Source organism: Neltuma alba, unplaced genomic scaffold, assembly GCF_004799145.2.
Source record: "Neltuma alba isolate B1F8T4 unplaced genomic scaffold, ASM479914v2 tig00010560_pilon, whole genome shotgun sequence".
Taxonomy (NCBI): domain Eukaryota; kingdom Viridiplantae; phylum Streptophyta; class Magnoliopsida; order Fabales; family Fabaceae; genus Neltuma; species Neltuma alba.
In genome coordinates, this window is record NW_021635427.1 from 102,106 (window position 1) to 174,194 (window position 72,089).

Here is a 72,089-nt window from a genome sequence, read left to right on the forward strand (position 1 = left end):
AAATGACAACAACATTTTTCCTTTCAGTTTCCTCTCATTTTCGTTTTACCCTGCTTTTCTTCCTATCCAAGGGAGCCTGTTAGGAATTTTTGGGCACGAAATTCCAACGTAAATAGCACTCGGCTTTGTCCTCACAAACATATGAGGCGACCCACGCACAAGGTTTCCCTAGGCCTGGTGTTCACTACCTGCTCATTTGATTACCGGCTACGCTTTTACCTCTGACCCCTCTGGCGTTATGTAATGTGCTCTGTAGACGACCCTCGGACCCCCTTTTTCTGAAGAAACGAACCCGCCAATAGACGACCGACGAACCTCTTTCTGAAGAAACGAACCCGCCACAATGGCGCCAAAGGCTAACGCAATAAAGAATTCAAGTTCATCTCATCCACATGGCATATTCTCGGGAATGGTCGTTTTCTTAGTCGAAAAAGGAGTTCAAGCTCGTCGACTGCAGGTTTCACTACATACACTTAAGCTTGTCAATCTGTACTTGTGTGTGTGTGTTTTTCTTTTTCTTTTTCTTTTGCTCTTACCCACACTTATGTTTGTTCCATGCTTCTTCGTTTTTGGTAATTTACTTTCATTTCCCTTCCGTGCTTTGGTTTTTGAAGATTTGGAAGCAGAAATTAGCGCAAATGGGGGCTGTCATAGAAGAGCGTTTGTCCAAAAGGGTTACTCACATTTTGGCTATGGACTCTGATTCCCTTCTCCGGCAATTGGATAGTGAGCATTTGTCACGTTTTAAAGGGGTCAGCCAATTTTTTCATGCTTTTGCTTCAATTAAGTTTATTTTTTATAATCTTAATTTTCGAACGTGCGTTGCTTATTGACGAATTTACTTCAGTTCTTCTGCATGAAGAAATTGTTATATTATCTAAACAGAAGTGTGAGTTGCTTCTTTAGTGTATCTTGTGGCAACTGAAAGTTGCTATTTGGGAAAGAAAAACTTAAATGACAGATTTTATTTCTTTGCTGTTAATATTTCTATAAAAGCATGATTCTTTTATTTTTGCAAACAAGTGTATGAAAGAAAAGAACATATTACCTTATTGGTTTTCAAAAAAACCTTGTACGCTTAGTATTGCTATAGGGAAATTTTATTAGTAACTGTTCTAAATCTAGTCCTCTGGTGAACCTGCTTTCCATCTTCAAACTTCATTATGTGGGTTTGCATATTTATTCTCGGAAAGTGCTTTAATGATCATTGCTGTAGAGAGTTCTCCTTTATCAATGGTTGGAAGACAGCTTGAAGTCGGGGGAGAAGCTATCTGAGGATATGTACATACTGAAGGTGGTCCCGGATGAAGAAAATGTACCCGATGAGACTTTGGGTCCTAAACCAGTTAATGGAAGCAGTTCCGGTGACAATAAAGGATTACCCAACAAAAGGATGAAATCCTCTTCCGAGGATACTGAAATTGTAAATCTTGACGCTACTGAAGATAGAAGAGAAAATGAAGTATATTCATCACCAAGTACAGCAAGCAGTCATGATGATTCAGTTGGCTGTTTAAATTATGCAAGCACAAGACCTCAAAGCCCAAATGCTGAAAATGAGGCAGTAAGACCTAGAAGCTTACAATTCAAGTATATTATATACTCTTATGTTCTTCCCTAAATTTTTTGGGCTTAGTTTGGAAGTATAAGCTTTATCAACTAAATTCATATAGTGCCATGTCAATTGTCAAAGACCGCTCCAAAAGTTTGAGTTGATTGAAAAGCATTCTCCAAAAGCATGTCTGATTTTTAAAAACTACTAAAATTGTAGATTTTGCTGTTAATAAGAACCAATAATCCGAAAAGGTCACATAAGTCAAATATGGCATGTAAGCTTTTTGCATTGCTCTTTTTGGAAACTATTCTAATGAGGGCGTAACATTACAGTCATCCTTGACTTACTGTCCACCTGATCTAAACAAGAATATAACGGAGATATTTGGGAAACTTGTGAACATATATAGAGGTAAGCCCCAAATAACTCCTTCAGATTATTCTCCCGTTATTTTATATTTTTCTTGGGCACTTGTTTATTGTGCTAATGCTGTTTCAAAGCTTTGGGTGATGATCGGAGGTCCTTTAGCTATTACAAAGCTATTGCGGTGATTGAGAAGTTGCCATTTAAGATTGAAAGCGTGGACCAGGTCAAAAACCTGCCATCGATTGGAAAATCAATGAAAGATCATGTGAGTGAGCTATAGAAACTGCTATCTTAGGCTGTTTTACATACGGATTCATTTACTGTAACCTTGAGCTCAATAGAGAATTAGTTTTAATATATTAATAATAATTGCCACCTACTATTAGCTTCATCTTGTTTCTGTCCTATGAGATCGTCTTCTCTTAAATTTGGCTTGATTGTAGTAATCATATGATGCTTTGTAGCTGATGAATTGATTTTTTGCATTCTGAAGGCAATAGAACTCTGTTGCCGTACAACAACCAGAATATGGAATTCATTGGGCATTTGTGCATCTTCCTACTTGCATTTAAGACTTCTCTTTCTCATTTGGTCCTATAACAAATGAAGCAATCGATTTTACTGTGTCCAGATACAGGAGATAATAACCACCGGCAAGTTATCTAAGTTGGAGCACTTTGAAACTGATGAGAAGGTATTACAAGTGTTAACATGTCTCACTTTGCGACCTTTGAGAACTTTTCTTCATGATTTAACTTTTTTAGTTTCCCTTGTAAACAAATAATATAATATAATATATAAGTTATGTAAAATATTGAAATTTAAATAGGAAATTTACTTTAAAACATTATACATCATATAAAATAGATAATCGTATATATGCGTTGGAAAATTAAACTATTTAAAAAGAAATTTTAATTAAAAATACTATATAAGATATGAAATATATTTAATAAAAAATATCTATATTTCTTCTATATATTGCACATTTTCTACTGTAGTGCTTTGCTTCACTCGGGCTATATTTGTGATTTTACTACCCATTCGTTTGTCCCTTCACTATAGGTGCGAACAATATCCTTATTTGGAGAAGTGTGGGGTATAGGTCCAGCCACAGCACTAAAATTGTATGAGAAAGGACACCGTACATTAGATGATCTGAGGAATGATGATTCGCTAACAAATGCACAAAAGTTAGGGTTGAAATACTTTGATGATATTAGGCAAAGGATTCCACGCAATGAGGTCTGGTAATACTTTTTGCATGATATTCATTGCAAAGAACTTGTTTTCTTTTACCCAAAAACTTTTAACACCCTTTCTGATTTGATAGGTACAAGAGATGGAGAACTTATTGCAGAAAGTTGGTGAGGATATATTGCCTGGGGTGAGCACTACCCTAGTTTGGTTGGAATGCATGAGTTTTCTTATCTTGTCATAAATGTTTGATCTTTCACAGCCTGTAAAATCGCTAGTTTATTTTCTATAGACACTGCATGGATTTATTGTCTTTATGCATATTTATGCTGCAAGAGCAAAGAAGGTCAGGGCATTAATAATTTGTTAGTTAGTAAGAAGGGAATCCTCTATAAATAGGGAAATATATTGATGTAATAGGTGTGATATGATTTCAGTATTAGTCTGAATCCAATAAAAATGTCCACCACATGTCAAGTGGTATTAGAGCTGATTTTTTAGCCATTTGGTCAAAAATGTTATCCCAATAGTAGTGATGGAGACTCGGTTGCACAAACAGCTTGGAGATCTTGAATAATGAATAAGGTCTGAAGCTTCATGTGACAATGATTGAGAGTAATAATGCTTTTCTAGAGCAGAACAGATACTTGATTACACAAACAGCTGGGAGATCTTGGATAGAGGCTGGAGCTTCATGTGACAATGTTCAAGAGTAATTATGCTTGTCTAGAGCAGAATATGTCGGGGATTGATGATTTGAAGAGGTCTTGACAAGAATCAAGCTTTCATGGTGGAAAGTAACCACAGACGTTTTTGTAGGCAAGATTGAAGCAGTGTCAAGTGAGAATCTTGGACTGTGATGCCTCATTTGGGTTCACTAACTAGGCAAGATAGAAGCCAAGGCAAGAAGAAGCAAAAAGGAAAAGGTGAATCTAGCAATAAAAAAGAGGAAGAAGGAAAATCTGAGGAAGAGGTGGAAAAAATGAGAGCAGTAAAAATTGACAAGATTGGACATTCCATTGGTCAAGATTTGACCTCCCAAGCAAACCATGAGGAAAAGCCTCTAAAACTTTCTCCATTCTCTATGGTAGGGGTTCCATCAAGTCGCAACAGTTAGACCATCATCGCTCTTCATCAGCCTTCATCCTTTGTCTCCTCTTGTTTCACTTCCTCCATCTTTCATTGGTAGTTGAGCATCTTCTTTGAGTAAAGACAGATTTTCCGTTGAAGTTTAGTTTGTGGCTCATCATCATGATTGCTGGGAATATTTTTGCGAAGCTTAAGATGATCTTTGATAAGTTGTTGATTTGTTGATTCAGTGGATTTGGAATCTTAAATTAATGTTAGAACTAGGATTATGATAACATATTCATGCTTCAATGTTCCCATAAACCTGGGCCAAGAAACTCAACAACCACCGCAGTTTGAATCTCTGATTAAATCATGCATGAGCATTCTAGGATGCTTTGCTTGTTTGAGCCACACGACATCAATTCGGACTTCGAGCAAACCCCTTGAAACTCTTGAGAAAAGAGGGCCAAGCTGGAAAGGATTGCAGGCTTGTACACAGACAAAGGAAAAAGATTTTTCTAGTCAAAAGCATTGGCTAGTTTGTCATATGTTGGTCTAATCTATGAATAGTGTTGCTTCTCCGCCAACCTAGAAGCATCTAAGGGCCTTGTCCAGCAATAAGGTGGGCCTTGGAAGGAATTAAATGGCCCAACACAAGGACGTCTAGCAAACTGAGAAATCAGGACTGTGGGATATAAGTGTGTGAATTTGATGTCCGATGTATTAGCCGCATCAGATGATTCAATTTTTGTTACCTTTAGAATTCTGCCTTGAAATTTGATTTGTCTAGATCCTTAAGGACAAGGATAATTTCTTTAAGTAGGTAGTATTTTTACGAAGACCGTCAGGGGATCAGCAATCTATTTGTTAGTTAAAAGGAATGAATAGGGAGATATATTGATGCAATACGTGTGATATGGATTCAATATTAGTTTGAATATATTAAAATCATCTACCATGTATAGCATCAACTGATGATACGAGACTGCTTTTGATATAGTGCCAATGCTGCAATTTGATGAAAGGTACATTGATTGAATTAACATTTCTCTTATTGATCAAAAGATTGCATTGGAAGAAGAAACTTTTTATGTAACAGAATAGTCAACAGGCAGGGGAGAGGCAGATTTCATATTCGTGATTTCTCAGTTATTTCCTGGAATCGTTTGACATGTATGAAAACGAAGGGTTTCTATACTTGGACTATGTTAACTAGCTCCGGCTTGTAGTTGTGTAAAGGGTTGAGCAAGGGTGTAATGGGGTATCTTGATTGTTGATAATAGAATTCTTCATTCCTTTCTCCTATTCTCTCTCTCCCCCCTTTACTCTTTTCTACTTTATGTTTCTTCATCAGACTATCATTTGGGTATGCAATTTTTGGTGCCATTTTCTTACCTTGTATCTCTTTTTCAAGGATGGTGCTTTAGGCTTAGACGACTGTCGTAATTTTGTTATAATCATGATCTGTGACCTATTGTAATTCAAATCACATAATGCAGTTATAACTTATAGGTTTAGGATGAATTTTTTTTTTAAAAGTATCTTCTGCTGTTTTGATTTCAGTTCATGATGTTATTCACAATTTCAACTTTTGTTGGTGCTGTGGTTTTTTGAGCAAAGTGTGAATTAAAATCTTGGTTATGCCCCTATCATGTCGATTAGGTTGAGATTGTTTGTGGTGGATCATATAGACGCGGAAAAGCTACATGTGGAGATATGGACATTATTATTACACATCCTGATGGAAAAAGGTGAGTTTGATTCTTTCATCCCTGAATTCAACTTTGAAAAAACAATATAATTAAATGGAGGCATTTGAATGGAAAAGATATATTTTATACATCGCAAATATGTCTTTTTTTTTTAGTGCTTTCTGGTTCTATTGTCTCAACAGAAAATGCTGTTACGTTATGAATTTTATTAATGCAGTGACATTTTTCAATTGGGATCATACAAAATTTTTTCCTTAAAGATGTTCATATGATTATAACTATAGTGTGCGAGCTTTTATTATTCTTTTTGTTGCATGAATGTGTTTGTTGAATTATTAGACAAACCACTTAAGTCTTTACAGTTTTAACTATTAATGAGATGCTTGAAGTTTTACTTTCAATATTTTCTTTTGCTTTATTTCTGTAATTTAGAGAATGAAAATTGTGTATTTTATTGATACTTCGATTGGGTATTTATATACAATAGAGGAGCCTAGGTATTAATGGCTCATTAATATGAAATCATATCACATCATATCCTATATACTAATTACAGGATATTTACATATCTTATAATATCTCCTACAATATCTTTACACTCCCCCTCAAGTTGGAGCATAGATGTCAATCATGCCCAACTTGTTACAAAGATATTCAACTCGAACCCCATTGAGAGCTTTGGTGAGAAGATCACCCAACTGGTCGCTGGATCTGACATGTCCTGTAGAGATGAAGTTTTCCTTGAGCTTGTCTCGAATAAAATGACAGTCAATCTCAATATGTTTCGTTCGTTCATGAAAGACCGAGTTCGAAGCTATGTGTAGGGCTGCTTTATTATCACACCACAGCTTTGCTGGTAACGAGGTTTTAAGACCAACCTCTTTTAGTAGCTGGTGTATCCAAACTATCTCACATACAGATTGCGCCATGGCTCTGTATTCCGCTTCTGCACTCGATCGTGACACCACATTCTGTTTCTTGCTTTTCCAGGACACCAAGTTGCCTCCTACAAAAACACAGTATCCTGTAGTCGATCGTCTCGTGGCTTTCGACCCACCATGATCAGCATCACAAAAGCACTCAATGTCTGTGTGACCATGATTCTTGTACAATATCCCACGACCCGGGGATCCCTTCAAGTAGTGTAACACATGCTCTAAGGCTTCCCATTGTCGGACAGTTGGCGCAACCATAAATTGGCTAAGGACACTTACTGGATAGGTGATATCAGGACGGGTCACTGTAAGGTAATTCAACTTCCCAATCAGTCTCCTATACCTCTCTGGATTTTCAAATGGCTTGCTCTTAGCAGCCTCATCAGGATTTTCACATGGTATGCTACCATCAGCATCAAGCAGAGGATTATAGACCATAGGGAAGCTGGTCGGGGCAGCCCCTAGTTTCCCAGTTTCTTTCAACAGATCAAGAACATACTTTCTCTGAGTCAATAAGATGCCTTTCTTGCTCCTCATGACTTCAATTCCCAGAAAATACTTCAATGAACCCAGATCCTTCGTTTGGAAATGTGAGTTAAGGAACGACTTGAGAGATGAGATCCCCGAGGCATTGTTTCCTGTAATCACAATGTCATCGACATACACAACCAGTAGAATCATGCCAGCACTTGTTTGCTGATAGAACACAGAATGATCACACTTACTCTGGTGCAGGCCAAAGTTTTTCACAACAGTACTAAATCTGTCAAACCATGCCCGAGGACTTTGTTTTAAGCCATAGAGTGATTTCTTAAGGCGACACACCTTCCCACGCTCCCCCTGAGCAACAAAACCTGGTGGTTGCTCCATATACACTTCTTCAAGGAGATCACCGTTCAAGAATGCATTTTTGATATCTAATTGATGGAGATCCCAACTATAGGTAGCGGCCATGGAGATAAACAGACGAACCGAAGAGAGCTTGGCCACGGGAGAAAAAGTCTCAGAGTAGTCAATACCATACTTTTGAGCATAGCCTTTTGCGACAAGGCGAGCCTTGAGGCGTTCAAGTGTACCATCCGCCTTAACTTTAGGGGTCAACACCCACTTACACCCAATAGCTTTCTTTCCTGCTGGTAAATCTACTAAGGTCCATGTGCCAGCACAATGAAGAGCCGCCATCTCTTCTTCCATAGCAGTACGCCAACCCGGGTGGGACAAGGCTTCATGAAGGGACTTAGGTACTGAAATAGTATCTAAAGAGGCAACAAAGGCACGAGAAACAGAAGGGAGGTGGTTATATGAAACAAAAGAAGAAATAGGATGGGCACAAGTACGTTTACCTTTGCGAAGGGCAATGGGCAAATTAAGAGAGGGATCTGGATCTGGAACAGGAGGTGTCTCAGAGTCAATTGAGGGATCGGCATCTAGACCTGGGGCAGGGTCAGGCTCAGGGTGCATGATGCTTGCTGCAGGATCAGATGACGAAGCAGATAATGGTGGAGCAGAATGTGGCGCAACAGTAGGAGTAGTTTCCTTCAAACGTCTGGTGTAGACCCAAGACAAAGATGGTTGACCAGGTGCCAGTACGGGAGCTGGTGCTGGTGGTAAACTTGGACTAACAGAATATACCAGAAAGGTATCCTCCTCCGCCGGTGGAGAAGGTGAAGCGGAAGCATTAGGTGCAAAGTAGGCAACAGATTCCTGAAAAGTGACATCGGCTGAAACCAAATAACGATTCAAAGTAGGAGAAAAACATCGATAACCCTTTTGAACTCGAGAGTAGCCAAGAAAGACACATTTAAGAGACTTGGGGTCCAATTTAGAGACCGTGGGACGCACATCTCGAACAAAACAAACACAGCCAAAGATCTTAGGATCAATAGGGAACAAAGCTTTGGAAGGAAAGAGAGTGGTGTAGGGAATGTTACCATCAAGGACAGAGGAGGGCATGCGATTAATAAGAAAACAAGCTGTGGAGACTGCATCTGCCCAGAATGGTTTTGGAACCTGCATTTGAAATAAAAGTGCACGGGCCACTTCTAATAAGTGGCGATTTTTTCTTTCGGCCACACCATTTTGAGCCGGTGTGTACCACACAGGAAGATTGATGAAGAATGCCATGTTGAAGCATAAAAGAGCGAAAGGATTCAGAAAAATATTCTTTAGCATTATCACTGCGCAAGGTGTGGACAAGCGTATTGAATTGAGTTTTAATTTCGGCAACAAAAGTACAAAAGTGAGAGAAAAGCTCAGAACGATTTTTCATTAAATATAGCCAAGTGGTACGGGAATAATCATCAACAAATGTGACAAAATATTTAAAACCACCTTTGGACTCAACTGGACACGGACCCCAAATATCGGAGTGCACTAACTCAAAAGGGGACGAAGCCCGTTTATTGACTCTAGACACTAACGGTAGACGATGATGTTTAGCAAACTGACACGACTCACAATCTAAAGACGACAAATGCTGAAACTGAGGATAAACCTTTTTTAAAGAGGATAAAGATAAATGACCCAAACGACAATGTGCTTCAAATGGAGTGACACCACCAGTACAAGCCACCGCACGAGACCCCTGATCATCAAGGAAGTAATGCCCGCCAGATTCGTAGCCCCTACCAATAATCTTCTTCGTCAAAAGATCCTGTATCAAGCAATGGTCAGGAAAAAGTGAGACCCAACAATTTAATTGGCGAGTAAGCTTGCTAGGGGACAAAAGGTTAAAAGCAGATTTGGGACATTGAGTACAGATTTTAAATGAATAGAAGGAGTAGGTTTAACAGATCCAGATCCAAGGACACGAGAGTGGGAACCATCCGCAATGGTGATAGCAGAAGGGTTGGCATAAGAAGTATAGCTAGAGAAGAGATGACGGTTACCTGTCATGTGGTCAGTAGCACCAGAGTCTATGATCCATTTGGGAAGAAGAGACAAGGGCAGTAGCCTCATTACCTGTTGCACTAGCAGTGCTCACGGGGGGATTTGCAGATTTCAATTGAGCATACTCGGCAGCTGAGATAGTAACCATGTCACTGGTTGTTGTAGCCACATGGGCAGAGCTCTGTCGTTGTTGTTTGTTTTGCAGCTTACGACATGTGCGTTTAGTATGTCCCGGTTCCTTGCAGTAATAACATATTACTTCCTTGGGCTCCTGATTACCACCTCCTGGTTTCGGACCACTTCGACTAGGGAGCCCTCGATTGTCATTCTGGCCTCGACTGAGTAATGCACTAGTAGGTGGAATGGGAGCTGAGGAAGGGTTTTGTTCAGTTCTCAGTACACGAGAGAAAGCTTCTTCAAGAGAGGGGATGTCAGCTCCCGACAAAATTTGTGATCGAGCAGCCGCATATTGAGATGGCAGTGCAGTCAGAAAACTCATGGTGGCCATCTGCTCGCGGTGAGACACATTAACTTTCCTGTCATCAGAAATAGGCATAAGAACATTGAGCTCTTCATAGGTGCTTTTAAAGTCCATAAAGAAGTTTGTGAGGGAACGGTCAACGGGCATCTCGGACCGATAGAACGATCTGCAGACCTCGTAAATACGAGAGATGTTGTTCTTTCCTGAGTATAAGAGGGCCAAATAATCCATTAGCTCTTTAACAAATTCACAATGAGTAATAGAAGGCATGATCTCACTGTCAATAGAGTTACGAAGTTGTAACAGAAGTCGTGCATCATCTCTTAACCATGACTTGCGAGAGGCATCCTCTTCATCAGGAGGATTGTCAGTCAAGTGATCTTCCTTCTCAATACTCCGAAAATAAATACGAATAGTCTTACTCCAATCCAGGTAATTTTTCCAAGTTAGTTTGTGTTCAGTAATCTTAGTGACTACTGGAACCACCTCAGGAACAACAGATTTGTTATCACCCATTAAGATAATAATGATCACAACAACACTAATCAGTCAAATGGATCACACTAGGGACCACAAAATAAAAAATAGATCAGAATTCCACAAACCAGAGCACCAACGCTTTCTCAGGAAGCCAAAAAAAATTGCTCTGAATCACAACAAATAGTGGGACCCACGAAGTATAAGTAGCAAGGATGGGTCGGGGAACAACAGAAGACGCCGGAAACCGAGAGAGGACGCCGGAAAATGACAGACGACGCCGGAAAACACTGCAAACGCGACGGCGCGTGAACAGTGCACGGACGGGGTGACGGCGCGTGAAGGCCACGCGCTGCTCGGACGGCGACGAGACTCCGGTGGTTGGCCGATCGGAACCCTGCGACCTCCCCTGACCGGCGCGTGTGCACTGTAGATGGCGGGAGAACGGACCTCTGGTAGCGTGTGAACAGTGCACGGATGCTGGTGAACAGTGCACGGACGCTGGCGGCCAGAAAAAATTTCTTCTAACCCTAGTAAATTGGCTCTGATGCCATGTAATTTAGAGAATGAAAATTGTGTATTTTATTGATACTTCGATTGGGTATTTATATACAATAGAGGAGCCTAGGTATTAATGGCTCATTAATATGAAATCATATCACATCATATCCTATATACTAATTACAGGATATTTACATATCTTATAATATCTCCTACAATATCTTTACAATTTCATTTATGGTTTTTTTTTTGGGGGGGGGGAAGGAGGGATGCAGCATCCATCACCATCCTTTTGCTCCTCCTGTTAAAAGAGAAAGCGACTGACTAATAATGTGTATTCCTCTGTACGTTTTGTTCTGGAAAGTTTCTATTTTTGTGTTTGAAGGCTCAGTTGATTTGTTTTTGGCTCGCAGTCACAAAGGATTTTTGACAAAATTTGTACAGCGTTTAAAGGAAATGAATTTCCTAAGAGAAGATTTGATTTTCAGTATTCACAGTGAAGAGGTAATATGAGCTTTTTCCTATTTTCTAGTGTTCTTTTTACTTGGAAAGTTAAAGGTCCTTTCCATTTCCTTTAAAACCAAGTATTTTTTGCATGATGGTAAACATGCCTCGTATATCTTATTACTATACTGATGATTATGTCAGTGATTGTATGCGCATGTGGAGTTATCTTGTCCATTATGTAAGACACATTTTTCCTTGATTTTTAAATGGCAGTATGAACTATGAACCCTATTCTTCCAATTGTGATTTGTGTATACAAAATCTTGCCTTGATCATGTGATTCGGAGTTATGCAAAAGGTTTCCTTGTTGACTTGTCTAAGTAAACTCAGGGTACTGACTCTGGCGTTGACACATACTTTGGTTTTTGCACCTATCCTGGACGGGAGTTGCGCCATCGAATAGATTTAAAGGTAAGAGATGGTAATCGATCTTTTATTGAATGTCTGATGAAGATTCTGAGTGTTCAGGAAAAATTGTGGAGTTTACTGATTTCTCTTTTTGACTTGGTGTAATGTTGTGAATTTATTCATATGTGCATCCGGAGTGCCATATTTTCTGCATGATGCTCTTGAAGTTTTGAAGTCTCAATTTGTACTTCCATTCTTTTGCCGGCATTATAAATTGCTAAATCATCCGATATTGGCTGTGGATATCTAAGTAGTCTGCTCACACTTTCCCTCCTCCCTCATGTGTAGACTTTTGACCATCGACTATATAGACATCTGCAAAAAATATTAGTCTAAATATTAATGTTTTGGCAGGTGTACCCAAGAGACATATATGCTTTTGGACTTATAGCTTGGACAGGAAATGATGTTTTAAATAGGAGGTATGCTCGTGCAGTTTTCAGGGATTTAAGTATTGATTTGTTTATTTCTCATAAATTTTAATCACTATGCTAGTATTTTCCCCCGTGTTACCGTATCAGTTTTACATGTTGAGGCATTTTGAATACCTTCAGAACTTGAATGAGAATTTTAAATTTTCGGGATAATTACATGTTTTTTTATAGTTTATCCAACTTTTTTTGGTCCTTACACTTTACTGGTTTTCAATTCAATCGTGGATGATTTTACTTAAACTCCGCTATGGCACTGATCTTTGAAGCTGACTTGGTTAATGGACTGTCGATGATGTAAGTGTTGATGTGAACTTCAAAATTGATTTTTCATCTGTATAAATTTTACAGCTGGTCAATTTGGTAACCATAATGGAATGACCAACCTTGGTACAATTAATGGCTTACTGCTTCTCTTTCCCTTGGAATAAACTGGACACTCCCAGCAGCATATATATAGGCACATTGCTCTGGTTGGAGCAATTTGTTCTTTTTTCATCCCTTCTTGATCATCTGAGTTGGAAAGTCACCACTTTAGTTTGATGCTGAGTACAGGTTGAGACTGCTGGCAGAATCTAAAGGATTCCGGCTTGATGACACCGGTTTGTTCCCCGCTGTTCAGGGTTCTGGTGGTAAACGGGTATGGCTTCATTCTGGGGTGGTTGTTACTGTAGTCTATTCTCCTATGCATTATTAATATTAGTTGACTTGTCATGCATCTCTATGTTCCAGGGTGGAAGAGGAACAGCAAGTCTGAAATTTCACACAGAAAAGGAAGTGTTTGATTTTCTGGGATTTCCTTGGCTTGAACCACATGAAAGAAATCTTTAAAATGAGAAATTGCGAAGTTAGACATCAGGAGGGGCCCACCATCTTGTAAGTAAATAAGTTTTTCGTCTCTTTTTTTGTTTTTTGCGTCAAGTGAGTGGATCGGTTTTACTCTGTGTATATATGTACATAGTTTTTGGCTTTTCACTCACTTCTTGTACCAGTTCAGACTCCGTATTACTCTTCCATGAACCTTACGAGTCCTTTCAGGAGCCCTTTCTCATGAATCTAAAATAGAAGTTCTTGGCTTTTGCTGATTGCTATCTTTTCCGATGCAAGAAATTGCGTCTATTAAATTTGCATTTTTTTTTAACAAACTATCTGATATATGCTGGTGCTCGTTAATTTGGATTTGAATTAGTTGGCTGCAAAGGGGAAGTTTTTCCAATGGAGATTTTTTTTTCCTCCTTTCACAAATTGTAAACCTTTTTTTATTTTGGGACGTGAACGAAGCTTAAAATTGAGATCACATTCGAAATGTATTGAAATGGTACTTAATAAATTTATATACTCCTCTAGTCTTTAATATAGGACCTAATTCTTGAGCTAATTTTGGTCTTAAATATAAGATTTATTTATCATATTTATCAATTTTTTTTAAATTATCCTTATGAATACTTTCTTAACTATAATCAAGTGAAAGAGAGAGGGAGAATATTAATAAAGATAAACATGGTGTTTTAGGAAAAACATGTCATATTTTTTATAATTAACTAACTTATCTAATTTTTTTAATCTAATCAAATTAATAAAATAATTCTTATATTAAAAACTGAAAGAGTGTATAATATACATTTAATTAAACGTTATAAGCGAATCACATATTCAGGCTGGCATTTACAACTCAAAAGTTGATTGAGAAAGGCAAAATCCCATTAAAAAAAATCACTTAAATTTCAAAAATCCTAAATCAAGAATTCCTATGAAAATACGTTACTAATTGCTCTTCAAGTATAGTCAATTGCTATTAAAATGTAAAGAACAAGGCTAATTTAGGATTTTAAAATTTAAGTAGTATTTTTCTTAGGATTTTTTCATTGAAAAACCCAATATAATGAAATATTAACAAGAATATTTTTAGTATGCCAATCAATTTATCAGGAACATGATTGGCTTATTTATACAGGGGGAAAAACTTATTGAAGTACTAATTTCAATGCCAAAAATCCTAATAGTTGTCAGTGCACTATGGGATGTAAGAATATATGCCTTTGTTGTATCCTTTTTTCCTTTAAAATTCTTCTCTATACCAATATGAGGTGGGGACGCATTTAGAAAATGATGAAAGAAACTTCAAATGCTATTTATTAGGATGTAATATGAAATAATAAAGAAGAGATGAAAATAATAGTTGAAATTCATATGAAATTAATGTTTTGAGAGTCGGTTGATTTGATCAGTTGAACTGAAATATGGTGTAATGGTTGATCTGGATATGAATTGGCCAATGGGCCTTGAATTGATCGAAATTAGTGATTAAATTTAATCGGTCATTTTTATTTTTTAATTTTAATCTATATCTCTAAGTTACAATTTATGCAAATCTATATCTAATAAATATTGGTGGAGGAAGAAAAATATACAAATATGCAAAAACGATTGTATTTATGTAGATAATTTGGGTTTTGTCTTGAAATAGAATGTTGCTAGTTGTATTTATGGAGTAATTATTTTACATATTTGATTCCATTTTTTTAATCTTTTACTAACTCCGGTTATAAGGATAACCTATAAAGCACATCTTATAGGTACAGGAGGTAGCATCATATAGGCATTCAAAAGAGACAAAAACAACTGGATGGGATTTACCAAAATTGAAATTTTGTCTTCAAGAATTTATTTTATAAAAATTAATATTAATTAATATAAAATATAAAATTTATAGCAGCGAGATGCCCAGTAAAATTAGCCCAAGTTTAAAAGTCGCAGCGAGCGTCCCATGCGCAAAAGGAAATCGGATAAAGTCACTAAGATGTCTTGGTGTGCCTCTTCTACTTCGTGTTTTGCCGCTTCAACATTCGATGCAATCCCTTCTTCATCTTCTTCTTCATTGTTCTGTGCTCGGTCATTATGCTTCTCACAGAGCCGTTTATATGGAACAACTTACAAAAAAATTTCCTCATTTCCTTCATCGAAGGAATACGGATTTCCTTCCTCCTCATCCTCAAAAATGCTCGTTACTAGAGCTGCAGAATACAAATTTCCTGACCCAATTCCTGAATTTGCTGATGCCGTGAGTTTCTGTTTCAATTGTTATTTTTTGGGTTCTGTTGAAGAAAGTTACTTAATGTCCTCTTTACGCCGCTTTCAGGAGACGAAAAAGTTTAGAAACCATCTTCTGAAGAAACTTTCGAAGAAAGATGTGTATGGGGAATCAGTTGACGAAGTTGTAGGTGTTTGCACCGAAGTGAGTTACCATGCTTATGCTCTCTGCCCTTTTGTTCCAAAATATAGCAAAGTTGTCTCAGATGATATACTTGTTGAGCTCAACAACAAATTTTCTGGCGAATGCTAGGGCTTACTCTGTTTCTCATCTTTGATTTTAGTGATGCTAAAGCAATGTTGTGGGTAAAGCGATTGGTTTATTAGGCCCCTTTGATAACATACCAGTAATCTGAAAAGTCTCATTTCTGACTTGTGAAGGGGTAAGATATAGATAGGGACTCAGAATAAAGCTACGGATTATAACATGTGTCATGATTCTTCTGATTTATTGGGCGACAAACTTTGATTAAAATTAAAAAGAAAAAAAGAAGAAGCCAGAGCTGTGGTTACTGGGAAAAAATGATCTTGAACTGTGTTTACTGGTTTAGTTCATGGCCTTTGTGATATCTGTTATGATGAGTAATGGAGAACTATTATCTTCAGATTGAGCTTGACATCTGAAATCTTGTATAGAATAGAACTTCATTTGGAAAACATTGTATCTGTTATAAAGAAATGTGTAATGTACTCCTGAAAATGAAAGAGCTCATGAAGATACTCAGAATATAGCCATATCTAACATTATAAGATGGAGCATTGAAAAATATGTTTGAAATACTAACATCTCTATGATTGGTATGCTTTGTTTTTCTCTCGTAGATCAGTCCTCCATAAATATGTTTTTTACTTGAAATTTGTTCATATGTGATTTTCAAGTTCAAGTTAAACGTTGTCTGTCTCTTCGACTGTCCTCTTTTTGTGGACATTGTCTCTAATCAATCAATGGTGAATTCACTCTCTGTTTTATTGGTTGTAACTTATGGTGGGCATTGCAAACAATATTATTAGAATGAACTTATCAATATTGGCTCTATATTGTGTGAATGTTGAACAGATATTCAGTACTTTCTTACACTCAGAATATGGAGGACCTGGGACACTATTGGTGTTACCATTCATAGACATGGCCGATACTGTAAATGAGAGGGGATTACCAGGAGGGCCACAGGCTGCACGTGCTGCTATCAAGTGGGCTCAAAATCATGTTGACAGTGACTGGAAAGAATGGACTGCTTCTGGTACCAACTGAAAAATGAAAGAAACAAGTAGAACCCTTTTTGTATCTTAATTTTAACGTTAATTGTGTCTCTTTTTAAGACGGGCTAGTAGTAATAAATCCATTGATAATGAGTGTAATCAGAAATTTGAACTTTTTATGATGGAAAATTTGTTGGTGAAATTAGGCATGGAGGCTGTGTTCTTAATTGTAAATCACTTGTGGGATAATTGATGACATTTTCCTAATTTTATCCCTATTTAGTACAATAAAGGAAATAGGTGAGAAAAAATGTACAACATATTTTTTTCAATACCATTTTTTTTAATAGAGCAAATGTGAAAAGTTTTATCAATTTAATGCGTTCCTTAATACGTAAGAAGAATGAGATGCAAATGACTTGGATATAATAATTAAGTTGTATAGTGTCGTCATGTTATGGCATGAGCTTTTTTTTTTTTCCCTTCTTGAGAAGTAAATATTGCTGATACTATAATTTGTGAGCTTGGAGTCTCACTAATATAGATGAAAATGTTGCAACTATAATCCGTCTAAGAGTAATATCTGGTCTCCATGCTATATGTTCGCGTTGTTTATTCCCTGTGATGGCTACAACAGCCTTGATAGGCACCACCTTACGTTCTTTTTTTCTCTTTTTTGACCGAACACTACCTTACATTCTGATTCCTGCTGGTTTTAACATAAAGAAATATTTGATACTCAGCTATAAATAAGATACATAATATATTATTGTGCTACTATTTTTGATCCTTAATATAAAAACTACTTGATTAATTTGAGTATATTAAGAAAATTAGTTAAGTTAATTTGTTTGTAATAAATATCTGTTATTTTCTCTAAAATATTGTTGTTAATCATATGTATTAGCTATAATTACCATTTGATGGAGTTTTTAACATTTGTATTACTACAATAACTATTTAAAATAAATAAATAAATATAAGAGACACTAGATTGAGATTTTATATTTAGGATTAAATTAAAAATTAAAATAGCTCTTATTAAAAAAACCGGAAGTAGTATTAACAATTGTGTAACCCTTCCTGATTTTTTTTTTTTTGGCCATTGGTGTCACTCTTCTTTTTCAACCATAACTCATGTCATCCATTACATAGAAGGTTCAAACTTACGTCCTCACAACCCAACATTAAAAGTTGGGTAGAAAAAAAATTGGGGAACTTACTTCTCAGTGGTCCGCAGCCACCACAAGACAAGCTCTTTAAAACATTATATCTTTAATCCTCAATATAAAAACTAAATGACTAATTTTTAAATATTATATACCAAAAGAAATTTGCAAACACTAAAATAATTAGTTAAGTTGTCATAAAAAAAATAATTAGTTAAGTTAACTATTTGTAATAAATAAATATTTATTTTAAAATACCTTTATTAATCATATATATTAAAATTACCCTTTATAAAAATTTCTTAACATGTGCAATTACTATGAGAATTACTTGAAAATAAAATCAATAAATATAGAAAACAAAAGAAATTAAGATCCTATATTTAGTACCAAACTGAATCTCTGACAAGCACTTGTACACAAGATAATCAGCTTTATTTGTTAAACCAAGATATTTTTGACTTGACAGAACAACATAATCAGCAAACAATTACGTAATCAGATAGCATTTATCTTGTACTACATCAAGTCCTATTTACAAGACTTCACCTGTAGATTATAAATGAAGTCTTGTAATTAGAACTGTAAATAGTATTACAGATCTTCGTTTTGAATCATTGTATGCGACAAAAAGACAGCAGTATAATTCTTTTTGACAGGGCTATTTTGACTGGGTGAGACTTGAGCATTGTCTATCTATGCACTTCATGATGGCACTATACATTTACAAAATTTCGGCAGCACAAAGACGCCAAACAGTTAACGTGGGAAGTGTAATAATGGCCTTTAGTGTGGAAAGTGTAATAATGGCTTTTCTCTGCGGCACTTGAAACCATGCATCTCATTTGCGATTCAATTCATCCCAATCGATGAAGCGCTCAAGCAGCTCTTTCTCTCGCAAAACTAAGCAAGCCTCGGCCCTCCCAAACCATTTATAGCGATGCTTTGCTATATAATCATACACAAAGTCCCTGACTGGCGTTGGAACCACTAGCAGAAAGCTTAAAGCAGAGTATGGCAGTGGCAAGTATGAAACAGCCCGTAATGCAGCTGCATAGTCATTTTTGAACGATTAAATTGGCATACTCAAACTCATTTGCAAGGCAGAGAGAATGACAAAATTATAATTGGTAAATGGAGCATATATTAATCTAGGCATTTATTCTACACGAAATTTATTCTAAAAATATTGGCAGTTTAAATATGAGCCCTTGACAGATTAAAAAATAAGTGGGCCATAAACCCAAAGAATATTGGTGCAACAGAGAGAGAGCGAGACAGGCTTGAGTCTTCAAAGTAGGGAGAGGAATAATGACTAGAGGTATAAAGAAACTTCAAGAGGGAAATGGCGTGTTCCAGCCTGGAATGATGAGGAGAATCTAGAGGAGAAAGCAATCAAAGAACCTCGTTGGAAATCTGAAGGAAAGTCCTTAAAACCAGATGACTCCTACTCCTTCCATTAGATTGCTCTTATCTTAAAGAGCTTCGCTACTTAAATACACCAGGGTAGACAGAGAGATACTGCCAACCCTAAGATTGCCCATCTCTTACAGAGGTTCACTACTCAACTACAATAGGGTAGAGAATGTGATACCAATGCCTAAGGATGGGATGATGCTTAGAAATTAAGAGGAGTTGGTCCTCATGGAATAGACAAAGAAGCTTATGAAACTGTACCATATCATGTAGGTGACTAAAGCCATGGAAAGGAGCCTCAATTCCAACCTTATAGGGGAAGAGTGAGCCACAGATTTTAAAGGTCAAATTACTGAAACTGTAGGGAATCCTAGAGTTCATGCTGAACAGCTCATTTTGGTTCATTTTCTTGAAGGATAATGATTACGGTCATGTTCTTAACAAGGCACCATTGGTTCTATTGGAACACTATGTAGTTGTTCACCATTGGACTCCAGGTTTTGACCCCGATAACAATGTTGTACACAAGATAGCTTTTTTTGGGTAAGGATCCTAACTTCCGAATAACTCAACACAATAGAAACTTCTTATAGAAAGCAGGGCGCTAAGATTATCGAAGCAGATACAAACACCATGAACCAGACGCGAAACAATAATGCAAGAATTGAGAGGGGCTGTTTGGCAAGGATTAAAGCTGAAGAGGATCTTACAAAGAACTCACTCAAGATTAATTGTTCGCAACCAAGTCTACCAAGTGTTGTCTGAAGGTATAAACCTAGTATGTTTTGGCCGTGGGCAATACAGCTAGAGAAATGAAGCATCTTCATAATACCATCACCTGGATATGGGTGTTAATGAGAAAACAAGCAGAACAGGGGCTTAGAATCTCGCTGATGAGTGACTACCAAACAACCACTACTAGAAAAGTGGAGCAGTAGGATGTTAAGTTCATTGGATGATTGTCAAAATAACAAATAGGGGGAAAAGCATCCTGGAATGAATTACAAAACCATTGGTAAAACTCACCATCTACAAGAGAGGCCAAGAATTTGCAGGACATGTCAATGTTCGCTGCCATAGCCAACATCAGTTTGAACCATATATTCAGAGCAGCTAACAACTCTGCTAACTGGCCAGAAAGGAAAGGATAGACGTTGAGTGAGGAGACAGATATCATGTAAGAGCCACTTGCTGAGTGTTGCTATTTTGTAGACTCAAGTAGAAGGGATTTGCACCCCATAATCTCCTGAGTAATTTACTAAGCCCTTTATCCAACAACAACAAAATTGTCTATGAGCTCCAAGCCTAAAGAGGCTCTAACTTTGACTAAGAAACAATGGAGGAGAACTATGGTAGCAGGCCTAAGCTTTTTTCTCAGAGTTTTGAAAATAATTTTTTTTTCTGCCATCTGAACAGACTGGTCTGCAAAAACAGACGGCCCAGAAAGAAATACTTCTTTGAAAAAATTCTGACTTGGTCACTTCAGCATTGGAAACCTGTCAATGCAAGATTGAATCTGTATGCAGATGCAGAATGTTAAACAGTCAACACCCAATGTCAATTTTAAATTGGTTTTTAAGGTCCTAAGATCTCATGGATTCTATGAAAAACTTAAAGTAAACATGGAACTGATCAAATTCAAGAGCATGCAGTATATTTGTCTCAGAAAGCCAAAAAGACTGATTGGGCACAATTGAATTTAATAGGTGAAAAGGTCCTAACCAGTAGATCCTTGACTGTATGAACCCAGGCCCTCAACAAATAAAAGGCGACGGAGAACATCCTTTTTCTCAAGACCACATGCTGTCAAATAGGGCTCTGCAGCCTTGGATTGAACGCAACAGAACTTAATCTTTTTGTCATTGTCGGCATTGATTACCCATTTCACACCTGTTCATGCAGAATAGAATCAAAATGTACTCATAACTGTAGGTAACATATTAAAAGAGGACCATGCAATTAAATGGACCCAATGTGAATGGAATCTGGAAAATGCATAAGAAATTAAACTAAATTTTTGGAAATTGAGAGGTTAACTGATTGAATAATGACTGGACAATATCAAGGCCGGGAAATTTCATTTTTGATCCAATGAAGTAGAAGTATATTCCTCCAACGTAACAAGTTCTAAGTATTAAAATAGCGACAGTACAGGTATAAACTATGATATGAAAGCTGCTTCCTTCTCCCAACTGAACCTATTCTTACGCAACGAGAATGAAGATATACAAGTATCTAAAACTCCATTAGCATCAATTAGACATAAATTTGTGGAGAAGCCACTTCTGAGACAAAATAACCCAGCAACTTGATATAGAAGTTTGGTAATTCTAATGTCCCCACAATTAACAATGCAAGGGACACCAATTGTACCAACATGATCAAGACATTTACCGGCAATGTCAACCTTCTCACCATACTCAGCAAGAGAATCAAGTAAAACTGTAAAAGCGTGCCGCAACTATCATCCCGCAGCTAAGAGATTAGAAACTATTTCCCCACCGTGAAAATAACACTAAATAGAAATTCAACGAATTCAATCATTTTGCGGAAGCTCCCTCACAGTCACATGGATCAAATTCGTTAGGTGCGCTAAGATTTAGAGTGCAAGGAGAAAAAGGAGAAGAACGAAGGATCCAAACCAATTTCCATGAAGAAACACCAAAAAACTCATAACCGGCATTATAGACAGACGAAAAAAGTCTTGAAAGAATCAACACTTACGGGTGCAACACGTGGTTGATTATGTAGGGCCAACGGAATCGCTCATTTTATGAGATACTAATAATATTGAAGCCGGCCACATCACAACGAGAAACACAGCCGCCCAGAAACAAAGAAGACGGACAAGGAGCACAAGAAAAGAAGAAAGAGAATATAATGAAGCATTTCGATCGAACAGAGAGAATCCAGAGATAGGAAGGTCAAATAGGAAAGGTAATGAACGGAGTAATACCTCGGTGACAGAGATGACAGACGCCGTCATAAACCACGACTCTCGGAAGCAGCAACCTAGGAGTGACTTGCTGGGAAAGAAGTTCCGAAGAACGAGGAGGATTAAGAGTTTCTTCGTCATCGGAATCAGCCACAGCAGGGGCAGAGAAGGGAACGGTGTTCTTAGATGAAGAAAGACAGCGACGGAATGAAGAAAACGAGAGCGTCGTTGCGGTGGTGTTCGAGAAGTTCGGAAATCCTCTGCGAAGCATCTTCTTCTTGATCGTATTAGCCTCAGAAGACGGCCACGCAAGAACTTATATAGGTTCGGAGGAGAAGGCGGAGTTTCGTCGGGTTCTCCGTCGAAGCGACGCGAACATGACTTCTTTTTCTTTCTGGACAAGGAAGCAAAACTTGTTGAACGGCAAGAATAGCATTCGTTTCAATTCAAGCACCAAATCTCGTGTTTTGATTTCAAATCCTAATTAATCAACACTGTAATCGTTAGTTAAAAGGGAAAAAAAATGGACACGAGTCTAACAGAAAAAAAAAAAAATGACTTGAGAGGCGCTTACAAATGCCCAACATGGTCTAGAATATTATTCCTTCTGTTACTTATTATAAAAGGAAAATGACAATAAAATACCACTTAAATTTCAAAAAGACAAATAAGGGACTTGAATAAGTAAAATGACAAATAGGATACTGGGTATCAATCTGGAATTTTGATTTTTGATGTTAAAACATGTTGCAAAACCCATTGACAAAGTAGTAACTCTCACTATGAAAGTTGTAAATCCCACTATGTGTTTTGTAAAATTCAGCGTGAAATTGTATTGTTTTTTACAGAAAAGTTGCCTAACCCCTCAAAACAGGTTGCAAAAGCCATTGACCAAGTAGTAATTCTCATTATAAAAATTATAAATCCCACTATGTGTTTGTAAAATTAGGCAAAACTTGCTCGGCCCTTCAAAACAGGTTGTAAAACCCATTGACGAAGTAGTAACTCTCACTATGAAAGTTGTAAATCCCACTATGTGTTTTGTAAAATTTAAAATCAAAATCTCATATTGGTACCTGATGCCTTCTTTGTCATTTTGCTTATTCAGGTCCCTTATTTGTCTTTTTGGAATTCAAGTGGTATTTTATTGTCATTTTTCCTATTATAAAAGACAAATAATCAAATTATGTTGATAAAAAAAATAGTTAAAATTAGTTGAGAACAATTAATGTGTAAAAAGTATAATATTTTTTCCAACAATGCCCCGATTAATAAGGAGAGAGAGTATGAGAGAGAACAATTAAATTATTAAAAAAAAGAGAAGTAGGAGGGAAAGAGAGTATAAGTTGGAGACAAAATAAATAGAGATAAAATAGGAAATCAATACAAAAAATAGAGACAACTTTTAAGTGTCTCTTATATATGAGAACATGCCATAAACATCAAATGTCTCTTATAATAAGGAACGGAAGGAGTATTATCTTTAATAAGACTGTGGGTAAAAAAAAATTCCCCCAAAAAAGTATAACATTATTAAATCTCAAGTAGTTTTAAAAATAATACTACCTCCGATCTTAAATATAAAACCTTGTTTAAATTTTATTTTAGTCCTAAATATAATAACTCAATTCATTTTATCTCTCATAGTTATACATTTTTTTTAAAAGTAATCCTTCCAACAATAGTAGTTTTAGCTAATATATGAGATTAACAAGGACATTTTAAAAAAGACAACACATATTTATTACAAATAACTAACTTAATTTCTTTCTTTAATCTTCTCAAATTAATCAACTAGTTTTTATAATTAGGACCAGAGCTAGTAACACATTTTTAAAAAATTTATTATTTAAAATTTAGTAATTTTTAACCTCCCCCCCCCCCCCCCCCAAAAAAGATTCTCACGATACAAAGAAAATCACAGAAGCCAGGGTCATTTTGACCCTCGTTTTTCATTATTATTATTGTGGTTATCGCTATTTACTCAATAATAGACCGACACATTGAGAACAGTTTCACACTCCCATTTTAAATAAGAAACATTGTTGAAAAATTATTTGAAGGTTCTTGAAATTTGTTTAAAAATCTAAGTGTAATTTATTTTTATCATACTTGTTGATCGTAAATTTTGTTTAATCCTAATTTAAAAAAAACACAATTTTTCGTATCTAAAAATACTGGGAAATTTTTTTATTTTACTGAGATATATAAAATTTTGCATCCCATTTGATAATAAATTTTAATTTTGTTATTAAAAAATTTTGTTATAATTTATTATTTGTTTGAAATAAATATTTAAAATTGTTGTGAAAATTTTTCACATATTTCTTTGAGACGCGGGTTAAATAGGCCACTAGCGTGTTTATTAAATTGAATTCTGCCTATGTAATGAGCAATGCCCTAATTATAATTTATTTTTTTGTTTTAGATAAAGATTTGGAAATTTAACATGTGTGTGTGAAGTCCTACATTATCAGTTCCCCCGTTTGTTGCAAGTAACCCTGTAATCACACGCTTACCGGTCTATTGTTTTAAACATAAAAAACTCTAATTTATTATATCTCTTAAATTTATAATTTATTTTTAAAGTATCCCTACTAATTATATTAAGAATTTACTATCTAATAATAGTCATAATGATGCTTTAGAAACATCAACTTATATATAGTATGAATAACCACGAATCGAATTAACAAGATCATAATATAAAAAAACTTAATTTAATTTTTTAATCAATTTAAATTAGTTAATTAATTATTATATTGAAGACAGAGGCAAAATAAGATATATTCCTCTGGTCCTAAATAAAAAAAATTACATTATAAAAGAGATCTTAAATTTAAAAAATTACACTATAAAAAAATATTGTATTTAAAAACAGAGGAGTAATATAAAAAATTAGAGAAATTAAAAAAAAAAAAAAGCAGGGGATTATATAAAAAGATTTCATAAAATCGGGGGGAAATCGCTAGAGAAGGGCTTGAACCTTCGACCTTGTGGTTAACAGCCACACGCTCTAACTAACTGAGCTACTCCAGCGGCGAGCGAGCGCGGATTATATTCTATTTAATGATATAGCAAATTAAAACATGCGTTCGCCTTGGTCTTGTAAATTTCCAGCAATTAGACTTTTTTTAAAGCCAAGGCTCTTCCTTCGCATCATACTTGACTTCGTTCCAATGTATGATGTCTACAAACAAATTTAAACTTCGTCTCATGTATTTCATGCAATACTCTCTCTCTCTCTCTCTCTCTTTCTTCTTTTGTTTTTTGGGACTTCCTTTATGTTTGTTAGTTGTCCTAAATGTACTTCACTTTGCATTATTCTCGGGTTCTATAATGCTCTTCTTTTTCAGTATCACCCTTCTTGCAAATTTCCAATATATTTTGGAATATTTGTTTCCTTAGATTGATATTATCAATTAGAGATAAAAATAAAAAGTGCTCACTTCTGAAACCATTTTAATGAGATAATTAACTTCTCTTGCTTTTGATATGGTAATTGAAAATGACTTGTACTTAAGGCTAAACATGAGCATACAATAAATTCTCATGATGCAGGAGATAACTAAAAATCATAAATAAGTTGAAGTTGTTATAAATTTCTAATAAAAAGCTTGAACAAAGTAGTTTTTTTCCCCATGAAAATAAAAAAGCTGATTTAATGATGATGATAGAAACACTAAATTTTAACATGCTGAAGAAGTGATATGATCGACATCTGCCATTGAGGCCTTTAAGGCACCAATTAAGGATAGCCAGCTTGCTTTATCCTTTCATTAAATCAAACGGTTTGTGGTCATGTGAGAGCTCTGATCAGAGGGCAAGAGAAGATCAAGATTGTTAATAATGGAACACTGCTTCTAATTATGCCTAAAGGAGAGAATCAAGAAACCATGAATCAAACTAAGATGAATTTCTTATCATGTAGTTTATAAATGCATTGCTAAGTTGACTGTGGACATAGGAGAGTTGAAGTAGAGCCAAATTCTGATGTTCTAGTAAAGATCACATTAAGAATGAAGCATAGTGACCTACCAGCCATACAAGGGGCACTGAAATTTGTATCTATAATGTATGTGCTTCTATACATTGAAAGTACATTAAACCCAAAATCACAAGAAAACGCGGTCTAAAAAGAGAGGTTTAATAGAACAAGAATTATCTTTCCAGTTCCAATAACCCCCCTAGATGGCATACCAAACCAGAAAATTCAGCTTAATGGGATTGATTCCCCAGAAGAAAAATCAATGGAACAGCTGGTGCCTCAACTTTAGAGGATTACCACAGTGGACAAGCCATTTTAAACCGCCAACCTAACTATGAATCATTTTCAAGTGACTAAGGACCGAATAAAAAGATTCATTCTAAATGGTTCGATTGGCCAACAGCCGGGTCACCTACAAAATGAAAGAACAAAATCTAAATTAGAGAGACTATAGTTTCTTAATTAATTAATAAATTCTCAGATGCTTTACACCGTGGGTAGAAAAAGAAAAAGAAAATAACTCACAAATGCTTTGTGATGCAAACCCAAAATATTGTTGCTGGCTTTCTGGAACTAATCTAGCACCTCCTGGACCTGGCCATCTGCAGTAGTAGAAAAAACTTAATAATCAGAATACATCCATACACTACAAGAGATACATGTGCATAAAAGCTAAAGAAATATTATAAATTCAGAAGGCCTCACCAGCAAGATTGATGGCCAGATTGGCTTGAGCATCAGCTTCAGAGTTGAAATTCTTAACAAGGGACACAAAAATATATATAACTAAGTAAGTTTTCACACAAGCATCAGCAATCTTGCAATCATATATGAATAAAACAAAGATATTTCATGTTCATGTGAATGCAGCTAAAAGCTGAGAGAGAGGAAGGAAAAGAAGGGGATTTGCAGTACAAATTATTTCCAAGATAAAGACTAAGAGAGGCAGACTCGTAACCAAAAAGCTCAAAACATGGTTTAGTAACAAAATTACTGGCTATTAAGAGGAAACTAGAAGGCGATTGGGAATCACAACATCATGGAGGATGAGATGGCTACAATGGTTATGAAGGCCACTAAAGCAATTTTGGATGAATCAAAAGGTTTTTGGACTTATAGATAAAGAATTTGGTGATGAAACTAGAGTGTAGAAGAGAAGGCCAGACACAAAAAGGAGTGTTTCAAAGCTTTGCATTTGTGGAACAACGCTGAAAATAGGAAAACATATCGGACAGCAAGAAAGGAGACTAGGAAAGCAGTGAACAAGGCATGATTTAATAGGTTTGAGGAATTGTATGAGGATTTGGTAATGAAAAATGGGGAGCAAAAGATATACAAAACTGCAAATAATAGGTAAAGGAAATCAAGAGATTAGAACCAACTAAAATATAATAAGGATGGAGGAGAAGATATAAGATACCGATTCAGAAACAACAGAAAATTAACTAGTTTATTTAATCAGTCAATTTTTCTCATTTTTAATTGTGTAATTTATCTTGAAGATTTAAATTAGTTCATCTTAGTTTATTTAGTTTATCTTATTATATCTTGAATCAAATATTTAACTATTTGATTAGAGATATTAGGATTACCTTTAAATTTTTTTCCCCCCCTTTTGATGTAAACTCTTTATAAATAGACTAGCCTTCCTAAAGCTAGTCATCCAAGGAAAAATATTTCAGTTTCATACTCCTCCAGTTCTTAATGTAGGATCTAATTGGAGAATTAATGTTAGTCCTACATGTAAGATCTATTTCACATATTTATTCCAAATTAACCCAATTGATATTCCCCCAACAATAATCAAGTGAGAGAAGAAGGGAGGAAATTAAGAAAAATACTTACAGTGCTTTAGAAAAAACATATCATATTAACTAATTTAACTAACATTCTTAATTTACTCAAATTAGTTAATTAGATCTAACATTATTAAGAACTGGAGGAGTATTTTGGATTTTGGGAGATCCCCTTTAAGTATTTGGCTCATAAGGAAGGGTGAGCAAAAAGTTAAGGTAGTACAGATAAGAAAGTTAAAATAGATGTATGGTCGTACAGAAAAGATGAAGTCCAAAATGACTATATATGAAAGAAAGATGTCGTGGCACCTACTGAGGAAAAGATTGTGGTAAATCATTTACGAAAAAGCCAGACATGTGCACAGAAAGCTAATGGAAGTACCAGTGAGAAGAGTTATGCAAATAAACTTTATAGAGAGACATAGGAGACTAAGACAGTAGACACTTAAGGAACTTATCAAACAGAATCTATTAGTGAATCATCTATTTGAAGAGTTGATTATTAATAAAGCACAATAGCATTCTGTGATCCATGTAGCCGTCCTCAATAAGACTTGTTGTGCATTAGTAATTTTCATGGGATGCCTAATGAGTTATGGGTTGGTTTAACTTCAATCTTCAATTTCCTGAGCTATTACCAAAACAAAGAGATTTTGGAATAGAACTGGTAACACGGACTGAAAAATCAAAAGCGCCTTCTGGAACCTCAGTATCAATCAAATGTACCTACCCTTAGAACATGAGTGATCTGGAATGATAAAAATTTATCCTTGAGTTCTTTTGCCACTGCATACAACCTAGACATGCTCTCATTCTTGACCTTCCATAAACCGTCAATCTGTTTCATGCAGCAGCAGGAGTTGAAGAGGAAAAACCAGTGACAAAAATTATAATCAAAGGTTGCCAATGTAGCCATGTAAGAATGCATGGACAAGATCTGATGTTTATTCTCCTATAAAATAAGATTTTCCATCTTTAAAACCAGAACCACATTGTAACTCAAGCAATAACACGCGCAGAGAGTACGAGAGAAACCATAAATTTGACTTTCCTTTTTATTTAGCTCCTGATTTTATCCCTCTGACTATCCAACCCGACAAACAAAGCCTGGCCAATGTTTCAAGACATATTACATGCATTTATGTATGTGGTGACGAGGATACATATAAGATACTAAAACCCTATTTAAGAACAGACGGGATATTTCAATTGGGAATTTTATTATGAAAATGACAATGTGATTTTTATTTTCATTACTCTTGAGACATATAGTTGGCCTTTGACTCATCTCAGTTACCTAAGCGATGATAAACTTAATAGCAAGATGAGTATTAAGATACTGTGGGTTCAAAATTCCTCTCTATTCTTTACCTACATAAAGAGTTAACATCTTTTAATCTGCAAAAATTGATTATATCTGTACGGGCAATTTAGAGACTGGATACGTGAAACTTGAAATAAAGGCTGTGTTGACTATTACCGGAAGGAGGGTCTTGCATCAGACTCTTCTCCAAAAACAAGTCAAACATGAATCAAGACACTGATTTAATCTACATATATTTTCTATCAATATACATCAAATAAAGAGAAGACAAGAAATGATTGATGCAGACTCTGAAGAAGCAATCTACCATAACACAGTCCTCAGAACTGTTACAATGAAGACGTGATAAAAACTGATACCTTCCACATATAAGTATAATGTATCAAATAAATTGATAGAGACAGGCATATAAAATGACAAACCTGCATGCAAACAAGCTTGGAATCGCCTTGGATATGAATACCAGTAAACCCCTTTTGAAGTGCAAATTTCATTCCCAATATTAAAGCACGATATTCAGCAGCATTATTGGTTGCAACACCCACACCTTCACGCAACCTACAAATCTTTAAAAACAATAATAATTAAAGTGGCCTAAGTTGAAAGCAAACAGTGAATAGAAGTAGAAACAAAAAAATTATACCAAACTCCCATCACTTGAGCGCAGAATAGCCCCTGCACCAGCTTTTCCAGGATTTCCTTTTGATGCACCATCGAACTCAAGAATACAAACCCTCTATAGAAGAATAAGATCATGAGGCTTCACTACAACAAGTAAAAGCGGTATTTGAAAGGACGTAAACAGTCAAAACATAAAAATCTCCCCACCAGCGCCCCCCCAAAAAAAAAAAAAAACAGAGAGAGAGAGAGAGAGAAAGGATTGCATCCAAACAAAAGTAGCATATAATTCATTTAGCACTAATTGTCACTCAATACTTTACACTTAAAGTACTCAAGGTGACATGACAACATCGCCTGTGGTGAAGGTGCAGCAGTAACTGATTGAAATAAAGGTTCATCAAGTAAACATTATTTAGCAGCTACAAGCATGTACATTGTTTCTACTCACCAATTCAGATGATGGTACTTGAGCCAAAGCAGAATGATCTAACTTCACTTGTTTTTTCAATGGGTCTTCAGAGAGGAATGTCACACCAATTCCTTCCTCCTAAGCAGTATAAGATATATATCAAATATATTACGATTACACAATAAGGGAGACAGGAATTTAGATAGCGGCAACTTAAGTATGGTATAAAGTTGCTTCATTGAAGAAAACCTGACACGGAAATGCAAAGGGAAAAAAGGCTAAAAAGGATTTACAGATTTAGATCCAAAACATTTTCTGTACGAAAATAAAAATGAGACATCATCCAATAATCAACAAAGTCATCTTTTTAATCAGATTATTTTAGCAAATAAATCACCCAAACATCTAGTGACAGCACAAAGTGGAGTGAGGAAAATCAGGCTTTGTCACATAACCCACATAGCTAAGCAAAATATATTGCAAAAGCCATGCCAACAATATCAACATCGGCTGACTATGCAGGTACTAGTAACACTTGATGAGGCTGAAAATCCCAAAACTGTCACAGCATTTTATAACCAAGCATTCGGACTATTTAAGAAGTTACACAGATCAATATCAAAACCTTATTATCACGTTTAACTAAAGCGTATTTGTATATAATTAAAAATGTATTTTGATAATATATCTATATATCCAAAGGTAATATATTATATGGTTCCATGCTAAGCACGAACTCTCTGCACTCAAATCTAAAACTGTTACATTTACTGTTGGAAGAATACAAGGTAGAGAGGTATAATAAGGATATCACATCATAATTCAAATTCAAATTTGATAATGGTGATGCAATTACTTAAGGGATTAAAGATGAAAACCAACTTTGGAGGGATACAGCTTTATACAAAATCCACATAACATTGCTTTATAGATAAGCAAGTTGCAGTTCCTAAAATTGCAGAACTCACCACATTTTCTTGTCCAAGCACACCCAAAGATCTCTTTTTAGATGCGGCATTGCTTGATGTGCCTGCCTCCAAAGAAGCTGGATCCTAAGGATACATGAACATCAATTTTCATTCTCGAGAATAATGAATCTCAAGCTTCTAAAGTGAATCAGGAACAGAACAAACATGAACTTTTATCAAAGAAACAGGAATCTGCTGGATATTACAATAGAAGACTGCCACCTAGCTATTCAAAGGTAAAGCAAAATGGTTCTGTGGATTTGTGATTAAGGATAAACCAAAAAGAAAAAGTAATATAAAATGGAAAAAGTTAAACATGTTTGAAGGCTTCTATGTTTAACATTTACCCCAGAACAGACCAAAAATGAAAAAGGAATAAGTTCCATCACTACGTGATGCCTAATGAGCATCTCAATTAACCGCCGTATTAGATATTTGACAATTCATTAAAGGAAATTTTAATATGGATCAAAATTTCCCTAAAATGAGTAGGATCGACAGTAAGAACCAACGAAGTTTCTTCAAGCTCATATCAGGTATGCAGAAAAGCAATTTCTTCAATTCACAATCAATGAAAACTTTTCTCGATTTTCTAATTTGAAGCATACATGTGATGGGGATGATTACATAAAAGGCAATAATTCTCTTACCTGGAAGGGACAAGGAACAAGAGTACCAAATATATCCTCGTTCAAATCAGCAGCTCTTACAGTGTACAAGGCATTCTTTAGTCCCCGTGAGACAAGATAGTCCTCAGCGTCCTTAGGCAGGGAGTATCCCTTGTACACACTAACAGGAGGATTGCATATCTACCAGGTGACATAGAATCATCCATTAAACGAACTATATAGTACGGAAATAAAAAATTTAATGCATCACCTTGTAAAGCCTTCTAATAACTATGGAAGATAATAGTCGAATTAGAATAACAAATTATCAGTTGTGATCCTTTTCTCAGACAATAGGAAAAGCTCATTGCCTCATTCAGTTGAAGTCTGAAAGAAGTGTAACCGTGAGATAAACAATAGAAGTCATTCCACAGTCTTAATAGAACATTCTGTCACAGATGCATGAGAAACTATGCATAACCTAGCTGACAACATATCATAGATGCAAACCGTAAACGGTGGAGAATTGGGTGCCAAGAGAATTACGGAAGATCCAACTTGAGCCTGACATTCAATGAGACTGTTGTAGATACCAACGATATCCCCTTTACGTACGACAAAAAAAGCATCCTTTTCTTGCTCCATCACTGGTTCAGGTTCTAGCTTCTGCAATTTAGAAGCAGATTTGCGGCCTTTTCTAGATGAATAGCACTGAACACGAAACCTTGTAAGCACAAATTCTAAATGGGCAGACCTAATAGCAGGATACTCTAACTTCCTCTTCCATGAAAAGACAGAACATCCATACAGAGAACGTGTGCTAACGAAGTAAGTGGTCCTCGTAATCAAAGCAGCAGTGTACGATGATAGTTGCGACAAGCAGCTCATGACAAAGTAAACTTCGCCAGGCTGCCTAGATTTCTGCACGAAAACTAATACAATCAAAATGAAGCCATCGAAATGATAATATGACCAAAAATTCTAACCCCATCACGGCGATTCTGTTGGTTGCCGAGAAAATGGAGTAGAAGATAAACCATAGCCTAGGCGCATTGAAAATTAGCAGCGCAAGAAAAAATTAGCTTCATACCAATTGCTTGCTTCCAATGAAGCTAGCAGGAGGAAGCGGAAATGGAGCTTCTGTGATGGTGGACTTTCAGCAACGCGTACATTTGTTTGGTCGAAAACATGGGCCTGTTCGGTTTCCGTAGGTAAGATCCGTAAGCCCAAAATTATTACATCAATATTTCCTTCTTTTTTTTTGCCAACATCAATATTTATACCAACCATATAATTTTTTTACCCAGAAAAAAAATCCAATGCGAACTTTATTGTCAATTACCGGTCCTTAATATAAAAATTAGTTGAATAATTTGAGTAGATTAAGAAAATTAGTTAAGTGAGTTATTTGTAATAAACAGATATTGTCTTCCTTAAAATATCATTATTACAAGGACCATCTTAGAAAAAAAAAATATAAGAGATAAAATAGATTGAGATATTATATTTAGGATCAAAATAAAAATTAAATGAGTTCTTATATTAAAGATTGGAAGTAGTATCATATATGAATACAAATATTATGGCTCATGATTGATTATCCTGTCTTTTTTTTTTTTTTTTGCCAGCCATTGCATTTTATCAAAGTAAACTAAATATCAACATTAGAAAGGTCAAGAAGGAAAAAAACCCAACAAAACAAGAGAGCCAAAACTTAAATAGTACAAATTTAGACCCAACAATACCATCATCACAAACACTAACCCTAAATCAAAGCTACAAAACACACGAGTAGTGAACTAATGCAACTGGGAAAAATGGATGGGGGTTGAAGGAACTAACCTAATGATCTCATCACATATGAAAAAACATGTGCAACCATGAGAGCAGATTCACCATGACTACACCACAGCCATCACGCAGAGAGAGCATGTGAGGAAAAAGGAAGGAAAAAAAAAAAAAAGAATTAACGTTGCATTCTACTTAAGAATAAAGGCACTATTAATAGCTTGTGAATAGTTTAACTTTCAAAAAAATTTACACTGTATATTAATCATATTGATATATTAGTTAATTTAGTATAAAATAAATTCGTCTAATTGTTCTTAAAATCACTTTATACAAGTTTGGTTGAAATCAAACAAACTTGACCTGATTTCACTTTAATTTAGAATCAAGTTATGAATGGGATAAGAAAAATAAATATTGGCATACTTTTTATTATATTATAGTATATTTAGAAACTAATGCAGGTGAATAGGCAAAATTATTTTTATATTGGGTCCTCTTTGCCCCTCAATATGAGAGATTAGTCTTTGCTGTAAGAGAGATTAGTCCATGCTCTGGGACTTTGGGTGATGTTACTGATTGTGCCTCACCAAAAAGATATAATAATCTTATGAAATGGCAACAACCTCATAAAATTTCAGAATAAATGGAATTGAGCTTAAATTTGCTTTTCTTTTTCTTTTTGTCTTGCCATGATATTTAATAAATTTTGATTGAAATAAGATCTAATACATAGAATTACAGTGTGGAATTAAGGAGACCATCCCATCCCTCATTCACCATTCAAGTCTGTTTCTTTAGACAGTCCACACCTCAGGTGATGATCTAGTCCCAGCAGTATTTGGCCATGGCAATTAATTCCCCTTAACTATCCTTTGAAAAAGCAGCTTTTGTTCCGTATTTGGAGAAAACATCACTTAAAACTGCCTTCTCCTTTATCTTGGACCTGAAATCAGATTAACAGGATGAACATTATCAGTAAACATAAAAATCATGTCACATGCATTCTATAATTCACAGGGGTGTTCGTTACTCTTTGCAGATCCCAAAGTCTTCATTCTCTTCAACCTGTTCTGTTCTATATTTGGCATCCAATTCATCGGAGCAAGAAGCAGTCTCATCCCGAGAACTGAATGCAGAATTATCCATATTGGAATCCTCATTTGAGCTTTCTTCTATGGCTGGGACTATGAGCTGTGGCGTAGCTGCATTAGTATCATCTTGGCTTGATTCCAGACTAGCAGACACTGGGGACATTTCATTCAGAAGCTAACACTTCATCCGCTTTTGAATTTTACCAAAGGGAACAGTTTGCCCAGAGTATAGTTGCACAAACCTGTGAAGAGGAGGAGGATTGAATTTTGTAAGATACAGGTGCAGCGAGAACACATTGAGTCATTTTGAACAATAACAGTGGTATGCAATAATTAAATGCCAGATAGATCCTAATGTAAATACAGCTCTTAGTCACTCTAGCGATTTAAAATGACACGGAGAAGATTGAATTAATTATCCAGTATAAGGGAACCATCTTTGACAAAATTTCACATATTTTCATAGAGAGAAGAATGCCTTCCTGAGAACATTTTAAGCAGGAGGATCACGAACCCTGTGTTTTGAAGAGGGTTCTAGACAAAAGCTAGATCAACACATTCAAATATTCATCTCTCAGAAATTATTGTAATGGTCTGTATGAGACATATCAAGTTGCAATATAATCAATTAAAAATAAAAATAAAAAAGAACCCTGTTCAACAAAAGTTCAGAAAGAGGCCGCTATCATGTTTAATTATTCAAGGGGAAGATGTAATGCTCTACATCTATCAGATTTGGAAGAGGGGGAAAAAAACTTACGATGCATTTTTTTTTTTTTTTAGAAGTGTCTCTATTGAATTAATTAATCAAATTATAACATATGAAAAGTATTTTTGAAACAAAGTATGACATGCTGCTGACTTGAAAAAAGCATGCATATGTAGTGACTTTATTGAAAAACCCAACAACATTGAGGGGTTAGAACACTTGAAACGAACTAGACGCAAGTCACTACTTAGAAAGGGATTGAGATTGTGGTTAGAAGTTAGAACACAACCAGCAGCATCCTCTTCACACTTGAAATAAACAAATGCAAAGCCCTTGCAAACAGGGTCCCTGGTCTTCTTGTTACCAGAAACAGCTGGGACTATATCAACTATGCCAGGAATCCGTTGGGAAGCAAATTTAAGCTCCCTATGGATGTTCTTCTTCTTTGGCAAGTTCACCAAGCGCACTTAAACTCCACTTTTAACCTCCTGGGCTGCAAAAATTCCTTCCCAATGAATACAGACAGACACGTTGGATGTTTAACATATTGAGAAAATATAAACAGTAAGCCTTCACAATCAACAACCTAGCAAATTAGCGTTGTTCTAAGGTAAGATGGACCAAGGAGATGATGACAAAGATACGAGGAAGAAAATCCTATCATTTCTAAAATTTGGGATGCTCCCAATCTCCACAAGACATAGTGCTATCCTCAATCAAGCATACATATCCAGCTTAAAAACTACACAAGACCACCAACTACTGCCAAATGGATACCATTTGCTTACTCAAGCAACCATGAAAAGAAGCGTAATCTGAAGATAATCCCATCATAAATATCATATTGAAAGACCCATTAGGCATAACATGGTGACTAAAATCTCTAAGTGAGACAAGGGCAATTCAGATAAAACCAGGTAGTATTTCCCAGCCGATAATTAGGGACTAATCCTCCCGAGACGTAAAGATCACCAAAATGGGTTTTGCCTCTCCTAACAAAACCTTTTCCATGCATATGGCCTAGTTCGAACCTAGGACATCATATTTAAGGGACCCAGCTATCTACCAACTATGTTAGGCTTTGTTGGTAGAAAGCTTTTATCTTTTTAATATAACATAGGGCTATTTTTCTAAGCTTTGTTTGGGCTTTGCCGAATAGCCCATTCAACGAAGTCCATGCATGTTTTAGTGGGCTTAGCCTGAGGTCCACCTCGGATCAATTCATCTTGTTCTCTTGCTTCTCGCTGGTCTCTTGAAAGGAGGATTTTTCCGAGTACGGCCTTGCCCAAAGTCACAATTTCAAACTTTCATAGGAATACCTTCAAGCATTTCTCAGATATTTGGGCTTTATCCTAGAGCCCATTAAAAGTGGATGAATGTGCCAACCATGGGCTTGGTACACTAAATTAAGAAATATGGTAAGAAACTCTACCATGAAAATTTTAAAAATTCCCACATTTAATTTGAGGCCTAACTCAACTTAGAAGTTAAAACTAAATTAATAACAGTGCTAGATATCAGATTTTGAAATCAAGAAAGAGAAAGGGATGGAAGGAAAACCATCAAGAGTGGTTTAAGTGATGCCATACCTCCTTGCTTTAATCAACTAGGAAATCATATAGATCTTGATTTCACTCCATGTCTCAAGTATTTCCAACCCCCTTTTCCCTCGTTTAGCTTAGCTTTACATCTGTACCAATAACATTTGTTACCTCTCTCCCTCTCTTACACACATCTTTCTCTGTCCACTTATTGGTGCTTGTCCTGCAACAGCTACCATTCTTCTTCTTCCTCATCATCACTCGACAGCAATGTGAACTAATTATGTCCATTGCAACCAATAACCTTCAAGTCTAGTGGTATAAATACTCTTCTGTATATGAGAGATAATGAATTTGATTTTGCTTATAACCTTAGACTGTTAATGATAAAATTATATCACAACAAGATGTCTCAATTACAATATAACTTGTCATGCTTGAACAAGATTTTGAGTTTAAATACGATATTAATATGTCCGTGTGTGTATGTTTAAATTGATTGCATTAAATAAGACAATGTAAACTAATTTCACGCGCATTTAATGTTCTGCTCCCTGCAAAATACTACTTTCATAACCCACCATCGTCAGCAATCTGGTCTCTTCTTGCCTACCCAGCTTGCTACCAGCTTCTCTTTTGCTTCCTTTTTTCTTGATTTGATACTTAACATGACACTAATAGTATTATTTAATTTACACTATCTTGTCATCATCTTGGGGACCTAAAAATAATTAATACAATCTTGGGGGTGTTAAAAGATTCAAAAGCAATAGATCGCACACTATCCACAAAGCATGCTGGCTTGTGGTTCATTGCTATTATTCATGTAAAATATATATATATATTAAAGTTAGGTAGTGTTTTCCATCAAAAAGTATAGATTAATTGATGTATCACTCCATTCTTACTATATATAAGTCAATGGGAGAAGTTAAGAGCTCAGCAATCCTTGTGCCCACTTGGGTTTTGTTTGATAGTCCTATAGTAGACAATTTCAAACATATATTTATTTATTTGTAATTTATTTATTATTTTAATTTATTGTCAATCAATATATAAAACCTTTCTTGTACCTTGCCAAAATAGAATTCTATTTAAGTTTTAGAAGTTGATAACTTTCGAATTTCTTTTCTAGGAATCTGCTTTGTTCATCAAGCTTGTATATATCATCAATTTTTAATGTTTTATTGCAAGACAAATTTAGGAAAAAAATTATTTTAGAAAACGAAGATGTCCAATTAGGTGGTGGCAACATGAAATTAAATAATTTGGTTAAATTGTTTCGTAAGGGAGAAATTAAGGAAAAGTGTAGTGACCATGGACAAATACCGATTTGCTAGTGTAGGTAGGTCATCATATGGTGTGATGTTTTTCAAAATTTTATTCATTTTATTTTATTTTGATGTATTAATTATTGAATTTTCTTTCATTTCTGTGTTGAAAAAATTTTAAGGAATGGGGTCAGTGCATTGATTTATATGAACATTGACAAAGAAAGAAGAGGTTGAAGGGGACATTGAAATTATCATCACCAAAACATTAATTTCTTGCATATAATAATAGAAATAATTTATGTTTGTTTTTTAATCTTATTCTACCCTCAACATTAAAAATAAGATTTTCTTTCTTGTTTTAAATCTTTTACTAGATCAAGTGAAAGTAAGATTTTAATTTGAGCTCAAATATTCTGAACAGAGAAAGTTATGTTGAGAAGACTTGATTTATTACTTGTCATTGACAACACAACACAATCTAAGTTAATGAATAATATTAGATAGTGAGTGAATCTTAAAAAAATAAAATGCTTTTTAAAGGTTGGTGCACAATGAATCATGCATCCATGTTTGTGGTTGAATCAATCAAATAAATGGTAAAATACAAAATAAAAAATGCTCAATTAATTAAAAGACCTGGATATATTATTTGTGCATTAAAAAAAAGGGAACAAGACAAAAAAAAATGCCACTTGAACTTCATAATCCCTGAATGGTCTGTTAAATTTGAGAAATCTCAATTTGGTCTCAAGAAACCAAATTGGGATTATCATGTTAAAAGAAAAGACCAAACTACCCTTCACTTATTTATTGTTTTTAAAATACCAAAGCCCCCACTGGCTGGCCGGTCACCGGAGCTCCGGCACCGACAGTCACCAAAGCTCCGGCTACCGGCCAACAATTGGTTACCAGAGCTCCGGCAGTCAAAATTAATTTTTTTGAAAATTTTTACAACTTCAGTATAACACTCAACAACATTTGTAACGCTATTAACAACTTCAGTATAGCAATTAACAACAGGTTTTCTAGGAAATTCAATAAGTTCCGACAGCTGGAAACAATTTTTTTTTAAATTTTTATAACTTTAGTGTAACGGTTAACAACTTTTGTAACGCTATTAACAACTTCAGTATAATAGTTAACAACAGGTTCTCTGGGAAATTCAACAAGCTCCGGTGGCCGGAAACAATTTTTTTGAAAATTTTTACAACTTCAGTATAACAGTTAACAACTTTTGTGACGCTATTAACGACTTTATTATAACAGTTAACAACAGGTTTTTTGGGAAATTCAACAAGTTTCAGTGGCCGGAAATAATTTTTTTAAAATTTTTACAACTTCAGTATAACGGTTAACAACTTTTGTAACACTATTAACAACTTCAGTATAACAATTAACAGCAGGTTTTTCAGAAAATTCAACAATTGGTCGCTGGAGCTCCAGCGAGCGAAAACAATTTTTTTGAAAATTTTTACAACATCAGTATAACGGTTAACAACTTTTGTAAAACTATTAACTACAGGTTTTTCGAGAAATTCAAAAAGTAACATTTTTACAACTTCAATGATGTCATTAACAAGTTCTATAACTCTATTAACAACTTCGGTATAGCATTTAACAATATGTTTTCTTAAAACTTCAAAAAAAAATAGCATTTTTACAACTTTAGCAATTACTCTCTCTTTTTTTTTTGAAAATTTTACAACTTCAATATAACTGTTAATAACTTTTCTTTTAACATGATAATCCCAATTTGGTCTCTTGAAACCAAATTGGGATTTCTCAAATTCAGTATACCATTTGGGGATTATGAAGTTCAAATGATATTTTTCAGTCTTTTTCCCAAAAAAAACCTAGATTCTCTCTTGTTTTGATGTAAGAATCCCTAAACCTTTACGAGAAGCATACTACTTTAAATTTGTTTGTCATATTGTTTTATATGAATTTGTTATTTCCCCTATAATTAAAAAAGGTGATATAAATATTAAAATAGATTGCATGGTGATGTGATTCTCCTTTATGGGTAGGGGCTATGAGTGGATCAGTCTTTTTCCCCCATAACTCATGTATATCATACTCTCTAGTCTTTACAAAGGTTCGAAATGATCGTTACCCAATATTTAAAACAGCTTTACGAAAAGTGTTTAGTATACTTCAGCCATATAGGATTTTAATAGACATGAATACATCAATCTATGCAAATTCAGAGGACTGAAAAAAAAGGGTGTTTAGTGAAACCTATGACTCTACCCAACTATATAGCCACTTTGGAATGTGAGAAAGGCTTATACAAAACAATGACAAGAAGTTACAAGTGTTCTTCATACCACCCCATTCAATTTAAGTGGGCCAACCCTATATCACCTAAAGATTCGAGCTACCATGGTCTTTAAACTTGATATTTTTTTTCTGCGTGTGTGTAAAATAAGACTTTTTTGTCTTTGTTTTTTTTTTTAATATTTTGGGTGTTATTAGGATCTCAATATATACAATGACACAAATGTTATCATTGATGTTAGGATCAAGTGAAATTGCAATTATAATTTCAAATTTCAACAGACTATCTCTAAGCTTCTACTCATAATATTAGCACCTTTGTCAAAAGACTAATGTCACTGAGAGATTATTCATAAAGGACTTACAGGCAAGAAGCCAAATTGCCATGAAGTGGAACTGCTAGGGATATTTGACTTGGAGTATGGATCAAGGAGCTTCAAAAACGAAATACTCCTCCGGTCCTAAATATAATATCCCTTTTGTAGTGTAAATTAACTATAAAAGAGGTCTTATATTTAAGACAAAAAGAATAGGTTTATCAGTTCAAATAGCTCTTCTATTCCCTCCAATAAGCTAGTTTTTTGAAATAGGTCATTTCTTTTAGACTTGTACTCACAATAATCTTAGTTGAGCATTTAGTGTTGTGATTTTTTTTAATAATTTATCAAAGTAATATTTGACATAAGAGATTGTGTTTATCATAATTAAGCATTACAAGTGGAAATGTTAAACCCCAATAGTCTTTAAAAAGGGAGAAAAGGCACCGGTCGAATATATAAAATCAATAGGTGAATGATCACACAAGATCACTATTGAATTAAAAAAATGAGACCCTACAAAAAAAAAACCCCAAATTATTGACAGAATTAGCAACAGAATTTGAAATTACCAACAAAAATTTTGATGGATTAGCGACCAAAAAAATTGCCAACGAAATCTATTCCGTTGCTTATTTTTCCATCACAAAAAAATTAAGTGATGGAATTAAAAATTAAGTTGCTAATTATTGACAGATTTCTGACAAAAATTCTATGGGTAATTAGCAATGGAATTTTGACAAAAAAATTTTTGTTACAAGTTTTCGACAGAATATTTTGTCAGTAATTAGTCACAGATTACTAACAGAAAATTCTGTCAGTGGCTTCCAACAGAATTTTTCCTTGGTAATCTATGGCTAATTACTGACAGAATTTTTAATTTTGTAGCTAAATTTTATAACAAAAAAATTAGCGATGAAATAGATTCTGTTAGTAATTCCATCGGTAATTTTTTTTAGACAATTTCAAATTTTGTCACTAATTTGTCACCAATATTTGACAAAAAAATTCCATCAATAATCATTTTTTGGGGGAATTTCTAAGTTTTCTTAAATAATTATATTGATTTATTCATGTTTTGTTTTTAGAGGGAGCAAACAATTAAAAACCAACACAGACAATTAAATTTCTTGAAAACCAAGCATGCTATAATTAAAAAATAATAATACAAACATAGGTTCTTAATTTAAATACATAAAATGTCAATAGTTTAACAATAAAGCTGCAACTACTAAAAACTCTCTAATCTCTAATAACCCTCAAGCGGGCTCAAATAATATAATTCCCATTAATGCCAATGTAGATATGTTCTTGTTTTGTTGTCGCATCATTAATTCTTGTGTGCAAGCTGTGTTATCCCACTACGAGACTGCTTGTATTATTAATGGAAGGAATAGATACCTGTGAAGAACCAACACTACGTAAGAATTGGAACAAACAGACAGTATATATTGCAAGCAATATATATAACAATTTATTGATAAAATAAATATTTTCATTATATAAGAATTAGTTAACTGATTTAAAAAAGAAGAAAAAGTATGATGCGAAAAACTAAAAAAAGTACTCTTCCGGTCCTAAATGTAAGACCCTTATACTAGAGTGTATAAGGGTCTAACATTTAGGACCGGAGGAGTAGTCTAATATGAAAAACTAAGATCAAACACCATATTTTTTATTTCAAAGATATAAAATACAGAGAACATAGCATATACAAATATATAAAGAAGAGAGTAGTTTTAGGAAGCTTTTCATACCTTTATCTTAGGCTCCCATAGAAAATCGTCAAGCCCCAAAGATACCTATCACAATGAAATATCCATATATTAATTAATTACTATATAACATGGCTTAAGGGATATAAATCTAACAGGCAGCTTGTATGCACCAATGCTACCTCCAGGTATAAATAGGCCCAAAGGTAAAGTTATGGTGATCAAATATGAGGTTCGGCTATCAGACTGAAATAGGCACTTTTGCATATACAATTATGCTCTGAAGATTACCAAAAGATATAAATCATAACAACACAGATTAGGCTAAAGGAAAAATAGGTATACACATGGTATTCTTAATTCAATGTAGTGAGTTGATCAAAATTAAACAAGTATTATCGAAATAGGTGTTCCAACTTCAATCTTGAGATTGAGCCAGTAACTTGTTTTTATGCTTATTTAGGCTATAGGATAATATTGGCATACTTTACCATAGATTCATTCAATCATCTCCATGGCCAGGATGTGCTGGATTTCTATTCAGCAGCAACATATATATCTCACCACTTTCATTTTGATCGCTAGATTCTTAATAACTCAGAGAAATAATAGCAAATGACAAACCTTTTGTAAGTTTAATGGCAAACCTACATGAGTTAGACAACTTTAATGACATATTAGTTGTTTTATCAACCAAATGGCAACACCTATTTTGATACCAGATAAATAGTGCTCTGATACCAATATAAGATTCCGGGCATACATGCTAAATCACCCAATGCAGTCATAGGAGGGCAAAGAAAGGCAATTCTTCTCCATAGTAATAGCAAATCAACGAAGAAGTGCCTCCATGATGAAGAACACTACTTGAGCTAGCATGTATAATTATCAGGATTTTCATTCGTTTTTTCAGATTCTAGCTTCTATTCGTTCAAGTTGCTTTTCCTGTGTGGAATTTCACTAACACGGGAAATTTTCAGATAGGAGTCACAAGTATTTGAAAGTTTTTTTGTATCAATATTATTCAGAAAGTGTTCAAAAAGGAGCCATGTCCAAGTATAGAAAAAGGAGTAATGTGGCCCTTGACCGTTAAAAAATGCAAAGGGTTAATATTTATTTTTCTAACCACTAATATTAGTTTTTTAAACAGCCAGACGAGTGAAAGTAAACATCCGCTGTTAACCTTCACAGCAATTTTATTTATTTTGAGTTTATATGTTGAGTTCTCTAATTGAAAATTCTTTTTTTAAAAATATATACAACGATCCAAACAGAAGAAAAGGGGCTGAGCTTAGTTAGCACAATTTTGTAACTGAAAATTTACCAAACATGGGGGAGAATTGTATATTGAAGGACTAAATTTATAAATCATTATTTTAAAAAGTCCTCAAAGTCACTACTCACATAAAAATCATTACCTAAATAATTAATGGGAATGAATCTAAAATCATATTAATTGAAAAATTACATGTGTACTTTTTTGGTTCTGGAGGTTGAAGACAACCTCTAGCCGAGTCATCTTGACCCGGTTTCTACAAATAGGTCAGGTTAGACGGACCTGTCAGACTCGAAAAGTATTTTCCCCATAACTCCACCGTCCAATGTCCAAATTTCACGTACTTTATATTATTTTCTTTATTTTTTTGTCCTCTACACAATGGGATAGGTTTTGGGCCTAAAAACTTGATTTTGAAGGAACCCAAAAATAAAAAGAAAGGGACTATCAAAAAACTATCCTTAAACATATTGAGTTCATGGAGGCAGAGAACAATCCAGTATGCCTAATCACAAATATCAGACACAGAGAACAATCATATTGAAAGTAAAAGAGAGGATTTTCATAATATGTTATGAAGCAAACCTCAGAACCATTACTTAGCAATAGAAGAATGAACACAGGAGCAGTAAAAAAAACGCAGGCCACAGATAAATAATGCTCTGATACCAATATAGGATTTTGGGCATACATGCTAAATCACCCAATGTAGTCATAGGAGGGCAAAGAAAAGCAATTCTTCTCCACAGTGATAGCAAATCAACAAAGAAGTGCCTACACGATGAAGAATGCTACTTGAGCTAGTATGTATAATTATCAGGATTTTCATTCTTTTTTCCAAATTCTAGCTTCTATTCATTCAAGTTACTTTTCTTGTGCAAAATTTCACTAACATTGTGTGACAACCATAAATATAGGATTTTTGACATACCTGGAGAGTGGATCAAATTCAAATAGCCACATAGAAGTCTAGTTACTTTGGTGAACTCAGACCTGTTGTCTCATAGCAAATGCACACTGGGAGGAAGAACAGAGAGAGGAGGGAGGAGTAGTTCTCAGGCAGTTTGTTATTGTGTCTTTAAAAAATAAGAAAACCACTTCCATATACTTGTCCACTTTACAATAACCGTTCCCTTCCCTTTTCAATTTAAACAAAAAAAAAATGAAATTTACAATTGAAGACCTAAATGTCCTATTATTAGTATCAGAGTCTCAATATTAATGGGGTTGGGTTCAATCTACCAAGGGTGGACTGGCCCATTTTCCTACAATAAACCTATTGTCAGAATCGCCTTTGTTAGCAAGCCTTTGGATGCGGTACTCTCTAGCCTGATGCTTTCCACATTAACGTCGAAGTAGCCAAGCATAATTACCCTATCCATTTGAGGTGTCATACATATATAAGCAAATCAATAAGAAAATACATGACAATCTAGGTTTCTTAGCGGAAATTTTGGTTTTGAAGGAGGGAGACAGAGAATGAGAGAAAAGCAAAGCCAGAGAAGGAAGCTAGCTTTCTTACCTGTCGTCCATCCTGAGTGTCAATGAAGCCAGGGAAAAAGAATGGGGCAAGAAATGAACACGGATTGTGGAGTAAAAGACGATTGGCAAACCCTCTCCCAACCTCGTGCTACGTTTGCGTTCCTGTTTTCTTCGAAGTCGTTCTTCTTTCTTTTTTCTCAAAACGGCGTACTGATGTCTTGGTGAGGAAGAAAGATAAAGAATGAGATTAATAATTTTATTTTTAAAAAAAGAACAGAGAAGAAATGGGATCTTTGCAAGGTTCCTTGTGATTCTTTTAGGCTGAGCATTAGGTTTTTCGGTTCGGTTATCAGTGATAACCAAATTAATCGAATAGAACAAATTTTAAATACCGAATCGAAACTGATTAATCAAAGTAATCGAAACTAAATTAACTGAAATATTTTGGTTTGGTTAACCGATTAACCGAAATATATAAATATGAAAGTGATTTTAAATTATTAATAATAATAAAACACAATCACAACCATTAATTAATAAATATTTCATCATTCAATGTGATTTATTATAATAATATTTATTGAATATAAATATATTTAGAGCGTTCACATCAACCCACATATATATTTATTATGATAATATTTATTAAATATAAATATATAATATATTTATTTTGGTTTTTCATTATAACCGAAATTTTTTTCTACTAATCAAACCGAACACCAAAACCGAATTATTAGAAAAATAAAAACCGAATATGTAACTAAAAACCGAAATAATCGAACTCAAAAACCGAAATTGAATTCGTTTTAGTTCGGTTTTTAGTTACGGTTCAGTTTTACTCACCCCTACTTTTAGTAACAGTGTCAATGGGAGCTGTCTTTTGAAGGGGGGTTTTACAACCAAATGACACAGATCTCACCAAAGTTGAAGTTAAATCATATTAAAAATTTTAATTACTTTAAATGAGCAAAGTTTCAATGGCACGCGATTTATTATTTTTTTATATAATTAATACTCTGTTTTAATAAAGTATATTTTAAGAAGCTTCGAATAACATTATTGAATTTTTGGCCAAAAAAAAAAAGAAATAACATTATTGAATGAATTATAGAAAAATTTGGTGGTGCCTCCCACTTTATGTATATTAAAGAAGTGTCAGTTTTTGGATCTATTTTCAATATTAGATATTTAAGGGTTAAGGTCTAATTTCACACGGGAAATTTTCAGATAGGAGTTACGAGTATTTGAAAAAAAATTTGTATCAATATTATTCAGAACGTGTTCAAAAAGGAGCGATGTCCAAGTATAGAAAAAGGAGTAATGTCGCCCATGACCGTTAAAAAATGCTAAGGGTTAATATTTATTTTTCTAACCATTAATATTAGTTTTTTAAACAGCTAGACGAGTGAAAGTAAGCATCCGCTGTTAACCTTCACAGTAATTTTATTTATTTTGAGTTTATATGTTGAGTTCTATAATTGAAACTTGTTTTTTTTGTTTTATATATATACACACACACACACACACACACAAGGATCCAAACAGAAGAAAAGGGGCTGAGCTTAGTTAGCACAATCCTGCAACTGAAAATTTACCAAACATGGGGGAGAATTGTATATTGAAGGACCAAATTTATAAATCATTATTTTAAAAAGTCCTCAAAGTCACTACTCACATAAAAATCATTACCTAAATAATTAATGAGAATGAATCTAAAATCATATTAATTGGAAAATTACATGTGTACTTTTTTTTTTGTGGATACAAAAATTACATGCAAACTGGTACTGTGACTATAGATAACATTTAAATGTTGGCAAAATTGACAAATACTACCTCTAGTCCTTAATATAAAAGCTCATTTCACTTTTATTTTGGTCCTCAATATAAGACCCTAATCCACTTTATCTCTTATATTTATTCTTTTTTTTTTTAAAAGATAGTCCTTGTAATAATGCTAGTTCTAACAAATATATTTGATTAGTAAGGATATTTTAAAAAACACAACTCTTATTTATTGCAAATAACTAACTTAACTAATTTTCTTTATTTACTCAAATTAATCAATTAGTTCTTATATTAAGGATATGAGATAGTACATATACATGAGTAAAAGGGCCAATGACAATCAAATGATTAGCTAACTGCTTCTTTGCAATACCATATTTATGCCACTCCAGTAAAACAAGAAAATTTGCAATTAAACAAAGAAGAAGGTAAAGAAGGTAAACATTTATCATTCTCTCCACTTAAGCGTGGATATGCATATGGAGGGAATTTTCAATTCATCAATTGCAAAAGTTAAAGAAAAGGCCACACGACTACTTTGAAAAAGGCGAATCATTTATTAGAGGGAAGAGGCATTAGCCGAGGGTCAACGCTTTTTTGAGGGGATGAGGGGATCAGGGAAAGGTACGTGCGCCAATTCTGATAACTTTTTTTGGGGGGGGGGGGGGTGGTGCTTGGCCAATGGAAACGATGAAACACTAACGACTTTGTGCACTCTGGGGCTTGTGACCTTATCGGAGAGGTGTTGGTTTTATACCTAGGACAGGAAAGAATCTGGAGAAGGTCTATCTTCAGGCTCGTCGGGTATGGTTAATTCTTTTGGCAGAAGATATTAAAATCATCATATGGAGAGGGTTACTCACCTTAAACAAAAAATATCTGACCTGAACCACATTGACTGTTTGACGTCTTTTGTAGTAAAGCCTGCATGTGTTGCCATTTTCCCTGCTAAGATTTGTCCTATGCTCACATGATGACAAAATATGAGGTACCTTTAACCAGATTGCGTTATGAGTTCCCAGTGGATTGCACGAATTAATATTGGTAGTTTGTTCATACGTACACTAATGGTTGCTCTTCCATGTCGGCTTATTTTTGACCCATGACCATTCTGAAGCTCCCAATGAACTCCTCTGCGCCTAACCTTCTCATGTGACCACTTATTACATTTGGACTAAATGATGGTTCAGGCTGAGGGATAATTGATAGAATAAATTAATTGCCCCATTTTCCATAACATCTTAATATTTCAAACTAATGCAATTAATATTAATAATTACATAATACACAACACATTTGTGCATCGTCCTACTTGAAGATTAACATGAACAAAAAGCAAAAAATTTAATCTCCTGTCTCCATTTGCAAGCATTCACCTCTGTGCAGCATTATGGGTTCGCTTTCTGAAATTTACGACTCCACTGTTACTGCAAAGCATTCCTCACCGTATTGGCTATTTCTCCCGGCTAAAAAAAAAAAGGCATACAACTTACTATGATCTCTTACTATTTCAATATTAGTCTATGCATATTATTTTTTTTGGGTCAAAAAGTCTATGCTTATTACTACTCGTACAAATATTTCGTCTTAATACATCTTACCTATCAACACATAATAGTCAACTATCCTAATTCTTATTATAGTCAATATATATCATTTTGGTGGCAATATGTTTGGAAAGAGGAAGCGTTTGAAGCCATAGAAAAATTCCCCGGCCCAAGCATGACCTGATATAAGACAAAATTTATATCACATTTGACAGTGAAAGAATAAATAATATTTTTGTAGTACAATGGGAGAATTACTCTTTTGGTTCTAAATATAAAACCTATTTTGTAATGTAATTTATACTATAAAAAGGGTCTTATGTTTGTGTTTGTGCAGTAATGCTTCATCTTTGACTTGTCAGCATGAAATTAAAAAAATCCCATTAACATATCTTATAGCACATTGGGCAAGAAAAAGCATGCATGAATTTCCTCTTTAGGCAATTTTGATTAAAACTCAAAAACTAAAGTGCGACAAGTTTCCTTTCAAGTGTATTGTGTGAAAAAGCACCCACATGAAATCAGAATACAAGTTCCCTTTCAAGTGTATTGGGTGAAAAGCACCCACATGAAATCACAATACAAACACATTTTTGAGCGAAGTAAAATGGGAGGTAACCAATTACTTTAACATCGTGGAGCCATTATACCGAAAAAAGTTCTCCCTGAACTTGTCATATTTCGGATGCATGAACTCAATATCAATAAAGCCGTGCTATTTAATTATAAGTAACGAGCAATATAACATATTTTCTTTATCTAATTTGATATCTAATCTAAATATAATAAAAAATTATAATACGTTGCATTAGTAAAAAACAATAAATAGTGCTTCACTATGATTTGTTCGACTTCGTCTAATATTATATACGCCTCATACTAATTTTAAACGAAAGCATGTAAAATTTGCAAGTATTAGATTAATTCGTTTCTTTCAAAAATGAATTAGTATGGGGTTTTGTTGATTTTTCAAAATATTCATCATTTTAGAAATTTCACAGACATATTACTTATTTTTGCATTGTTTTATTATTTCTTTCTCTAGGGCCAAGAACTATATGTGTTTTCCACCAACAAAAATTTCATGAGTTTTAGAAATAAAAATATTTAATATATATAGGAATATATTAATCAAATATGTTTCATGTGACGATAATTTAAATTTTTAATAATTTATTGTTACATCCAATAATCGGATTCAAGTGATGTTAGACTCAAACAAGCAAGCTCTCCTACCGTGATTTTTTTTGCTTCCGTAAGATTCGAACAATCAATATTATTTAAGAAATATTGAGCTTCGAACAACTTAATCCTACTGCTATAATTTATTATTATTTAATAGTAACTTTACACTTAAAGTACTCAAGGTGACATGACAACATCGCCTGTGGTGAAGGTGCAGCAGTAACTGATTGAAATAAAGGTTCATCAAGTAAACATTATTTAGCAGCTACAAGCATGTACATTGTTTCTACTCACCAATTCAGATGATGGTACTTGAGCCAAAGCAGAATGATCTAACTTCACTTGTTTTTTCAATGGGTCTTCAGAGAGGAATGTCACACCAATTCCTTCCTCCTAAGCAGTATAAGATATATATCAAATATATTACGATTACACAATAAGGGAGACAGGAATTTAGATAGCGGCAACTTAAGTATGGTATAAAGTTGCTTCATTGAAGAAAACCTGACACGGAAATGCAAAGGGAAAAAAGGCTAAAAAGGATTTACAGATTTAGATCCAAAACATTTTCTGTACGAAAATAAAAATGAGACATCATCCAATAATCAACAAAGTCATCTTTTTAATCAGATTATTTTAGCAAATAAATCACCCAAACATCTAGTGACAGCACAAAGTGGAGTGAGGAAAATCAGGCTTTGTCACATAACCCACATAGCTAAGCAAAATATATTGCAAAAGCCATGCCAACAATATCAACATCGGCTGACTATGCAGGTACTAGTAACACTTGATGAGGCTGAAAATCCCAAAACTGTCACAGCATTTTATAACCAAGCATTCGGACTATTTAAGAAGTTACACAGATCAATATCAAAAACTTATTATCACGTTTAACTAAAGCGTATTTGTATATAATTAAAAATGTATTTTGATAATATATCTATATATCCAAAGGTAATATATTATATGGTTCCATGCTAAGCACGAACTCTCTGCACTCAAATCTAAAACTGTTACATTTACTGTTGGAAGAATACAAGGTAGAGAGGTATAATAAGGATATCACATCATAATTCAAATTCAAATTTGATAATGGTGATGCAATTACTTAAGGGATTAAAGATGAAAACCAACTTTGGAGGGATACAGCTTTATACAAAATCCACATAACATTGCTTTATAGATAAGCAAGTTGCAGTTCCTAAAATTGCAGAACTCACCACGTTTTCTTGTCCAAGCACACCCAAAGATCTCTTTTTAGATGCGGCATTGCTTGATGTGCCTGCCTCCAAAGAAGCTGGATCCTAAGGATACATGAACATCAATTTTCATTCTCGAGAATAATGAATCTCAAGCTTCTAAAGTGAATCAGCAACAGAACAAACATGAACTTTTATCAAAGAAACACGAATCTGCTGGATATTACAATAGAAGACTGCCACCTAGCTATTCAAAGGTAAAGCAAAATGGTTCTGTGGATTTGTGATTAAGGATAAACCAAAAAGAAAAAGTAATATAAAATGGAAAAAGTTAAACATGTTTGAAGGCTTCTATGTTTAACATTTACCCCAGAACAGACCAAAAATGAAAAAGGAATAAGTTCCATCACTACGTGATGCCTAATGAGCATCTCAATTAACCGCCGTATTAGATATTTGACAATTCATTAAAGGAAATTTTAATATGGATCAAAATTTCCCTAAAATGAGTAGGATCGACAGTAAGAACCAACGAAGTTTCTTCAAGCTCATATCAGGTATGCAGAAAAGCAATTTCTTCAATTCACAATCAATGAAAACTTTTCTCGATTTTCTAATTTGAAGCATACATGTGATGGGGATGATTACATAAAAGGCAATAATTCTCTTACCTGGAAGGGACAAGGAACAAGAGTACCAAATATATCCTCGTTCAAATCAGCAGCTCTTACAGTGTACAAGGCATTCTTTAGTCCCCGTGAGACAAGATAGTCCTCAGCGTCCTTAGGCAGGGAGTATCCCTTGTACACACTAACAGGAGGATTGCATATCTACCAGGTGACATAGAATCATCCATTAAACGAACTATATAGTACGGAAATAAAAAATTTAATGCATCACCTTGTAAAGCCTTCTAATAACTATGGAAGATAATAGTCGAATTAGAATAACAAATTATCAGTTGTGATCCTTTTCTCAGACAATAGGAAAAGCTCATTGCCTCATTCAGTTGAAGTCTGAAAGAAGCGTAACCGTGAGATAAACAATAGAAGTCATTCCACAGTCTTAATAGAACATTCTGTCACAGATGCATGAGAAACTATGCATAACCTAGCTGACAACATATCATAGATGTAAACGGTGGATAATTGGGTGCCAAGAGAATTACGGAAGATCCAACTTGAGCCTGACATTCAATGAGACTGTTGTAGATACCAACGATATCCCCTTTACGTACGACAAAAAAAGCATCCTTTTCTTGCTCCATCACTGGTTCAGGTTCTAGCTTCTGCAATTTAGAAGCAGATTTGCGGCCTTTTCTAGATGAATAGCACTGAACACGAAACCTTGTAAGCACAAATTCTAAATGGGCAGACCTAATAGCAGGATACTCTAACTTCCTCTTCCATGAAAAGACAGAACATCCATACAGAGAACGTGTGCTAACGAAGTAAGTGGTCCTCGTAATCAAAGCAGCAGTGTACGATGATAGTTGCGACAAGCAGCTCATGACAAAGTAAACTTCGCCAGGCTGCCTAGATTTCTGCACGAAAACTAATACAATCAAAATGAAGCCATCGAAATGATAATATGACCAAAAATTCTAGCCCCATCACGGCGATTCTGTTGGTTGCCGAGAAAATGGAGTAGAAGATAAACCATAGCCTAGGCGCATTGAAAATTAGCAGCGCAAGAAAAAATTAGCTTCATACCAATTGCTTGCTTCCAATGAAGCTAGCAAGAGCAAGCGTGAATGGAGCTTCTGCCTTCTGTGATGGTGGACTTTCAGCAACGCGTACATTTGTTTGGTCGAAAACATGGGCCTGTTCGGTTTCCGTAGGTAAGATCCGTAAGCCCAAAATTATTACATCAATATTTCTTTTTTTTTTTTTGCCAACATCAATATTTATACCAACCATATAATATTTTTACCCAGAAAAAAAAATCCAATGTGAACTTTATTGTCAATTACTATCTCCGGTCTTTAATATAAAAATTAGTTGAATAATTTGAGTAGATTAAAAAAATTAGTTAAGTGAGTTATTTGTAATAAATAGGTATTGTCTTCCTTAAAGTATCATTATTACAAGGACCATCTTAAAAAAACTAAACAAATATAAGAGATAAAATAGATTAAGATATTATATTTAAGATCAAAATAAAAATTAAATAATTTTTTATATTAAAGATTGGAAGTAGTATCATATATGAATACAAATATTATCCTGTCTTTTTTTTTTGGGCCAGCAATTGCATTTTATCAAAGTAAACTAAATACCAACATTAGAAAGGTCAAGGAAAAAAACCCGACAAAACAAAAAGAGCCAAAACTTAAATAGTGCAAATTTAGACCCAACAACACCATCATCACAAACACTAACCCTAAATCAAAGCTACAAAATACACGAGTAGTGAACTAATGCAACTGGGAAAAACTGAAATAAATATATAATATATTTATTTCAGTTTTTCGGTTATAAATGAAATTTTTTTCTACTAACTGAACCAAACACCGAAACCGAATCATTAAAACAATAAAAACTGAATATGTAACTAAAAACCGAAATAACCGAACCCAAAAACCAAAATTGAATTCGGTTTGGTTCGATTTTTTGTTACGGTTCGGTTTTACTCACCTCTATTTTTAGTAACAATGCCAATGGCAGCTGTCTTTTGAAGGGGTGGTTTTACCACCAAATAACACAGATCTCACCAAAGTTGAAGTTAAGTCATATTAAAAATTTTAATTATTTTAAATGAGCAAAGTTTCAATGGCACGCGATTTATTATTATTTCATATAATTAATACTCTTTTTTAATAAATTATATTTTAAGAAGCTTGGAATAACATTATTGAATTTTTGGCCAAAAAAAATAACATTATTGAATGAATTATAAAAAAATTTTGGTGGTGCCTCCTACTTTATGTATATTAAAGAAGTGTCAGTTTTTGGGATCTATTTTCAATATTAGATATTTAAGGGTTAAGGTCTACTTTCACACGGGAATTTTTCAGATAGGAGTCACAAGTATTTGAAAGTTTTTTTGTATCAATATTATTCAGAAAGTGTTCAAAAAGGAGCCATGTCCAAGTATAGAAAAAGGAGTAATGTCGCCCTTGACCGTTAAAAAATGCTAAGGGTTAATATTTATTTTTCTAACCACTAATATTAGTTTTTTAAATAGCCAGACGAGTGAAAGTAAACATCCACCGTTAACCTTCACAGCAATTTTATTTATTTTGAGTTTATATGTTGAGTTCTATAATTGAAAATTCTTTTTTTTTTTAAATATATACAAGGATCCAAACAGAAGAAAAGGGGCTGAGCTTAGTTAGCACAATTCTGTAACTGAAAATTTACCAAACATGGGGGAGAATTGTATATTGAAGGACTAAATTTATAAATCATTATTTAAAAGTCCTCAAAGTCACTACTCACATAAAAATCATTACTTAAATAATTAATGGGAATGAATCTAAAATCATATTAATTGGAAAATTACATGTCTACCTTTTTTTTTTGTGGATACAAAAATTACATGCAAACTAGTACTGTGACTATAGATAACATTTAAATGTTGGCAAAATTGACAAATACTACCTCTGATCGTTAATATAAAAGCTCATTTGACTTTTATTTTAGTCCTAAATATAAAACCCTAATCCACTTTATCTCTTATATTTATTTATTTATTTTAAAGATAATTTTTGTAATAATGCTAGTTCTAACCAATATACTTGATTAGTAAGAATATTTTAAAAAACACCACTCCTATTTATTGCAAATAACTAATTTAGCTAATTTATTTTATCTACTCAAATTAATCAATTAGTTCTTATAAAGATAGCAAGTAGTACATATACATGAGTAAAAGGGCCAATGACAATCAAATAATTAGCTAACTGCTTCTTTGCAATACCATATTTATGCCACTCCAGTAAAACAAGAAAATTTTAAATTAAACAAAGAAGAAGGTAAACATTTATCATTCTCTTCACTTTAAGCGTGGATATGCATGTGGAGGGAATTGTCAATTCATCAATTGACAAAAGTTAAAGAAAAGGCCACACGACTGCTTTGAAATAGGCGAATCATTTATTAGAGGGAAGAGATATTAGCCAAGGGTCAACGCTTTTTTGAGGAGATGAGGGGATCAGGGAAAGGTACGTGCGCCAAGTCTGATAACATGGTTTTTTTTTTGGGGGGGGGGGGGGGTGGTGCTTGGCCAATGGAAACGATGAAACACTAACGACTTTGTGCACTCTGGGGCTTGTGACCTTATCGGAGAGGTGTTGGTTTTATACCTAGGACAGGAAAGAATCTGGAGAAGGTCTATCTTCAGGCTCGTCGGGTGTGGTTAATTCTTTTGGCAGAAGATATTAAAATCATCATATGACCATGGAAAACCTAAACCTTATCATGCCGCAAAATTGAAATTAATTAATCTTGTCTGTACATTAACATATCTTCACATTTTCTTTTTTTGGACTGAAACATGTCTTCATATATAATGCAACCCATTCAGCACCGGGAAAATCAAACAGACTTCGCGGATGAGATGAAGGCGCGATAGTCAATGAACGACTAAGATTACTCGAATGATTCAATATATTTGTTTGCCCGCTGATTTGGCATGCATCGAGTAGAGAGACGTGATGCTTATCATGCAACAAAATTAATAACACGCGTTTTGCCCACATTGATCCCATCGGTTTGGCACCTCTCCTCTTTCTTTCACTTTTTTTTTTTAAGCGTTAGATTAATATTTTAACGGTTCAAATTTAAATATTTTTAAAATTATTATTAAAATATTAGATTATAAAAATAATAAAGTATAAATTATAAACTATATTAAAATTTAATTTTAATGATTTGTAAGTGTACTAAATATTTTAAAATTTCTTTATAAATAGTTTATAAAAAATTAAAATCTAAACCATTGAAATATGTTAATCTAACGGTTTTAAAAAAGAGAGGAAAGAAGATGAAAAAAAGAGAGGAGAGATTCCGAAATGATTTAATTAAGAAGACAAAGTTGTGATAGAGTACCATTCGTCAGTAAGAAGATATCTCCGAGGTCAACAATTCTTGTCCCAGGCACAGGCATCATCCTGCGTGTATTCAACAAAACAAACCCCTATGGAGAGGGTTACTCACCTTAAACAAAAAATATCTGACCTGAACCACATTGACTGTTTGACGTCTTTTGTAGTAAAGCCTGCATGTGTTGTCATTTTCCCGGCTAAGATTTGTCCTATCCTCACATGATGACAAAATATGAGGTACCTTTAACCAGATTGCGTTATGAGTTCCCAGCGGATTGCACGAATTAATAACAAGCTCTCCTACCGTGATTTTTTTTTTTCCTTCCGTAAGATTCGAACAATCAATATTATTTAAGAAATATTGAGCTCCGAACAACTTAATCCTATTGCTATAATTTATTACTTCCTTCTGTTCTAAATATAAGACTCTTTTTATAATGTAATTTACACTATAAAAAATATCTTATATTTAGGACCGGAGGAGTATTATTTAATAACTTTCTATTTATATGGACTACACAAAATGACAATAATCTCATAGCAAGATCATTTAAAAAAAAAGATATGGACATTCTTTAAACGGAAAAGTATCAAATAATTTCAATTTCTTTCTTCTTCTTTTTTTTAAAAAAAATTAGTCCAGCGTATCTAGCGCTCAAAGCGTATACTGCCCTTCCTTTTCTCCTTGCTCCTTATTGTGCGAACTCATCCTGTTAGATTGGCATTTAACATGATTATGTTTTGGGATCTGGACTCACACTTTTAATTAAGAAGCTACAAACTCCTATTAATTAAACAAAGTACTCAATGATGAGCTGGACAGTTACATATAATGCGCACACATTTTAGTATTGTACTTGTACCCAATAGGATTTGTAATCAAATCTTAAATATATGAGTAATGTTTTATGAAGGTACACGAAAGCTAGGTTTAAGTAATTAATTTAAGTTTTATAATTTATAAAATTATAAAAATTATACGCTTAAATTGTATACAGAGCACAACAACACCATTTAATAATTTATATATATTTAAATTTATCAATATTCAATTCTTGTAAGTTCATAACTCCGTTTTCTTCATTTCAGATCTCATTATTTAAGTTAAAGGCCAACCACACACAAAGAAGCTAATCCACAAGCCCAAAGCCCAATTGACCAATTTTCACTTCCCCCTCAATTTATTTAATTTTTAATATTAAATTTTTATTTTTAGTGCCAAAACTCTATCCCATTTTCCTTGTCCCCTCCCTCATTTCTCTATTTGCCTTTTTCCCAGGCTCTTTTCGGTGGCACATTCACAACCCATTTCCCACGCTCTCTTCTTCCTACACTACCTGTGGTTCCCACTCCTTCCTACACTACCTGTAGTTCCCACTCCTTCCTTCATCCCTACCCCTTTCTTGAACTCCCCACTCTTTTCGTCGTCTTCCTGCCATCAGCAACGATTGGGAGGTTTCGAGCTCTCCATTCCATCTCCTTCCACTCGAAGAAGATCAAATCCTAGGGTTTGCAAGGTTAGTGCAGTTTCTCAAACCCAAAACCCTAACAATTTTCTTATTGTCCATTGGTCATTCTAGCAAGATTCCTTATACTTTTAGGGTAATGATTTTTGGAGGTGAAAATGAACGGGTTTTGGATTTCTATTGTGGATCTCAGTATGTGGCAAAACTGGAGAGACAAGCAAAGTATAATTAGATCTTGAAACCTATCATTCCTTTGTTAATGACTTTTTTTTCTCATCGGGGTTTAGTTGTGGAATGCATTCGTTTTTGTTGAGCACTAACAGGAAAAATCCCTTATTGAATTCAGTTTCAAGTATCACCGTTGGCCTCACATCTCTCACCATTGTCAATCTCAAGGTTCTTCTTCAATGTTGCGATGCTGCCATTGAGAAAATGCAAACATGTTGCTCATTTTTTCCCTTTCCTCTTCTGTCCCATTTTTACGTTTGTATTGTTCATAACGCTTGATGTATTTTTTGGAGATATTTGCAACTAGAATAGTTATTGGCACTCAATTTACTTTAGATGTTGTTCTATGCTGTTGGACTTTACTAGACATTCCTAATCGTTAGTTGTTGTTTTTGTAAATAAGTTTGGCCTTCTCTTGATCTGACAAGGCTCACAAAAAGATAATCCATTTGCATCCTTTTTTCATTGAATCCTTGGTGCACTGTTCAAAGATGTGGACATCACCTTCAAACAAATTGGTATTTCATGGTTAATAGTGAGAGGAGTTTATGCTACAGCTACAAAGGCAACAAATTGTTTTTTCTGGCTGCCTGTTGATACATTTGTCTTATTATCATCTTATTTTAATATGTGTTAAAGTCTGTTAATTCATGTTTATAATCATAAAAAATAGATAATAATCATTATAAATGCATTTAAATGTTCATAGTGAATATTTATATCTTGTTGGAGAAGCTTCCTTTGCAACTCACAGTTATTTTCTTGCTTGTTCAATATTGAAGGAGAGAGACATTGCTTCGTGGTGTGTGATATCATGAGAAAAGTAGGCATGGCACATAGGAGAGAGAAGATAGAGAAAAGAAGAAAAAAGAAATAAAAAAAATTTATATACATAAATATTTTATAACATGATTACCCATTTAAAAATTAAATATTATTTTTTATAATTAGAATATGAATATTTTTATAATATTTTTACTAATTTTAATTAAATTATATTATTTTAATTATTACCAGTCTGACCCACTTTGACTCAGTGTCCGGTTCGGTTTTTTGTTTCTTGGCCAAAGAAGACATAAGAGAATATTTTTAGCTTTATTATCTGAGAAAAGAATCAAACCTCCGCAGTCCCCGCCTTAGCAGTATAATAATGGTGATGAACTACCTTCGTCAGTGCTCTCCTAAAACCTTAAATATTCACAAAAAACAGCGTCACACTCGTAGCAAGGAATTGATGAAATGAATGAAGATAGTGATAAAAAGTGAAAACAAAGAGTGAGAAGTGAGAAGATACGAAGGTATATGAGAGAGAAAGCAAAGGTGTGACCAAAGAAGCGTGAGAAAATGTGAGGGGCTCATCATTTTTCTTGGAAAGTTTTTGGAAGACAGAGGCGAATGTAAACTTAAAGAGGGGAGAATCTGAGGGAAAGAAGTATTGAGGGCGGATCGGCAAAACCAATAGTTAAACCGGCCAGATCTACCGTTTATTGCAAGCTTCTGCTGTGACCTGAATGTTTGCCGTGGAAGAAGGGACGCTCCTGGAGTTGTCTCATTGGTTGTAATCATACTCCTTTGGTATTACTCTGATCTGAGGTGGACGAATGGAGAAGGAGGAATGGAGGCATCTACTCCTCTAGCGGTAGACAAAGTGTGCGGAAGAGGTTTCATGGCCCTAAGATGTTAAAGCAATTTTTTAAATGAAGCAAAATTGGGGAAAATAAAAAGTAAGAGAGGGAATGTGTGAAATTTGTGCGGGAAAATAAGTTGTAACTTTATAAACGGAGAGAACGGGTGAATGTTTTGGAGGGATATGATTTTTTCATGGACATCTAGATATAAAATCTAATTAACTTTTGGCAAAAGAAATCTAATTCAACAATTTCTTTCATAAAAAAAAATCAGAATTTTAATAATATAACTTCACCAGAATTCAAAATCAAATTGATTAGATAGGATTCTAATTCTTCTTTCTTAACTCTTTAAATATATATTTTATCTTTTAAAAATTATAGTGAGACCTCAGATTATATAGCATGAATATTGAGATTAATATTAATTTACAAATTAATATATGATGATATTGTTATGCTCTGAAAAATGAGAATAAAAACTTTAATTAAGAATTAAATAATTATTTTATTTTATTTGCAGAGTCATTATAGATATACTCAATTTAGTATTATGAATTTTACCTTTTATGCAGAATTCAAGATAATTTGATAATCTTTTTTTTGAAAAATGAGTATATCTTTTTTGTTTTTAGACGACACACACACATATATGTACATAATATAACATTTATGGGGACTCAAAGGAGATGAAGATGTGAAGTGAGAAGGAAGGAAAAGTGTTGTGGTGAAAGAAATTTAATTATTTATTTGATAAATTTTTTATTAATTAAAATTATTTTGAGTTTTTAAATTAATATATAAATTACAATTATTTAACGATATTATTGGATTTAAGAAAAATAATGTGATCCACACGATGATGAACTACCACTATAATATTTTTGAAATAAGAAAGGATAATGTTATCATGAAAAAATTATAAGAGATAGTAATAGTGACTTATGCATCTCGGAAACATTCGAATGAGGATTTCTATACAAAGTAAGCACCACTTGTGGCGAAATTTTTAATTTTAAATGCTCCTGACCCAAGAAGAATTAGTTTTAAATCTAAAGTGATTTTGTATATCTGAATGACAAAAACAGTGTTGACAGTGTTGAGTTCAAATCTTGAGAATATAATTATATTAAATATTGTTTTGAGCAAATAATTATGTTAAATGTTAGATAGGACAATTTTGTTGTTCTTTATGATAACACCCAACTTGATCTTGATTAGTTAGCTACATTGGTTTAACCTTTTTTTTTTTGTTCTTTGCCTCACACTCATCCAATAATCTTCTTATATCTTTTATTTCGAAATGAATAGCATTCAATTTTACCCCATTGATTATTACCACTATATATCTTCATTCATTATATATCCAATTAATTAGATTTAATCACAATCAATCAATAATATATGTAATATTAAATGCAAATCATATTTTTTCTTTTGAAATGATTTTTCATTTTTTTTTTCAAATTATTTTAAGTGCAAATCATATCACAGTCTTCAATAAATAATAAGAAATCAAGTTTGAATTTGTTCTTTTGAAAGGTGGACTTCGTTTTTATTTGTTTATGATTTTATTGTTTTTATTTGTATAATACTACTTCTAATCCTTAATATAAAATTCAGTTGACTAATTTAAAAAGATTAAAATATTTACTAAATAAATTAGTATAGCATATGTCACTTGAGTTCTCTAAAATACTTACGTGTATCATTATATTATATATCATTTATAAGCAAGACAAATTACTTTGGATTAAAAATAATAAATATGAGTACTTTAAAGTAATTTATAATAATTTTCTTAATATATCCAAATTAATCAACTGGGTTTTATATTAAGGATCAGAGGTAGTATCAATAAATATAATATTATATATATTAAAGTAAAAAAAAATCTTTAATCAAATAACAATGACATTGCATTCATTTTCTTTTAAATCTCCATTGAATGTTACATATGATGAATCCACTTAATGATACAAAAAGAAGGGAAAATATATGCATAAACATATCAAATTCTTATCATATTTATTCATATTTTTTAATTTTAGTTGTAAGCTAAAATCTAATTTGAAGAATTAAAAAATATGTATAAACCTATATAAATCACTATCTTATTATATAATACAAATTATTATCATATTATAATAAAAAAATAAAATTTCAAAAATTTTAAATTACTGATGGATTAGCCACGGAAAACATTCCGTCAGTAATTTTTGTCAGAAATCTGTCAGAAATTTCATTAGAATTTTTGACAAAATTTGCCATGGATTTTCAAAGAAAATTACTGACAAAATTATTCCATGACTTATTCCGTAGCAAAATAAAATTTTGGACGGAATTTTTCTATCGGTAATTTCCATCGGAAGTTTCGTCGGTAAATTTACCGACTGAAACTTCTGACAGATTTCTGACAAAAATTATTGAGGGAATTTTTTCATCGGTGATTCTATCAGTAATTAAGTGTTTTTTTTTTTGTAGTGAAACCTAACAGCACCCTTTCATTTTATAAATCGTGTGAACTCTTATCAACAACTCAAACCTTCAAAACAAACTTAGCTAAAAAAAAAAAAACTTCAAAACAAACATGATTACCATAATTCAAACTTTTAATTATTTTATTTAAAAATTATATTAACAAAAAAAAAACTAATCCTGAGAGATTAGCTAGCTAGCTAGGCTTTTCATGATAATCTTCATTAATTTCAAAGCAATAAAGGGTAAAATAATAATGCTTAGGATTATATTGAGAATTATTGTAAAGAATCGTGTCACAATCTAAACCTCACCGACCAAAGTATGAAAAGTAAGATAATGGGTCCTCATGTATGTACACACAATAACTCTCACGGTTAGATAGGAACTAATACCAGAACTTGAAGGCTTTTTAATGACGCAAATAAATGAACTGAATGATCTGATTTGAATTTCATTGTCGAAATGGTCAATTGTAGAGTTTTAACAAGTGGAAAGATATGATGATTTTTAAGGTCCTCCGTGCTGAATATATATATATATATATATATATATATAAAGCTATATGTATAATGAATGATACGTTACTGAGATAGAAAAATGAAGAAAAAGACAAACGGTGTACTGAAAGTGACGTGCCCCCTTTGCATTTTCAAGTAATTGTGATGTTCTTGTACATATGGGAAAGCTAAGATAGACTCAACTATCGTCTATGGAGAATCGATCATCAATGTAAAGAAATAAGTAGAAAATCCTTCACAAAAAAAGAAATATGTGATATATATTTGAGTTTATATACAAAGTATTCCGCATCACTCCCATATGAAGATTTTAAAAGGTGTATTATTAAGTTTCTTATATTTTGACCAAAAAAAGTTTCTTATTTGTTTAATTATGATTAGTTAGCTTGACTAACAATATTTATTTAATTATTTATTTTTAAAGCAAATGAGCAGGAGAATAGGCTGTAGTCCTTGAAGTGTCCAAGACCCTTTCAATTTTTATAGGTTGAGAATTAAAACTAAAGGGTCATGACGTCATCTTGATGCAATAATATATTAAGGGGAGAACATCTTAAATTTTGAACCACACCCTTATAATAATAATTATTTAAATGACTGCAAGGATTTGCTGCCAAAAAGTAACTTCTCCCAAGCTATTTTCGTGTGAACTACTTGCATAAAATAATTTTTGTAAAAAAAAAGAAGTTATTTTATTACTAACTAAATAAAATTATCTGCCAGAAAGTAACTTCTCCCGGTCATTATAACTGTTTTAACTGCAATAGAGCAACCTGACCAAATTCGCGGGTTGAATCACACCTCTATCGTGGTCATTCCTAAGATTGAATACCTCCAGACTTTCATGTCGCGTTTGGTACGAAGTATTAAAAATAAAGAATAAGACTTGTAATTGGGGTTTAAAACATATGTTAAAAAAATATTTAGCATGAGTAATTTCTTATCATATGGGATTAGACAACCCCATGTAGGTAGGATTGGAGAATACTATCTCTTCTCATGGTATTCTTCAATCCCACATATATGGGACTACTTAATCCCAAGTATCACACAATTACTTATGCTAGATACCTTTTTAATATAGTTTTTTACTCTCAACCCAATTCGTATCCCTCATTTTTAATGTTTTGTACCAAACGCAACCTTAAGGATTTTCTGCTCATTAGCCTATGTAATGTTATATACAAGATCTATATCATCACCAAGGCCCTGACAAATAGATTGAAATCGATAATGCTGGAAGTGGTCTCGCCCAATCAAAACAGCTTTGTAGCTGGTCGACAAGGCACGGACAATATCATCCTTGCACAAGACATTTTGCATTCCCTGGGGTAGAAAAGGAAGGCAAGGCTTTAAGCCTACAATAGGCTAAGATCGATGGCGATCCATCATGGAATGTCCACATGAACCAGAACTACCGGGATGGATGATAAACGTTATCTGGGGGTGTATATCGTGGGCATCCATGCAGCTCATGTGGAATGGGGCCAAGGCCGACTCTTTCAGTCCCATGAGAAGCATTTGGTAAAGGAGCTTTTTTATCCCGTTTGACAGAAAGCATTGAAAATGAGAGATAAAAATTAGGATTAGGATTTAAAAAAATCCATTAAAAGAGTATTTAACAAGAGAGATTGCTTATTATATGGGATTAAACAAGCCCATATATGTGGTATTAGAGAATATCATCTTTTTTAATGATCTCATGTCATGAGCAGTTACTTATGCTAAAAGCTGTTTGAATGATTTTTCTCATCAATTACAATTATAGTGTCTATCCCTATTTTTAATACGTGATATTAAACAGGACCTATAACTCCTTGTCTATTTGTTCTTGAGAAACGGGGCCACATGAACCAAGCAGAGGTTGATAGCAAGGTCTGGCGGCCGTTCCCGATTGAAGAAACATAGGACGCAAATATCGCACTTCTTCTCTTCACGGAAGCCAGTTTGGAACAAGCCGGGGTGATTAAAGCATACATGGATGACTTCTGTAGCATCTCGGTTCAGAAAGTCAATGCGGGCAACTTATCCCTGGCATCAAGTCATTGTTGGCTCCCCCATCATGAACCTTTGGCAAAAGGTAAGAGACTTGATGACAGAATCGGGGGGATGAAGATGTGATATTCTAAACTCCTGCTTACCTAATACAGTGTTGCATGACCTAAGCAAATATACCCCTGGGGGGCCATCGTAATGATAGTACCAAGATGGCGTTGGACAAAAACTGGAGAGTTTTCACTTTGGTCATCCCATCGTCATATGAGTACTGAGGAAAACACAATTCAGACAGGCTTGTGGAGGCGTATTTGGAAGTTACCGGTACCCCAAAGGTGTAGAATGGCACGGTGGCTTACTACGAAGGATTCATGCAATCTGCCAATGCCCCAACCCCCGCGCCCGGTGGGACGCTCTCTTACCAAAACATGCTTTGAGTACCGCCCCAGGACTGTTGCAATTTTCTCACATTCTTGCACAGGAGGCTAAACGTTGCATGAGGAACTCTCGCTAGACACGACAAGGGCATTCCATATAGCTTCTCTTTCTCCTTGCACTTAACAACTAACCTACCAGAATAATCGACTTTGCGATCCAAGAACGGAAAGCAACAAATAAAAGGAAAGAGAAATAAAAAGCACAACGACAAAAAAGAAAAAAACAACAACAACATCAAGAAAACGAAGTATAATATCAAGCAAAGACTGCCCTTCACTAATTCAACTAAGCATAATATATAATAAGTAATGAATTAAATGTCATCAGAGTTGTTTTTTTTCCCCAGCATTAGAGTTTTTTCTCCGTGTATTATAAGAAATCTTATAAAATAATCACATTATTCACAACTTATGAAGAAATTATTATGAAATTTGTATATGAAATAATTTATTACAATTTTATTATAACTGTATTACTATATACGCTTTTGCATGTAAACAAATTGAATTATTTGCAATTATGCATTGGAAGAAAATGTGACTGTTTATGAACTTTACATGTATATTAACTTTTATAAATATAAAAAAAAAAAAAAAAAAAAAGGAAAAGTATAAGCAAACTAGTCCTGTCAGGTTGGTATTTAACATGATTATATGCTAGTTTGGAATAGCTTATAAATAACTTTTCAATCGTGATTTACGAAATACGAGATAAATATATGATAAGAGTTTTGTTTTGACTTACGTGAAACGTGTTTATAAGTAATTTCAATCACGATGACAAACATGGGCTATATTTTCGAGATCTGGACCCACACTTTTAATTGAGAGGTTACAAACTCCTATTAATTAAACAAAGTGCTCAATGATGAGCTGGACAGTTACATATAATACGCGCACATTTTAGTATTGTACCCAATAGGATTTGTAATCAAATCTTAAATATATGAGTAATTTTTGATGAAGGTATATGAAAGCTAGGTTTAAGTTATTAATTTAGGTTTTTATAATTTATAAAATTATACACTTAAATTGTATACAGAGCACAACAACACCATTTAATAATTTTTATATATATATATTTAAATTTATCAATATTCAATTCTTATAAGCTCATAACTCATTTGTTCAAAAAAACAAAAGTTCACAACTCGGCTTTCATAATTTCAGATCTCATTACTTAAGTAAAAGCCCAACCCCACCCAAAGAAGCTAATCCATAAGCCCAAAGCCCAATTGACCAATTTTCATTTTCCCCTTTCAGATTTTGAAAAAGTACAATTTTCCCATAGGCCCCTCAATTTATTTAATTTTTTAAACTTAAATTTTTATTTTTGGCGCCAAAACTCATCCCATTTTCCAGTCTCTTTTCAGCGGCACACGCACAGTCCATTTCCCACACTCTCTTCTCTTCTTCCCGCCCCACCCTCCACCTTGACCCCAAGCCCCGCCCGTCGTTCCCACTCCTGCCTTCATCCCTACCCCTTTCTTGAGCTCCCTACTCTTTCCGTCGTCTTCCTGCCGTCAGCAACGATTGGGAGGTTTTGAGGTCTCCATGCCGTCGCCTTCCACTTGAAGAAGATCAAATCCTAAGGTTTGCGAGGTTAGTGCAGTTTCTCAAACCCAAAACCCTAACAATTTTCTTATTGTCCATCGATCATTCTAGTAAGATTCCTTATACTTTTCTGGTAATGATTTTTGGAGGTGAAAATGAACAGGTTTTGGATTTCTACTTTGGATCTCGGTATGTGGCAAAACTGGATAGACAAGCAAAATATTATTAGGTGAGAATTAGATCTTGGAACCTATCATTCCTTTGTTAATTTTTTTTTCCTCGTTGGGGTTTAGTTGTGGAATGCATTCGTTTTTGTTGCAACCTAACAGGAAAAATCCCCTATTGAATTCAGTCTCAGGTATCACCGATGGTCTCACATCTCTCACCATTGTCAATCGCGAGGTTCTTCTTCAATGTTGCGATGCTGCCACTGAGAAAATGCAAACATGTTGCTCATTTTTTCCCTTTCCTCTTCTGTCCCATTTTTACGTTTATATTGTTTATAACGCTTGATGTATTTTGCGGAGATATTTGCAACTGAAATAGTTATTGGCACTCAATTTGCTCTAGATACTGTTCTGTGTTGTTGGACTTTACTAGACATTCCTAATCGTTAGTTGTTGTTTTTGTTAATAAGTTTGGCTTTCTCTTGATCTGAGAAGGCTCACAAAAAGGTAATCCGTCTGCATCCTTTTTTCATTGAATCCTTGGTGCACTGTGCAAAGATGTGGACATCACCTTCAAACAAATCGGTATTTCATGGTTAATAGTGAGAGGAGTTTATGCTGCAGCCACAAAGGCAACAAATTGGTTTTTTCTGGCTGCCTGTTGATACATTCATCTTATCATCATCTTATTTTAATGTGTCACAGTCTGTTAATTCATGTTTATAATTATAAAAAATAGATAGTGATCATTATAAATGCATTTAAATGTTCATAGACGAATATTTATACCTTGTTGGAAAAGCTTCCCTTGCAACTCACACAGGGAGGCACCATCTTGTTACTCTTACATTAGTTATTTTCTTTTCTCTAAAACTAAACCTGCATCTCCAAGCAGCTTGAGAAGAAAAGTTTCTGCCTCCTTTGCTTAGCATCATAGGCCTATCAAACCAAATCGTTGTGTCACGCAGCCTGTACCCTTGAATAATCACAGTAACTTAGCTGAGTTAAAGCTTGCTTTGTTGCCCAATTTGAATCTTCGGGAATTCTATGTTGCTTTGTGCTGCTTTGTATGTGTGGGTGTATGTATAGTACATTAACTTAAAACATGATGGGGTTGGATGATGGGCTTCCACGTAAAGACACATTCAACAATATCTCTTTGTTTCACGGGAGACAAATGAACCACTATTGATTGTTTTTTGTTGAAATTGAATTGACTCTCATCATTGACCCATCATTTCTAATGCATATTTTTAACAAATTTGTATATAGGAGAGTTTAAGTGTAATTTTACCTTAAGCGAATAATCGATTAGGACTTGAGATTGCAGACTGCTATCTCTCTCTTTTGCATCTCCAAGAGAAATTCTTAGTTCATGGAATGCTAGAGGCTCATCGGCAACTTCCACGAATCCACATGTTTTCTAGATAACAAAGTTGTTTTTAAGGCTAGCTAAATGTTTTCCACATAGATGTTTAGTTGTCAAAATAATCCAATTTTTCACCATGTCAGCACCCTCTCAGAATTAAAAATGTTACATCTCGCTTTGAATTAAAAAAATGTTTGAGGATGTAAAATTATAAAATATTTAAAATAACTGTCATTAAAATATTTGTTATTATTTAATTTTTTAAAATATTTCAACATATATGTAATAAAAAAATTAATATATTCAATTTTGGTTTCTCCCATATATTATGGATATTTTATTTTAATGATTTAGCATTATCATTGAAAATATTGAAAATATTAATATAGTATAATTTTTTCATTATAATATTTAATTTAATTTTAACCATAATACATTTTGATACAAGTGTAATACTCCTCCGGTCCTAAATATAAGACCCTTATACTAGTGTGTATAAGGGTATTATATTTAGGACCGGAGGAGTAGCATTTTAGTCATTCATATAGTTGCTTATTTCCTTTCCTTTTTGTTTTCTTTTATTCATCTAGACACTAAAGATGATAATATTCTCTCTTCAGTTTTATCTTTTCTCTATTTTCTCTTCTCCAATTTTCTTTCCTCCCAATTTTTCTTTAGTAGAGACCCATTTAAAAGAAATTCTTACATATTGTTTTTTATTTTTAGAAAATCGATTAAAAAGTTTTCTACTAGAAAATTAATTGTATATAGTGTCTAGGATTCAGTTTTTTGGGTGGATGTAATTCTTTTTTAATTGTGTACAAATTATTTTTTGAATATGTGAAAATGTCTATAATTAAAGATAAGTTTACTCTTAAATTTGAATTTTATAGATAAAAAATTATGTTAAAATATTTTTCCTCAGGTGGGCACCCAAATTAGTTTAAACTTAAATTTAAAGTAGCTCTTTTTTTTTTCTAAATTAAATAAACGGCAAACATAGCATTCTGTAGCTTATTAGTTCATTATTGAGCGGCTTTTGTTTTCTAACTAATAACTGTTGTGAAAAAGACTCACATGAAACAACAGATTGAAGAGAGAATGACGTTTCAGCATTCTTTTTTAAAACTTTAATTACATCAAAACATGGTAAATTCTTTAAAAAAAAGGGGGGGGGGTTTAGGTCCTTAGTAGGAAATAAATTGTTCGAGTGTACAAAATTGCCTCTCTACACTAGTATCAACACTTTCAAAATCGTCATCCCTAGCGTCAGCCCTCATTAATTTTTTGGTCAAATTGTTAGTTTTCATAGAATTTTTAATTTTAGTGTCTGTGATTTAAAATCATATTTTTTTAGTCACTATAACTTTATAAGGATATGGTCTGAGTTTACGCAGCTAAATATAAAGATCACAACATAAATTTATTAAAAATATAAGAACCAAAATCAAAACTTATTAAAAGTATAGGAATCATATGAATTTTGATTTTATTTCCTTTAAGTACATAGTTTGAGATTTGATTCCTATACTTTGTGATATTAACTCAAACCAAGTATTTATGAAACTATGGGAATGAAAAACCATGACTTAAAACTGTATAAACTAAAGTCAAAATTCAATCAAATAGCAAGGACCAACAATAATATTAACTTTTAATTTTTCTAGTATTTATTTAATTTTATAATACTTCACTTTGATTTTAGTGTCAATCATATAGTTCATTTCTTCAAAACTCATTCTTAATTTTTTTAATACTCACCTTTAATTGTCTTAATATTTATTTTTTATGCACTCCAATGAAAATAGATTTTGTTATGTCGATCATAAAAATATTGGTTGTCACCATTAACATAAAGCATCATACGAGGGCGAAGTAATATAGAATATATGGAAGTTTGGGTTTTGTTGATGACGATGACTTTAATTTCTAAAGCTTATATTACCTCCAATCTTTAATATAAGAGCTTATTGAACTTTTAATTTAGTCTTAAATATAAGACGTCAATCCACCTTGTCTCGCTCATATTTATCCTTTTTTTTTCCCAAAATAGTCATTATAGTAGTTGTACATGTTAAATACGGCATCAAATGATAGTTTTAGCTAATATACATGATTAGGAAGAGTATTTTAAAAAAGACAACACATATTTAATACAAATAACTAATTTAACAAACTTCTTTAATCTAATCAAATTAGTCAACTAGCTCTTATATTAAGGATAAGGATAGTATATAATAATTTATCTATTATTATTATCATTATAGGAGGAATGAGCATATATGAAGTAATTATATTGACAAAATCAGCAAGCTAAATCTGCAATTAACATGTCCCTCATGAGAAAATGACATCTGAGGGGGACCTACTGGAGCCTATTTGTAAGAATGCAAGCTGTCAATATGCATGACCACACAACGCTAATGCCATGGTTTCTACAAACAGGTCAGGTTAGACGGACCCGTCAGACCCGAAAAATATTTTCCCCATAACTCCACTGTCGAATGTCCAAATTTCACGTTCTTTATATTATTTTCTTTGTTTTTTCATCCTCTACACAATGGGATAGGTTTTGGGCCTAAAAACTTGATTTGAAGGAACCCAAAAACTATCTTTAAACATATTGAGTTCATGGAGGCAGAGAATAACCCAGCATGTCTAATCACAAATATCAGACACAGAGAACAATCATATTGAAAGTAAAAGAGAGGATTTGCATAATATATTGTGAAGCAAATCTCAAAACCGTTACTTAGCAATAGAAGAATGAACACAAGAGCAGTAAAAAAAATGTAGGCCACAGATAAATAATGCTCTGATACCAATATAGGATTTCGGGCATATATGCTAAATCACCCAATGCAGTCATAGGAGAGTAAAGAAAAGCAATTCTTCTCCACAGTGATAGCAAATCAACAAAGAAGTGCCTACACGATGAAGAATGCTACTTGAGCTAGTATGTATAATTATCAGGATTTTCATTCTTTTTTCCAAATTCTAGCTTCTATTTGTTCAAGTTGCTTTCCTTGTGCAGAATTTCACTAACATTGTGTGTACAACCATAAATATAGGATTTCTGGCATACCTGGAGAGTGGATCAAATTCAAATAGCCACATAGAAGTCCAGTTACTTTGGTGAACTCAGACCTGTTGTCTCACAGCAAATGCACACTAGGAGGAAGAACAGAGAGGGAGGAAGGAGTAGTAGTTCAGGCAGTTTGTTATTGTGTCTTTAAAAAATGAGAAAACCACTTCCATATACCTATCCACTTTACAATAACCGTTCCCTTCCCTTTTCAATTTAAACAAAAAAAAAATGAAATTCACAATTGAAGACCTAAATGTCCTATTATTAGTATCAGAGTCCCAATATTAATGGGGTTGGGTCCAATCTACCAAGGGTGGATAGAGCCATTTTCCTACAATAAACCTATAACAACACTTATGTGGAAGATTTGTTTTTTGTCAGAATCACCTTTGTTAGCAAGCCTTTGGATTTGGTACTCTCTAGCCCGATGCTTTCCACATTAACGTCAGAGTAGCCAAGCAGAATTACCCTATCCATTTGAGGTGTCATACATATATAAGCAAATCAATAAGAAAATACATGACAATCTAGGTTTCTTGGTGGAAATTTCCGTTTTGAAGGAGGGAGACAGAGAAGGAGAGAAAAATAAGCCAGAGAAGGAAGCTAGCTTTCTTACCTGTTGTCCATCCTGAGTGTCAATGAAGCTAGGGAAAAAGAATGGGGCAAGAAATGAACACGGATTGTGGAGTAAAAGACGATTGGCAAACCCTCTCCCAACCTCGTGCTACGTTTGCGTTCCTGTTTTCTTTGAAGTCTTTCTTCTTTCTTTTTTCTCAAAACGATGTATTGATGTCTTGGTGAGGAAGAAAGATAAAGAATGAAATTAATAATTTTACTTTAAAAAAAAAAGAACAGAGAA

General features: G+C 33.9%; 5 protein-coding genes and 1 non-coding gene across 6 annotated transcripts in view; 2 read left to right on the forward strand and 4 right to left on the reverse strand.

The window, feature by feature from the left end:
• Window positions 1-328: 328 nt before the first annotated feature.
• On the forward strand, window positions 329-13,438 carry LOC114757037 (DNA polymerase lambda). Its single transcript, XM_028946033.1, has 14 exons — window positions 329-457; window positions 615-752; window positions 1,217-1,564; window positions 1,888-1,966; window positions 2,056-2,186; window positions 2,553-2,615; window positions 2,987-3,166; window positions 3,255-3,308; window positions 5,852-5,940; window positions 11,598-11,688; window positions 12,022-12,102; window positions 12,454-12,521; window positions 13,086-13,170; window positions 13,263-13,438. The coding sequence occupies exons 1-14, from the start codon at window positions 344-346 to the stop codon at window positions 13,359-13,361; spliced, it is 1,620 nt and encodes a 539-aa protein (XP_028801866.1). The 5' UTR covers window positions 329-343; the 3' UTR covers window positions 13,362-13,438.
• Window positions 13,439-15,330: 1,892 nt separating this feature from the next.
• On the forward strand, window positions 15,331-16,999 carry LOC114757056 (protein PLASTID REDOX INSENSITIVE 2, chloroplastic-like). The gene is made up of 3 exons (XM_028946051.1): window positions 15,331-15,591; window positions 15,670-15,765; window positions 16,678-16,999. Exons 1-3 carry the CDS (start codon window positions 15,331-15,333, stop codon window positions 16,870-16,872), a joined length of 552 nt encoding a protein of 183 aa, XP_028801884.1. The 3' UTR covers window positions 16,873-16,999.
• An 8,306-nt stretch (window positions 17,000-25,305) lies between these two features.
• TRNAN-GUU (transfer RNA asparagine (anticodon GUU)) lies at window positions 25,306-25,380 on the reverse strand. Its single transcript has one exon. It is a non-coding gene; the product is annotated as a tRNA-Asn (tRNA).
• An 880-nt stretch (window positions 25,381-26,260) lies between these two features.
• Window positions 26,261-33,190, reverse strand: LOC114757120 (uncharacterized). The gene is made up of 11 exons (XM_028946114.1): window positions 33,145-33,190; window positions 32,601-32,976; window positions 32,097-32,255; window positions 31,447-31,530; window positions 30,518-30,616; window positions 30,092-30,184; window positions 29,871-30,014; window positions 28,855-28,962; window positions 27,034-27,085; window positions 26,854-26,930; window positions 26,261-26,740 (listed from the first exon to the last, which is right to left on the reverse strand). Exons 2-10 carry the CDS (start codon window positions 32,940-32,942, stop codon window positions 26,902-26,904), a joined length of 1,110 nt encoding a protein of 369 aa, XP_028801947.1. The 5' UTR covers window positions 32,943-32,976; window positions 33,145-33,190; the 3' UTR covers window positions 26,261-26,740; window positions 26,854-26,901.
• Window positions 33,191-34,706: 1,516 nt separating this feature from the next.
• LOC114757057 (uncharacterized) lies at window positions 34,707-52,994 on the reverse strand. Its single transcript, XM_028946052.1, has 8 exons — window positions 52,965-52,994; window positions 52,421-52,796; window positions 51,924-52,082; window positions 51,274-51,357; window positions 50,330-50,443; window positions 35,935-36,088; window positions 34,876-35,089; window positions 34,707-34,788 (listed from the first exon to the last, which is right to left on the reverse strand). Exons 2-8 carry the CDS (start codon window positions 52,760-52,762, stop codon window positions 34,707-34,709), a joined length of 1,149 nt encoding a protein of 382 aa, XP_028801885.1. The 5' UTR covers window positions 52,763-52,796; window positions 52,965-52,994.
• A 13,404-nt stretch (window positions 52,995-66,398) lies between these two features.
• The window catches only part of LOC114757058 (uncharacterized), a 13,449-nt gene continuing 7,758 nt past the window's right edge, over window positions 66,399-72,089 (reverse strand). The window contains exon 6 of the mRNA XM_028946054.1: window positions 66,399-66,569. Coding sequence (XP_028801887.1) covers window positions 66,399-66,569 — 171 coding nt within the window. The remainder of the gene's footprint in view (window positions 66,570-72,089) is intronic.

Bases quoted from the DNA above. Each gene is read 5' to 3' on its own strand.
- LOC114757057 (XM_028946052.1), bottom strand. From the start codon at position 52,762: ATGAGCTGCTTGTCGCAACTATCATCGTACACTGCTGCTTTGATTACG. The intron at 52,083-52,420 runs GTAATTCTCTTG...GTCACCTGGTAG, and splicing joins AGGCTCAAGTTGGATCTTCC to ATATGCAATCCTCCTGTTAG. The intron at 34,789-34,875 runs GTAACGAACACC...ATCTGATTTCAG, and splicing joins GACTTTGGGATCTGCAAAGA to GTCCAAGATAAAGGAGAAGG.
- LOC114757037 (XM_028946033.1), top strand. From the start codon at position 344: ATGGCGCCAAAGGCTAACGCAATAAAGAATTCAAGTTCATCTCATCCA. The intron at 2,187-2,552 runs GTGAGTGAGCTA...TACTGTGTCCAG, and splicing joins GAAAATCAATGAAAGATCAT to ATACAGGAGATAATAACCAC. The intron at 12,103-12,453 runs GTAAGAGATGGT...ATGTTTTGGCAG, and splicing joins GCCATCGAATAGATTTAAAG to GTGTACCCAAGAGACATATA.
- LOC114757056 (XM_028946051.1), top strand. From the start codon at position 15,331: ATGTCTTGGTGTGCCTCTTCTACTTCGTGTTTTGCCGCTTCAACATTC. The intron at 15,592-15,669 runs GTGAGTTTCTGT...CGCCGCTTTCAG, and splicing joins TTCCTGAATTTGCTGATGCC to GAGACGAAAAAGTTTAGAAA. The intron at 15,766-16,677 runs GTGAGTTACCAT...AATGTTGAACAG, and splicing joins TTGTAGGTGTTTGCACCGAA to ATATTCAGTACTTTCTTACA.
- LOC114757120 (XM_028946114.1), bottom strand. From the start codon at position 32,942: ATGAGCTGCTTGTCGCAACTATCATCGTACACTGCTGCTTTGATTACG. The intron at 32,256-32,600 runs GTAATTCTCTTG...GTCACCTGGTAG, and splicing joins AGGCTCAAGTTGGATCTTCC to ATATGCAATCCTCCTGTTAG. The intron at 30,617-31,446 runs GTGAGTTCTGCA...TATACTGCTTAG, and splicing joins TGCTTGGACAAGAAAATGTG to GAGGAAGGAATTGGTGTGAC.